Source organism: Mustela putorius, unplaced genomic scaffold (genome assembly GCF_011764305.1).
Source record: "Mustela putorius furo isolate JIRA1106 unplaced genomic scaffold, ASM1176430v1.1 tig00003962_pilon_pilon_pilon, whole genome shotgun sequence".
NCBI lineage: Eukaryota > Metazoa > Chordata > Mammalia > Carnivora > Mustelidae > Mustela > Mustela putorius.
Window position 1 is genome coordinate 4,323,000 of NW_025422106.1, and position 68,260 is coordinate 4,391,259.

The window sequence follows — 68,260 nt, forward strand, 5'->3', positions numbered from 1 at the left end:
CCGGCTCTTCCTGGCTTGCCAGAACTATTGACCCTCCTCAGGGAAAACACCGCACGGGGTGTTAGCTTAGCCCCCACCAAACGAGGCAGAACTCCCCAACGTCAGGACATTTCCTAGTGATCCCTGAGGGTTGAAGACCACCGTACGAGGCATCAGCCGTCTGGTCCAAGTTAAGTCCTGCCAGACCCAGCCAATTTCTTTTTAGCCAAAGCCAGTCAGGGTCAGGCCTGTGTGAGCTTCCTCAGAGCCTCGACTCACGCCCACCCCGTCTGTGAGTGTGTGAACAAAACGCACACACATCACAAGTCACAGACCACTGAAATCCATTCTGAGAAGCTTCTGAGTCTGTAAATCAAGGTCTCCACACCATCGCACCCCACTGACATTTGGAAGCAGACTTCGTGTTTGGGGGGGGGGGTCTGGTCAGTGACCCAGGGTCCTCCCCAGGAAGGACAAGTGAGAGCCCACTGGCCATCCACGGAACTCGTGTCTCCTTGTGTTCACCCTGGGTGCAAAGGGACATTTGACGCCCACCACAACCTTGCAGAAGGCAGTTCTGTCAGGTCCTGCCAACAAGGTCTCAGGAGGCCTCGAGGCCCTCCATGCTGTACCCCTCGCCCCGCCCAGCACCCCCACACCCCTTCCTGGCCTCGAAGTGCTCCTCAGCTGCATTATCTGCCCCCTTCCACAGGTGCAAACACCCAGGAGGCTTGATTACCGGGCGCCGGTTTTAGCTATTTCAGCCTCTCTGGGAGGAGATTTTAAAATGTTAAAAGCACAGAAGATGGCTCCTTGAAATGTTTCCACAATCAGAAATCAAAGGTGAGGAAGAAACCTTTGAAAATCAGAAGAGGCCAAGAAAGGACCACGTGCCCAGCAAATGCAGGGGTGCACACTGATGGGAGGGGGTGAGGGCACAGGAAGGTGGTTGGGGGGTTGGGTGACACATGTGGCCATTTGGGCTTCGAGAAGGGGGATGGCCCAGGAAGAGGAGAACCGAAGGGGGACTGTAAGCTGCACAGAAAGACGAGGTAGGGTTCACCTGACGACAGCTGGCCAGCCGCGTGGAGGCCGGCCAGGCCCCTGTCTCTTCCCTCCGGCGCTATTCCCCCAGAGAAGGCTCTGTCCTCAGTGCCTGACTCATGAGGAAATCCTATCACGGTAACTGGGGGGAAAGGATCCAAAAAGCTTGGAATGTAGGGCGTTAAGAAGAGGAAAACATGGAGTTTGCTTGTTTTCAAACGTTGAAATGCACATAAGAATTACGAGGAAGTGAGTAAACCTTGGCTGGGAATTCCTGGCAGGAGGGTCGTGTAGACATGGCTCTCTGGATACCATTTTCAGCCTGTCCCCTCCTCCTGCCCTAACAGAACACTGCTGAAATGGCCACCAGAAGAAGGGCAAGACTCATGTCAGTCCTGGAAACTAGCCATCCCCACCCAGGAAACTAGAACTTTCTGTCAGACTGTACCCCATGGGGCCACAGGGAAGGCATCACAAGAGAAGCCAGCCTGCTACCCCCTCAGACAGGGGACATGTGTCCAGGACAGGGTAGGGAATGCTGGCCACGCTGGGGGTTCTCTCACCCAAGAGATGGTGGGGTGAGGGCACCCCCCCACCAAGCTTTCCTCCTACCTGTGCCTGCCCGCAGCTACCCGACCACCCCAAGTACCCCAAGTGTGCTCTGCATGCCTGGCTGGTCCCACCTGGGCACAGCCACCAAGAAGCCCTGAGAAGCAGCCGGTGGGGGGGCGCTCTCTGAAGCAGAAAAGCAGGCCACCATGCTGCCAGGAATTCCCCCAAACTTTCGATTAACTTATTTGCAATGGTGATGTCTTCTTGAGAATTTAAAAATAATAAAACTCCATTTTTTTCTTTTTCCTTTTCTACGAGTTCATCCGTGGAGATGTCACTCACTCAGCTGGCAGTGGCTCCTCAGCTCTTGCTTTCTGCCACGCCTCCTGGGCCGCACCGTGTTTGACGCGATCATTCTCTCTGTGTTCTCTGTCTGTTTCCTGGATTCCTTCGGTGTGAACCTGACAACCCTCTGAGAAAGATTCAGGCAGGAAGTCTTACCAACTTTCCAGTGAACGTGGCTTTTTTCCTTCTTGAGTAGTTGCTGGATCGGCAAAAAAACAAAAACAAAACAAAACAAAAATCCCTTTCTTCTCTTCCCATCATTGGAGAAATAGGTCAGAGGAATTGGACAACTGGAGATCAAAATGCCAGGTTTATCACTGACAAAGGGACTGCGGAGAGTGGCTTCAGCTCCTCAAATGGGCTCCCTAGTGGTGGACACTTGAATTGGACAGGCTTGGCAGGCAGCCAAGCCACACTGCCCCCTGCAGGCCCAAGCTGAGTATTGCAGGCCCAGAGCTGCCCAGGAAATATTCTGAGAAGGAACTGAGCCGCCCGCGCCCCTCCCCACCCCCCGACCCCCGTTACCAATGAGAGAAGATATTCCTCTGAGGAGTGGGGAGGACACTGGCCCCCACCCCACCCCTAGTTAACCCCCACCTCTAGTCTTACCCCCACACGGAAATGAAACCGGGGAATAAGGATTCTACCCTGACAGCCGTCCTGGGCAGACTCCCCTCTGAGGATGAGGCAAATGGAAGCTCATAGGATCTGGGAAGGTTCTGCAGCTCAAAGTATAATCATCCCCCGAAGGTTCTGAGGAATCTCTCTGGGGGAAAAAAATTTACTGCCACACAAGTTTAAATACACACACACACACACACACACACACACACACACATATCTGAATATCAGATTTGAATTCTCAATAGGATTCCAAGGGCGCTCTGGAAAAGATCTAGAATCTATAAAAGATCATAATAACGGGGCAGAAATCTGAGAGCAGGAAGTAGAGCAGGGAGACAGAAACCACAATGGCTGGGTTAAAACCCATGACGGAGGCTGTAAATAGCAGAGGAGACACTGGAGACAATACAATTAACATGGTCAAGGGGAAAATGATGAAGAGATGAAAAGGAAAGAGGCAGGCAGTCTGGCACAGGGGATACAACCTGGGAATAATAGGAATCTGGGGAGAAAAGAGTGGGCACAGCAAAAGCAGTAATCAAAGACCTGGCAGGAGAAAACTTTGCTGGTATACAGAAAGAACTCGGTTGGAAGCTGAGCATATGTTCTGAGTCCCAAGCAAAGTTGATGAAAAGAAGGCCACATTTAGACACACTATGGCGGCATTCTCAAAAAAAAAAAAAAAAGTTCAAATTTCTGGAACATATACACGAGCTTTGGAATGAAATTGAAGAGGGAGAGAGGTTTTACTTTTCTTTCAGTATCCTTTGTTCGGGTGTGTGTGTGTGTGTATAAAGCACATGCATATATTTCTTTGATAATTTAAAAAATAAGCTCAAATTGGAGGGAGGGGTGATAAATGAGGATCTTACAGACAAATGGGGGGAAGAAAAAAACAAAAGTCTAAATTAAAATGATCTCAAACTTCTCACATCATCCAGAAAAGTAAATATCATATATATAAATAAATATATATATATATATTTTTTAAACCTCAACTCATTGTTAGGAATACATTTAATTTTGGGCATCTAGATGGCTCAGTTAGTTAAGTGTTTGACTTGATTTTGGCCCAGGTCCTGATCTCAGGATCCTGGGATCAAGTCCCTCTTTAGGCTCCATGCTTCATGGGAGTTTGCTTCAGATTCTCTCTCCCCCTCTTCCTCTGCCCGTCCCCCAACTCATATACACATATACTTTCTCTCTCTCTAAAATAGATAAATGAATCTTGGGACGCCTTTGTGGCTCAGTCATTAAGGATCTGCCTTCGGCTTGGGTTATGATCTCAGGGTCCTGGGAATGAGTCCCACATCGGGCTCCCTGCTCAGCTGGAAGCCTGCTTATCCCTCTCCCATTCCCCTTGCTGTGTTCCCTCTCTCACTGTGCGTGTGTCTCTCTCTGTCAAATAAATAAATAATAAATCTTTTTTAAAAAATAAAATAGATAAATGAATCTTAAAAAAATACATTTTACTTTGTAACTGATAGATAGATAGATAGATAGATAGATGATATAAAAATTTTAAATCTACCTCTTAGATCTTCAGACATTCATGATGCAAAAATTACCGAAAAAGCACTTCAATATTTTCTATTTTTGCCTACATCATCCTATGCTTTTAAAATGCGGTCACAATCTATTAAATTGATTTGAGTTATGACCTGGGTTTGAAATACACTTATCTAAAGACACCTAAAGGAAAAGCCATGTTGTCATTCATGAACGAAGGGAATAAAAAGACCTTCTTAGGGGTGGACGTTGTTTAAAAACTAATCCCTCCCGAGTACTGTCCTTGACTAAATCACATACTCCTTTTGCAAATGTATGCTAGGACACTACAAAAAAAAAAAAAATCAGTTGCAAAATCTCATGAATGAGAAAAAAATAATCCACCTTGAGACATTTACTTAGAGGGCTAGGGAAAGGAGAGCTCTCATATATTCTCAGAAGGATTCATATATTCCAATCTTCTGGCAATAGCTTTTAAAAATTGAAATGTACATAGTCATTTCACCCTTGCAAATGTATACACAAAAGCAAAGACAGCGGTGTGGAAGGATACATGAACTAAGATGCTTCTTGCAGCAGTATATGTAATGGGCAAATAACCAGCCATGACCAACACATCCAATAACCAGTTAATGGTTTAATAAAGGATGATACATCCATACTAAAGTAGTACACGTCATGTAGCTATTTCTAATAAACCAGCTATGCATGTATTAACCTGGAAGAGTGTCCATGATGAAGTAAACCCAGAACGGCATCTGAGAAAATGATTTTAAACAGCAAGTAGTTGAATAATTTCCATATGATCCCATTTCTGTACACCGTAGAGGGGGACCTATTCAGGGTTTACAACTGCATACATTTACAAGAGCAGAGAGACAAATGTGGAGGGAGCAAAGCAGACTGTCAGGGGTGGCTGATTCTATATTATTCGACCATAGAAAAAGAGTGAAATTTTGGATTTGCAACGGCATGGATGCAGCTAGAGAGTATCCTGCTAAGTGAAATAAGTCAGAGAAAGACAAATCGCATGTCATTTCACTTATATGTGGAATTTTAGAAAGAAACAAGCAACGGAGGGAAAAGAGAGAGAGACAAACCAAGAAATAGACTCGTAACTCAAGAGAACAAACTGATGGTCACCAGAAGGAGGTGAGTGGGGGGATGGGGGAAGTAGGAGATGAGGATGAAGGCGGGCACTCTTCCAGATGAGCACTGGGCAATGGATGGCAGTGCTGAATCACTCTATTGTACAGCTGAGACTAATATTTCACTGTATGTGAACTAACCAGAATTTTAAAAAACAAATAAAAATCTGGTTAATTCTAAAGGGTGGGGCCAGGGGGCAGAGAAAGGAAAGTCACTGGCTTTGGCTTTCCTGAAACACTTTTGAACTGATTTCTTGCGATAAATAGGCTTTACTTTTGAAATTGTTCACCTCATTTTTTAAATGATCTTCTTCATAAATAAGGGGCATTAAACTTAAAATGTAAAATTATAAGTTATTTGAAGTTGAGACATATGCATTTCTCTAAATAATGGTTTTTTTGTTTTTTTTTTTTAATTTTATTTATTTATCAGAGAGAGAGGGAGAGAGTGAGCACAGGCAGGCAGAGAGGCAGCAGAGGCAGAGGGAGAAGCAGGCTCCCCGCTGAGCAAGGAGCCCAACCTTTTCGGGACTCGATCCCAGGACGCTGGGATCATGACCCGAGCCAAAGGCAGCTGCTTAACCAACTGAGCCACCCAGGCATCCCAATAATGGTTTTTTTAAGTAATGGATTTTAATGGTTTTTTTTTTTTTTTTCAAATTGGGGGCTCCTGAGTGGCTCAGTCAGGCATGTCTGCCTTTGGCACAGGTCCTGATCTTGGGGTCTTGGGATTGAGCCCCACATCAGAGGTCCCAGCTCAGAGGAGAGCCTGCTTGTCCCTCTGCCTGCCACTCCCCCTACTTGTGCTCTCTCCCTGACAAAATCTTTTTTTTTTAAGAAGAGTTTTATTTTAATTAACTTTTTTAAAAAAAGATTTTATTTATTTATGAGAGCAAGAGCAAGCATAGAGGGAAGAGAAGCAGACTCCTTACTGAGCAGGGAGCCCGAAGTGGGACTTGATCCCAGGACCCTGGGATCATGACCTGAGCCTAAGGCAGATGCTTAACTGACTGAACCACCCAGGCACCACAAATAAAATCTTTTTAAAAATTACAGAGTTTGGGGTGCCTGGGTGGCTCAGTGGGTTAAGCCGCTGCCTTCGGCTCAGGTCATGATCTCAGAGTCCTGGGATCGAGTCCCGCATCGGGCTCTCTGCTGAGCAGAGAGCCTGCTTCCCTCTCTCTCTCTCTCTCTCTCTCTCTCTGGCTGCCTCTCCGTCTACTTGTGATTTCTCTCTGTCAAATTAATAAATAAAATCTTTAAAAAAAAAAATTACAGAGTTTGGGGACACCTGGGTGGCTCAGTGGGTTAAGACGCTGCCTTCGGCTTGGGTCATGATCCCAGGGTCCTGGGATGGAGTCCTGCATCGGTCTCCTTGCTCAGCGGGGAGCCTGCTTCTCTCTCTCTGCCTCTGCCTGCCACTCTGCCTGCTTGTGAGCTCTCTCTCTCTCTCTCTCTGACATAAATAAACAACAACAACAAAAATTAAAATGAATAAAAATTACAAAGTTTATAATTCCAGGTGAAGTTAAGAAAAAGTGGGAATGAATGTGGGCAAACTGATTTTCCACAACAGGGAGTAAAAATTCTAGTTCTCTGCAGACTATTATCATTAACTATTACACCAAAAACATCTGAAAACCCTTAAGGCAACGAATTGAATTAATAAAGAATTCTAGTTCTTTCCTTCTAAATTATTGAGCATTATTGTAATCAAACAGTCTATATGGCACTAGAAAATTAACAATATCAAGTGTTGCCTTGACATGTGGTGAAATTAAGAGGGCTTTGAATGGCCTGACCACACGTTCTTGTCCCTGCTTCACTCCTCGGCTAAGGTCCCAGAGCCAAAGAACTCTCCTTATCAAGGATACCAAAAGTAGGTCCTGCTTATTCCTGAGGAACAGGTTTCAGTTCCCCCCTAGCCTGTGTAATTATTCAAGCAAGCCCATAATATCCTCCCACGAAAACCAGGGGTTATCACACCTTTTGATAGCGTAAAGCTTGCCTCACACAGCCCGTTTGTACATTCTGCTCCTGAACCCATCCTGCTATGCCCCCGCAGAGTGTACTTGTTCCCCACTTCCCTGCACAGTGAGCATATGGAACGAGGAAACTGCCCACTATTAGGTAACCTGCCTTCGGCCATGTCCGTAACCCCAGAGCAGGAATCCTTCCTTCACCAATGGGGTGAATAGAAGATAATTAAAACACAAGATTAGGGGCGCCTGGGTGGTTCAGTCATTAAACATCTGCCTTCAGCTTGGGTTACGATCCCAGGGTCCCCGGATCCAGCCCCACATCAGCTCCCTGCTCAGCGGGAAGCCTGCTTCTCCCTCTCCCACTGCCCTGCTTGTGTCCCTCTCTTGCTGTCCCTCTCTCTGTCAAATAACTAAATAAAATCTTAAAAAACCAAAAACACAAGACTATATTAAAAAAAAAAAAAAAAAACCACCCATGGGGCACCTGGGTGGCTCAGATCATGATCCCAGAGTGTTGGGATCGAGCCCCACATCTGGCTCTCTGCTCAGCAGGGAACCTGCTTCCCTTCCTCTCTCTCTGCCTGCCTCTCTGCCTACTTGTGATCTTTGTCTGTCAAATAAATGAATAAATAAATCCTTTAAAAAAAAAAAAAACAGAAAGCATTAAGCAAGTTGACCAAAGCAGTACAAAGTGTGGTCCTGCTAGGAGAGAAAAGGAAAACATAAGATCTCCATTCAACAGGAGGCAGGAAAGGAGAAAAAATATGGAGAAAATGGATGCTGAGCTGCAAATATAGCATAATAGCAGAAGAAAGTCCAAATAAATCATTAATAGCAATAAAAGTGAATGGCTTAAACACACTTAGGAAGATATGGATGATCAGACTGGATACAAAATAAAATCTCTATTGTATGTTATGAATTTTTTCTTCAATTCTGGAATAATTTTAGCTATCATATCTTCAGTATGATTTCCCTGCCATTTTCTTCATCCTTTTCTTTTGCAAGTCCTATTAGAGGCTCCCAATCCATTCTCCTGCTCTTTGAACTGCTTCTTTTATTTTTTTTTTTTTTGAAGATTTTATTTATTTATTTGACAGACAAAGATCACAAGTAGGCAGAGAAGCAGGCAGAGAGAGAGAGGAGGAAGCAGGCTCCCTGCTGAGCAGACAGCCCGATGCGGGGCTCGATGCGGGGCTCGATCCCAGGATCCTGGGATCATGACCCGAGCGGAAGGTAGTGGCTTTAACCCACTGAGCCACCCAGGTGCCCCTGCTTCTTTTATTTTTTAATTCCTGTTTCTCCTTGCTGGATTCTGTGTACATCCTTCAGAACTATCTTCCAATTCATCAATTTTGTCTTCAACTATGTCCAGCCTAAAATTTATCCCATCTTTTGAGATGTTTTTATTTCATGACTACTTTTTATTTCTCAGATTTATAATTGTTCATATTTCATTTCTCCATGTTCATTGTTTCATAATTTCATGCATTGTTTCGTAATTTCTTGTTTGCAAATGGTGTCCTCATTTATCTCTTCATGCATCCTTATTTTCCAGTCTTTATGAGATTAATAAAAAAAATAAATTTCATCTGTGTGCTTACTTTAGTTGTTGAGTTGGTTGGTTTATTTAGCATCTGATTTCTCCATGTGCTTTGGAATTTTGGCTTATAGGCATGATATGGCTGATGATTTCTGCTTTTACTTTATGCTCTGTTTTTCTCTCCCTCCTTTCTTGTCTGGTGGGTTTAGTTTTGTGGTTGCATCCATTAGACAAGTCCACGACTGATCTTGTGATGGCAGCTGTGAACTTGTGCTCTTCACTGATTTGGGGGTCTTGCAGACTCAGTCGTGGACTTAGGGGACGGCTTGACCCAATTCTTGGCTGTGAGGCTGTCTTTGCTCTGCTCTTACCTCAGGCCCACCATTTTGGCCATAGTTCCCAAAAGCTAGTCAGTTGCCATTCTTTTTGGCCTCTTTTCACATATCAGGAGGCTTCACTCCAGTCCCTGGCTTCAGCTAGAGAGTCTGGCTCTGTTTTTATTCCATGTGCAACATTTTAGCTTCCACTATCCCACTGGCCCTTGGCCCTTGGCTTTGGCCCTACTCACCACTGTGGTTTTCAATTAGTTCTCTTTCTTGTCCACTGAGATGTTTATCCTGATGTGTGTGTGTCTGTGTGTATGTTTGTGTGTTTAAACCTGTTTGCTCCGTGTTTGGAACATAGAGATTATGTCAAAGCAGAAACTTTCCAACCTTCCTCTTATTAATGTTTTTGTTTAAGTCGCTTGGAGACGGAGCTTCTACTTCTCCTGGTGGAAACATGCTGGAAGATAGAGTTTGGGGGTTCAGGAAATGAGTATTGAAATCACAACCCTGGGAGTTCAAGTAATGGGCATTTTGTCCAGGCTTAGTGGGCTGGGCAGGGTTGTGGATCAAACTAGGAAAAGCCCATCTGGACACCTTCTAATTACTGACCAGCCTCCTTTAGTGACTCCACGGAGCAGTCAAATGATTTGCAGGAGCAGAATGTTCCAATCAAAGTGCTCTCCTATTTGGGGGGGATGTCTAGCTGACACCCATTTGTGAATTGCATGTGCTCGCCACAGCCTTTTTAGACAACTCAGAAGACCAAAGCAAAGGCGAAGTCTTCATATGGGCTCCCAATTGGTTAAAAAGAAAAATCAAAGAGATGTGACCCTTTCATTTTTGGAACAATTCATACTGTTGACATATGATATAAACAAAATAATGGAAAACCAAAAAAAGAGAGAGAAGCACAGTGGAGTATTTAAATTCTTCTCCAGAAAACAAAAAAAGATTCACAAATTACAATACTGATCCCACACAAAAAAACCCACAAAATTCTGAATAGACCCATAACCAAGAGAAAAAAAAGAGATGTTATCAAAAACTTAGCTCCCTAAAGATTTGCCAGCTGAGGTGCTTTTGCTGACAAGGCTTTTCTAATGTTTAAGGAATAGCTGTGTCTATTGTTGTATAAATTATTTCAAACACAGGGGCACCTGGGTGGCTCAGTGGGTTAAAGCCTCTGCCTTCAGCTCAGGTCATGATCCCAAGGTCCCAGGATCGAGCCCCATATCTGGCTCTCTGCTCAGCGGGGAGCCTGCTTCCTCCCTTTCTCTCTGCCTGCTTCTCTGCCTATTTGTGATCTCTGTCTGTCAAATAAATAAATAAAATCTTTTTAAAAAATTATTTCAAACACAGAATAAAGAAAGAATGGTCCTGGGCACCTGGGTGGCTCAGTGGGTTAAGCCTCTGCCTTCGGCTCAGGTCATGATCTCAGGGTCTTGGGATCGAGACCCCATCCGGCTCTCTGCTCAGTGGGCAGCCTGATTTCATCTCTCTGCCTACTTGTGACCTCTCTCTCTCTCTCTCTCAAATAAATAAATAAAATCTTTTTTAAAAATTTAAAAAAAAAGAAAGAATGGTCCTTAATGTGTGTTGTAAACTGATATAACTCCCAAATCTATAAAAAAAAAAAAAAAAAAAAGAAGAAGAAGAAGAAAAAAAAAAGAGCAAAGAAAACCATAGACCAGGGTTTGCAAATACAAGTGACTGTAAACCAGAAAGTACTATAAATGGGTGGCATCACTCAGGTGTGAAATGACAGGGAAAGTGGGAGCCACAGGAACTAGAGAGTGTGCACTCCTACATCAGGAACTCAAAACCAAACACTTCAAAGCCCTCCACTGCTCAAATAAACAAGTCCCATGAGTCACCAGTCTGCACAAAGGTCAATCTCTGTTGTAAACATAGATGCAAAAGTCCCAACGAAAATACTAGCAAGTCCAATTCAACCTATACTCCAATTTTTTTTTAGAACAGTCTACCAAAACCAAGTTACATTTACCCCAAGAGATGCAACAATATTTTAATATGTGGACATTATTTTTTAAATAACCCATCATCTCAACAGGTCCCCTTAGAAAAATCCATATGATCATTTCAATAGATGTTGTAACTTACTCCCTGACAAGCAGAAGCCCCGGGATCCAAGAGCTGGGTTGGGCCCCGGTTGGCAGAGGGTGTACCTTTGGGATGAGGCCAGCACCAGGCCCAGCAGACAGCCCAGTGAAGTGTCAATCCCAGGAACCAGACAGAGAAGAGGAAACCAGATTAAGGCAAGAAGACAGAGCCCGGGGACATTCTTGGAGGCACAGCCTTGAGGCTTTATTGCCCGGCCGGCATGCCCTCTGGTTCTGAGCCAAGTCTGGACTCTTGCTGCTGAAAATACATTTGAAAACATTCAGCATCCATGGCTCATAAATAGCTCCTAAAACTAAGACTCTAAGGAGAAAGCCTTCACACAAGAAAGAATATAATGTAAGAGCTGCCCACTTAAAACTTTAAAAATGCTTTCCCGTTCTGATGTTCTAAGGAGCCATTTTGTACGTTCAAGAATCCTCTACCATAAAAGGAAAAAACAAGCACAATGGAAACTATAGGAGGAAGCTGAAGAAAAGAGGAGACAGTGGGGTGCGAGGAACCTTGCACTGTCTAAGGTCCAACCGAAATCAATCTATGCATGTTACGCCTCAGTAACAAGTGTGTTACAAAAAATAGTAAAATCTCAATGTGCACAGAGAGGGTGATCGGTGCAAGTGCTAATTGAAGACTTGCAAACCTTGGTCTCAGACCATCCACAAAACAAATTCCAGGTGGATTAAGACTTAAATGTAGGGGCACCTGGGTAGCGCAGTTAAGTACTGACTGATGATTTCGGCTGAGGTCATGATCTCATGGGTCATGAGATTGAGGCCCACATGGGGCTCCTCGCTCAGCATGGAGTCTGTTTGAGATTTTCTCTCTCCCTCTGCCACACCACCTGCTCGTGCTCTCTTAAAATAAATAAATAAAATCTTAAAAAAAAAAAACACCAACAACAAGGAGGTCACTTCTCACCTATCAGAGCAGCAAAAATTAAAAACAGTGGTAATACCTGCTGTTGGAAGGGATGCAGGAAAGAAATACTCTTATTCATTGCTGTTGAAGATGTGACTTATCCAGCATTTTGGGAAAACAATTTGGCAGTGCTATTAAAATATAAAATTCCCTTTTCCCTGGTAGGCCCATGCCTGGAAAACCTACCATAGGAAAAAAAGCATCAGTGCAGAGGGATTTGCATAGAACCAGGTTTACTACAACCTGTGGTAGTAGACCTGTCTTATCTGACTTGGAGGACTTTCTACTATGCGTTTATGGTTTGGGAGGAAAAAGCAAGATGTAGAAAGTGAATGTAACATGGTTCAACTTTTTAAAATATAATGACCCTAAATAAAAAAATGTGTGTGCACGTGTTAACACACGTGAATTATTAGGAGAAAGATGGAAAGAACTTAGGAGGGGAAGAAAGAACCAAGGAAGTAAATGAAGCTGGGAACATGAGTGGAAAGAGGGAAAAATACTTAAAAATACTTAAAAAGCCAACTGTGTAATATGACTCCATCTGTACAAAATTATATACACATAAAGAGATGGGGGAGAGAATGTACCAAAATATTAATGATAATTATCTCAAGGGACGGGATTAGAGGTGACTTTTAGTTTATTCCTTATATTTTTCTATGTTTTAAATGTTATACAGTGAGGGGTGTCTGGGTAGCTCAGTGGGTTAAAGCCTCCGCCTTCGGCTCAGGTCATGATCCCAGAGTCCTGGGATCGAGCCCAAGCCCCGCAATGGGCTCTCTGCTCAGCAGGGAGCCTGCTTCCTCCTCTCTCTCTGCCTGCCTCTCTGCCTACTTGTAATCTCTGTCTGTCAAATAAATAAATAAAATCTTTAAAAAATTGTTATACAATGAGTATATACTAGTTAAATAATCAGCGGAAAATAAAGCTATTTCCATTGGGTGTGTGGGGGGAGGAGTATTGACAGGTAGAAGTCCCTAGGGGACCTGATTTAATGAGCACACAAGATCAATATTTAATTAACATATCAATTGCTAGCATGTCAACTGATGTTTTCCAAAATCCTTGAGCTATAGGCTCTCTTAAGTAGCCAAACTGTCATCTAAAACATTGTTTACAACTCTCCCATTTAACTAATGCTTAAGAATGGAATGATTACAAATACCAAAGAGGCCGGAGATGATTAACAGAGGTTTTATTTAAGTGCCATGAAAGAACTGGATCCCCTGTACTCATCACAGCTTAGAATTCTCTCACCTGGTTTATGACCTGGCAACTTCCAAAACCTTTTACCATTGCTTTCAGAAAAGAAAAGTAAATAAATAAACAAATAATCACTTCTTTTTCCAGACCGCTCTGTCGGGGATCCTAAAGTCTTTATTTTAAATCTTCAATCTTGGTTTTGCTCTTTTTATTGCCTCCTTCTCGTAATGCCTGGCTTCATCAGGAAGGCATTTCACCTTGCTTTGGTGGGCACTGCTTTACCCCTTCTCTTCCCTCTCTCCGTGGACTGCCAGGTTCAGGGAAGGGCTGCTGGCATTCACACCTTGTCTACGCAGTGCTGGAACATACCAGACCCTCAGAAACCTTTAGCATCAGCTGCTAAAACAGCAAGTTGGGCTTCACCTCCTCTTTCGTTTGCAACATTTACTGAGCACTGTTGGGTGTCCAATGGCAGGTCAAGGATTCAAAAGTGAATAAGGCGTGATCCCAGAAAAATCACAACCAGCTTGTAGTTAAGCGGGTCAGCTGCTCGGGGGAAGCACTTGGTGGGAGTGATGGGGAGGAGGACAGAGGCGGGGAACAGCTACTAGCACTTGACAAAGAAAACAGATATGCAAAGGTCTAACGGTTCTACAAGTGTAGTCCCAGACTAGCCGCATAGGCATCACCGGGAAACTTGTTGAAATTTCTAATTCTCAGGGCGCCACTCCCGACCTACCAACCTACCAAAGCAGAAACTCTGGTGGGGAGCAGCAATCTGTTTTATCAAGATTTCCTGGTGCTTCCAATGCACCCTAGAATTTGGGAATCACGGCTCTGGGAAAGGCCTTAAGATCCTTAGGATGAAAAGAGTCGAGAGGAAAGGAGACTCTGTGCGCAGCCTCGGATGCAAGGCAAGGGGGTTAGACTTGGCCCTGGTGGTGCGGCCTCCACGGTTTTTAAGCAGGGGCCTGTCGCATTTACACAATTTCTCCCATCTCGGCGTTTCTGGGAGCTCTAGCATTCTCTGCGCGCCCTGGGCACCAAGCCTAGTTGCCCCACCCCCCACGAGACACCAGGCGGCGAGCGAGAGTTTGGGCAGCGGGTACAAATGGGCTAGCGGTCCAGGACCAGGTGAGCGCACGCGGGAGCCCGCAGCAGACGAAGACAGCTAAGGGACCGCCTGGGAGGCGGACCCCGCGCTGCCCGGGGGGGCGGTGCTCGCGCGGGCCTAGGCTCCGCCCCCGGCTTGCGGGGCGCGGCATTTCGGACCCGTTGGCCCCGCCCCCCGGCCCGCCCCGCCCCGGCGCGCGCCCGGCCCGCCTCCTTGGGAGGGGGGAGTCGGCTCGGTCCGCGCCCAGCCGCGTTCCCGCGGCCGGGTTGCAGGGCTGGGCGCGCGCCCCGCGTCCCGGGCAGGAAGATGGTGGCGAGCGCGCGGGTGCAGAAGCTGGTGCGGCGCTACAAGCTGGCGATCGCCACGGCGCTGGCCATCCTGCTGCTGCAGGGCCTGGTGGTGTGGAGCTTCAGCGGCCTGGAGGAGGACGAGCCGGGCGAGGTGCTCCGACCGCCGGGCGGGCAGGCGGGCAGGCCGGGCGCGGGGGCGCGCGGGGTCCTGGCGGGGCTGCAGGCGGCCCCGGCCGGGGAAGTGGGGCACTGGCCGCGTGTGTACCGGCGCGGGCAGCCACCGGGAGCAGGGCGTCGGGCCCCCGGCGCCCTTTTCCCAGGAGGGCCCCACGGACTGTGCACGGGGGCGGTGCGTGACCCGGAGGCCCGGGCCGCGGGCGGGCAGGGGGCCCCGGCGGGAGGAACGGGTCTCGGTGGGGTGGTCCCCGGCCCCGGGAGCTGTGAAGGTCAGGCGCGGGGCGCAGGACCGGGAGGCGGGGCCGGGCCCGAGCTTGCTCGGAGGTGGGGAGCCCCAGGCCAAACTTTCTGAAGTTGGGAGGGGGCGGGGGTGTGCGCGTCGTGGGCGGAGGAGCGGGGCCAAGGGACCCCGGGCATCCGCGCCCAGAAGCGCCTGACGGGCAGCCGTCAGTGGAGAAGTGGAGCCCGGGGCTGGCACTCAGTACAGCAACCGAGGGAACAGGGAGTGACCCTGAGGGAGAGGACTGGAGTGTTCCCCAGGCGTGGCTTTCTTAACCTGGGGTCTGAAGAAAGCCGCGGGTCTTCAGGAGGAGATGGCTGGGAGAAGTGAGCTGGTGAGTGGCTTCAGGACATTAGGGAATGGGGGTGGGGGCTATAGCTCTTAGGGAATGGGGACAGCATCAGCTGGTTTAGCAGAGCGTCAGGCCCCGGAGCAGGGACAGACCTGTTCAGCTCAGTACCCAGATCCCTGCCCTGAGAGTCACTCACTTCTGGCTGGTTTTAGCTGGGGCCCTGACACGTCGCTTCCCACGTTGGTCAGGAAGGGTCCAGTGGGGTCTGGGGCCATCTTGGAAGGTCCAGGAGATAAGCCAAACTCTGGCCCTAAGCTGTGGGCCAGTGTGCAGGGCTTCTCTGCCCATACCACTACCTCCTCGGTTCTAGTGTTTCTAGGGCTCAGAGTCGGTTGCTCTGCTTGCCGTGTCCTCTTGGGTCTCTCCACCTGGCAGTGTGAAGGCCAAGGGAGCTCCATGTCCACTTACCCCTTCTACACCTGGGCAGTCTGGAAGGACTGTTGTGGAGACTGGGAGAAGGGCTGCCCTTGTCTCTTTGGGGGGAACCAAGAGGCTGGGATGTTGAGGGAGTCGTAACAGAGTCATGTGAGCCTGTAACTCCAAAAGGAGTGGAGTGGGGTCGGAAGGAGGCTGGCTCTGTGACTTCCAAAGGGAGTTAGCTTGTTCTGTGTGGACCAGTGAGGAGGAGAAGGAGGAAGAGTGTTTCAGGGTCCATGTGAGAAGACGGGGCAGCTGCAACATTCTCCGAGGTAGTTGGGGAGCCCTCTGACCCTGGAGTGTGTGAGCAGAGGCCGGTGACCATTCTGGGGAGGGCTATAGCCTAGCCGCTGAGACCTCACAGAAACCAGTCGCCCCCAGCTTTGTGGCTCAGTGAGTCTCTGAAGGGGCTGAGAGACTGTCCAGGCCTCAAATCCCTGCTGGCCTGCCCACAGCCTGGGGTGGGGAACTCTGGCAGTAGAATAGGGGTTCCACCTCCCCACCTCCCCATCCAGGTTCCTGGCAGAAGCTGATAGGGCTGGACTGGACTGGGATAGTAGAGATCCTCAGTGACCTAAAGGTTGTGCAGTGTAGGCAGGCATTGGCACATGGACCCCTTCAGCAGCCCCCTCGCTGGAGCCGGGGGTTGCCAGGCAGCACAGTGGACTTCCAAGTCCGACCAGCCCACCTCCCCGTTCAGGGTCCACTTCCGGCGTTGCTGCCAAGTGAGACCACAGGCATGTTACCTAGCCTCCTTCCAAGTCCTCAGCAGTGACCGCCCCCCTCAAGAGGGGATACTCACGGCACTTTTCTCACTGGGCCGTCGTGACAGTTAAGTAAAAATGATGCCCATGAAGCATTAGCAGGAGTTCCTGGCGCGTGCTACACCACCAGGAAATAATACGATCTCAGCTCTGCACACGGCATAGGGATGCATTCATCAGGTCAGTTGGTCAATCAACAAACAATGGTTAACTCGTGCTCCCTAGCAGGCTCTGCTAAGACTGGGGATACGGAAATAAACAAGGTAGACAAGGCCAGGGCGCTGGAGGGCAGGTGGTGAGCAGGGGGGAGGCTGGCAGTGGAAAGGCAGCTCAGTTGTGTTGAGGGGGTTGGTGGAGCTGGTGGTCCGGGAAGGCTTTGGCAGGAAGCATGGTGGGCGCAGGGGAAGAGGCGCACCGAGTGGGCGTGGCTGGGTATCTTCCAGGAATGGGAAGGAGGGTGGGGCATGCTCCTCCTCGAAGAAGGTTTGAGAGTTAGTCCGGGATGCATCCTGGAGACCCTAGGGAGGGGCCTAGGTGCTGTTGTAAGTGAAGTGGGGTGAGGCAGTGGGGTCACGTGCGTTTCAGATGCGCACTCTGCCCATCTATGGAGGGGCTGCAGTGGAGACCAGGTCCGACCGTTAATGTCCAAAGAACCACTTTATGGTTTTAAAAGCTTTCACAAATGTGGTCTCACCACTTACTTTAAACACAGCCTGAGATGTCTGAAAGTTGTGGGGGAAGCCATTCTGTGTTCTCTGGAAGTGGCAGAGGACTTGAACACCTTCTCTGTGGGGAAGGGGGACCTCAAAGGCCAGAATGCATCTAGGCCAGAGGTCAGAGAGCAGGTCCCCACCCTCAGGAAGCAAAGGGGACCCTGACCTCAGGGCTACTAGGGAAAGTTCCTTTGGGAGGACAAGTATGGGGCCTTGCCAATGCCCCTATGAACATGGGTGGGCAGCGGTGGCGGCTGGCTTTCCTCTAGGGACCACCCCCCATTCCTCACTGCTGCCTCTGGGCCCCCAGCTTTCTCTGGGATTGTCCTTCTCAGGGTCAGGCAGCTCCCGGCTGCACTGCAGGGCCCCAGCCTGCCCACCTCCCACATCCCATCCACACCACAGCCAGCCTGGCCATGTGCCCCACGCCCTGCCCTCTTGACCGACTTCCTGACTTGCCAGTACCGGCTTCCACTGCGAGCGCCCACAGCGGCTCTGCCATCTCTACCCAGTGGAGCTTGAGAACGAATGTCTTTCTCTGCCCATGGTGTCACCAGGTCGGACATCACCAGCTTGACCTACGCTCTGCTCAAGGGACTACGCAGTCACTTTTCCTGGGGGCTGTGCGGTCCAGGGCGCCCTCCCCAGTGTGGGTCCAGAGTGAGGTTTCCTCCCGCCTCCCACCCTGCCCCCACTGTTGTGTTGTCTCCTTAGATGGAGAGAGACACCCCCAGCTCTCATCAGATCTCTCAAGAGATCAGAGGCTGGCTGGGTGCCGTGCGCAGAGAGTGTGGGTGCTTGGGTGGAGGAGCGGGGCTCTGGCCCTAAGGTAGCTGTCAGCCTGGCAGGCAGGGTGCCTGCTCTGTGCTCTGATGGGGGGTGGTGCTTAGATATTTAAGTATCTAAGGGCCTTGGTGCTTAGATATTTAAGTAAATTTGACTATTTCCTAATCCTTTTCCAGCGATAGTAATAGTAATAATTAATAATGAGGATATTAGCATCTCTCAAATGCTGAGCCTATACCAAGAACCTTACACTCACTCACTCACTCACTCACTCATTCATTCATTCAGCAACTATTTATTGCTATTTCTCCTATTGCCAGACATTCTGCTGGGCTCTTGGAATGCATTAGTGAACAACACAACAAAAGCCAGGTCCTCATGGACATGCCATTCTTGGGAGCGGTGGGACACCTGTAATAACACAGAAGAAATAAGGACATTCTAGCATGAGAGAGGGAAGGAAGGGCTGTGGGAAAAGTGAAGCAAAGGTCAGGGTGAGCCTTGCTAAGAAGGTGGCATCTGAGCAGAGGATTGAAGGGGACAAGGCATAGTAGTGGGGACATCGTGGGGGGTCATTCCAGGCACAGGGGACAGTGCGTGGCAGGTGGTGTGGAGGGACACCTAGAAGGCCACTGTGGCTGGAGGAGAGTGAGCACGAGGAGATGAGGTCAGAAAGGGAGGGGTGGCCGGAGGGGCGGCTAGACACGGTTCACACAACCTCTGTGCACTCTTGGAGGCACTTGGGGTTTTTCTCTCGGGGAGCCCATGGGTGGTTTGGAGCAGAGGGGTGGTGAGGTGGGGCTTGTTTTAACGGGAACACACTGGCTGTGTGGAGGAGCAGGGGGACCAGGGATGCTGGGCAGGGGTGGCCATGATGGAGGCCGGGAGAGGTGTATTATAAAGGTGGCCCCGGCAGGGCTTACTGGTCAGGGACTGACAGGGTGTGAGGGAAACTAGAGTCAAAGATGACTCCTCAAGGGTTTTGGCCTGAATGACTGGAAGGAAAGGGTCGCCGTTAACAAGACAGGGAGACTGTCATAGGGGCAGGTCATGAGGAACAGGAGGAGCTCGCTTTGGGACTTGTGGGTTCCAGAGATCTGTCAGGCTCCCAGGGGAGATACCAAGGGTGCAGGCTGGCAGTTAAACACCTGAAGGTTCAAGGGAGCAGTCCGGGCCAGAAAGAGACACTGAGAGCAGCTGGAGTTCAGAGGCTGCTCAAGGTCCCTGGGAAGTGAGGGTGATTTCGGGAGATGAGGGAGGATGGGCCAAGAAAACAGAAGGAGTGGCCAGGGAGACAGCAGAAGCCCCAAGAGCGCAGCCGGCAGTCTAGTAAGGAGGGCACTGTGGGTCACAGGTCATGCTGTCTGTCAAGAGGCCAGGCCAGGAAAGGCCCGTGACTCATGGTGGGTGGCCGGGGAGGCCCGTGGAAGGGTCTCGGGATGGCGAGGGTGCACCCAACGGCTGGCAGAGACAGTGTCCTCCAGGACACTAGTGTGCGCTCGCTCTCACGGACGCCCACACCTCTCTCCCATGTCATAGCTGAGGGACCTGCTCGGACAAGGTAGGCATTCAGGGGAGCAGTCGCACTGCTCTTTCCATGCCTCGGCCACCAGACACAAACTGCACGTCCTCTGTGTGTCAGCAATACCGCCGGACTCTGGGACATGGGGCTGGTGTGACAGTCCCTCCCTTGGGAGCCCAGCCTGCTGGGGGAACGTCCCCCTCTGGGGGCAAATGGAACTGTTTGCAGGAGGGGACTCGGAGCCGGCTCCTGAAGGTTGGGTGGGATTTGGTCCAGCAGGGAGGGGCACCAAGGAGGGGGACAAGGAGAGCTGGAGAAGATGCTGAATACACATGCCTCTCCGGGGTGACTAGGCCATCTAGGGGAGCACCTGGTTTAAGAAGAGGCCAGGGAGCCAGGAAGCAGAGTGTGGCAGCCGTGATTTCCCTTCTAGAGAAAACCCGCCGTGAGGAGCAGTCAGGTGCCAGCCTCCAGCTGCAGGTGCCCTGAGGCCCCGCCTCAGCCTCCCAGCCGACGGCGTGTGGCAGTGGCTTGTGCCGTCTGCGCCATCCCCAGCAGCTGGCCCTGGTTCTCTCTGAGCTGCACTGTTGTCCAAAGCTCTTCCCTCTGTCCCCTCTAACACCAGGGACAGGCCTGTTCGGGTGTTAACTCAGCAAAAGTCACGCGCTCTGACTCTGTCTTGGTCTCTGCCTCCCAGAGAATCCCCCCAATCTTGGGATCTGAGGCTTCCCCTCGGGGCTCCCCACCAGGCCAGGCCCCTTTACTCCTACGGCTCTACACTTCCACGTGGACATTCTGTAGCTGGCAGAACGCTTTCCTTCGGTCCCTTCCTGGCCAGGCCCAGCTGGGACTTACGTGTCCTCCGCAGGGTCTCCACCCCTTCTGTGACATTCATGTTCGTATTTGCTGAAAAAGAGCGCTGTCTGATTCCAGAGCCCAGGGGGATGCGGGGGCCTGTGGTGCGAGCACGTGGGGGTGTGGCTGCAGCAGTGTCCTGGAGGCCTCCCTGCGAAGTGCTCCTTGTGCAGAGCCCTCCTGCGAATGGCACTCCTCCTCAGGGTGGAGGGTGAGGCAGCGCCTTCTAGGCCTGAGGCCAGCAGGGAGCTAAAGAGCAGTAGGACAGCGACTGTCCCCATGACCCGCGTCTGCCCATCTTTTACAGAAAGGAAGGCAGAGGAAGCCACGGCCGCTGGACCCCGGTGAGGGCTCCAAGGACACAGACAGTTCAGCCGGGCGCCGTGGCAGCGCAGGCAGAAGGCATGGGCGCTGGCGGGGTCGTGCCGAGAGCCCCGGCGTGCCCGTGGCCAAGGTGGTACGGGCAGTCACCAGCCGGCACAGAGCCAGCCGCCGTGTCCCGCCGGCCCCACCCCCAGAGGCCCCAGGCCGCCAGAACCTGAGCGGGGCAGCAGCTGGGGAGGCGCTGATTGGGGCAGCCGGCTTCCCACCACATGGAGACACAGGGAGCGTGGAGGGTGCCCCCCAGCCGACGGACAACAGCTTCACCCCCAAGTGCGAGATTGTGGGCAAGGACGCGCTGTCTGCTCTGGCCCGGGCCAGCTCCAAGCAGTGCCAGCAGGAGATTGCCAACGTGGTATGCCTGCACCAGGCCGGGAACCTCATGCCCAAGGCTGTGCCCCGCCACTGCCAGCTGGCTGGTAAGAGTAAGAGACGGGGCTGGGCGGAGGGGTGGCTGCCCCAGGGCTGGGGTGTTGTGGCAAGACCCTTCCTTGCCCAGGGGAAGAAAGCTCAGAGGGCCCCCCCCTGCCGGCCAGGCTGGTGATAAAGTGCACTGAGTGGCCAAGGCAGAGCTAGGACCGGGGAGCGTCAGGCTCCAAGTCCAAGGTCCTTCCTTTGGAAAGCAGGCAGTCCTTTTCCCGCCTCACCCCCACCCTGTCGCCTGGGGAGAGGCCTCACTACTGCTCCTGCTCTCCGCTCAGGGAAGATGAGCCCCGGCATCCAGTGGGACGAGGTCCGGTCCCAGCAGCCCACGGATGGCCCCCCGGTCCGAATCGCCTACATGCTGGTGGTTCACGGCCGTGCCATCCGCCAGCTGAAGCGCCTTCTCAAGGCTGTCTACCACGCGCAGCACTTCTTCTATATCCACGTAGACAAGGTACCATTGGAGGGACAGCACAGGGACCTGAGTGAGTTGCGGCAAGACCCAGCAGGTCACCGGTAGCCAGGCTCGCTGATCTGCCCCAGTGGCCTCCAGACCGGGGAGCAGGCCGAGAACGTGGGGCACGGCCAGTTGGGAGCTGGAGCTCTGCCCTGTGGTCTCTCCATTCCATGTCACTTGTCCGAGGGGGGGCGGGAGGTTGTAATGCTGCCCCCCCACCCTGTGGCTGCTGAGTACCCCCACGTCCGCTGCAGCGCTCCAACTACCTGCACCGTGAGGTCGTAGAGCTGGCCCGGCAGTATGACAACGTGCGGGTGACACCCTGGCGCATGGTCACCATCTGGGGCGGAGCCAGCCTGCTGCGGATGTACCTGCGGAGCATGCGGGACCTGCTGGAGGTGCCCGGCTGGGCGTGGGACTTCTTCATCAACCTCAGTGCCACGGACTACCCAACCAGGTGTGGGCACTGCTCCAAGTCCTCCAGAGAAGAGGGGGAGGGGGATCCTTGGGGTAGGAGGGGCCTGAGCTACTCCCTCCCTTCCTCCAGGCCTCATTCTGGTCCCTAGACCACAGTCCCAGTTGAGGGGAGGGCCTGGTAGAAGATCATGTCAGGATTGAGAGTGACAAGGGACTAGGAAGTGGACAGAGGCCTGGACCTGGGGTGCACGGTCAGAGGGCAGGACTGCATGGGAGCTGCGGGTGCCCATGGCCCTGGAGCATTAGCCCAGGGCAGGGCATGTGGCCCGGACAGCTCCCTGTTTGGCAGGGAGCTGCAGAGGGTGCCAGGGTGGGAAGTGGAGCCTGAGCCTGAGCCAGTCCCCTCACACACACTGCCCCTGCCCCATCCCCTCTCCAGGACCAACGAGGAGCTGGTGACTTTCCTGTCCAAGAACCGGGACAAGAACTTCCTCAAATCACATGGCCGGGACAACTCCAGGTGAGGGGTCTCATTACAGCCCCTCCCACACACAGTAGTTGTAGGGCCTCCCAGCCAAGCCCAGACTGAAGCATGCTGGTCCCTGTGTGCATAAGAGAGCCTGCCCCCCACCCCCTAAGACTGTCATTGTGGCCTGTCTGCCCCCTAACCCCCACGACCTTCATCGTGGCCCATCTGCCCCCTCACCCCCCATGATCCTCATCGTGGCCCGTCTGACCCCCGCCGCCCTGGCAGGTTCATCAAGAAACAGGGCCTGGACCGGCTCTTCCACGAGTGCGACTCACACATGTGGCGGCTGGGTGAGCGGCAGATCCCGGCGGGCATCGTGGTGGACGGCGGCTCAGACTGGTTCGTGCTGACACGCAGCTTCGTGGAATACGTGGTGTACACGGACGACCCGCTGGTGGCCCAGCTGCGCCAGTTCTACACGTACACGCTGCTCCCCGCCGAGGTGGGTGACCCGGGTCCCCCCTCACCCCCACTGCGAGGGCAGGGAGGCTGTGGCCTGTGGCTCACCCCCCGTCCCCCCGCCCCCCACCCCTGCCGCAGTCCTTCTTCCACACCGTGCTGGAGAACAGCCTGGCCTGCGAGAGCCTGGTGGACAACAACCTGCGGGTCACCAACTGGAACCGTAGGCTGGGCTGCAAGTGCCAGTACAAGCACATCGTGGACTGGTGCGGCTGCTCGCCCAACGACTTCAAGCCGCAGGACTTCCTCCGGCTGCAGGTGCTTCCCTGGGGACACCCCCCCCCCCCGCCCGGCCGCCCCCTGCCCAGTCTTTCTGCTGGCAGAAGGGATTCAAGCTGAGCCCCCATCAGAGAATCTTGGGGTGGGGAGGGCTTCCCCTGCAGCAGCTCTTGGGGCTCTGCTGGCAGTGCGAAGAGCCCCAGGGGGCTAATGTCTAGGCAGTGCTGGGAGGGCCCCCCCAGCCCAGCCATGCCACCTGGGACCTCCAGACCCCTTCACCCTCATTGCCTCTCCCGCTCCAGCAAGTCTCCAGACCTACCTTCTTCGCCCGGAAGTTCGAGTCGACCGTGAACCAGGAGGTCCTGGAGATCCTGGATTTCCACCTCTATGGCAGCTACCCACCGGGTACACCAGCTCTCAAGGCGTACTGGGAGAACACCTACGATGTGGCCGATGGCCCCAGTGGGCTCAGTGATGTCATGCTCACCGCCTACACCGCCTTCGCCCGCCTCAGCCTGCGCCACGCTGCCACCGCGACACCCCCACTGGCCTCCCCACTCTGCAGGTGAGACCTCCTTCTGACCTGTTGCAGGCCCTGCACATGTGGCACCCTGTGGGGAGGCCAGTCAGAAAGAGACCGCCCCAACCCCAGGGAGTCCCCCGTCCAAAGCCAGGGAGAATACAAATAAAGCAAAGAGAGCAAGAGCCAGGCACGTAGGTGCTGTGGGTGTGAGATTTGGGGCAAAGGACACGCTTGGGGATGGGACTACCCAGAGCCCCCTCCCTGGGACTCCAGGCCACGTCGGGTGTGCTGATGGCATCTCCCTTTCTCCCTGCTGGAACCTTCTTAGGTTTGAGCCCCGGGGCTTGCCGTCCAGCGTGCACCTGTATTTCTATGACGACCATTTCCAGGGCTACCTGGTGACGCAGGCGGTGCAGCCCTCAGCCCAGGGGCCGGCAGAGACGCTTGAGATGTGGCTGATGCCCCAGGGGTCGCTGAAGCTGTTGGGGCGCAGTGACCAGGCCAGCCGGCTCCAGAGTCTGGAGGTGGGACAGGTCCTCCCCTTGCTTTTTCCTGACCCCCAGTTAAGACTCCGGGGAGTGGGAAGAGGGGGACAGACACCACGGGAGGGATAAGGACTGGATTAGGCCTTTCAGGACTGGGTTCACAGGCTCTCCCTTCCCAGCGACGGAGCTAGGGTCTCCCTGACAGGCGCACGCCAAGGGGCACCTCCCTCGTGGGGTGCACAGAGGACATGCAGGGAGCAGGGAGATGACTGTACTGCTCTGCTCTAGAGGGCAAGCCCAGTCTTCTACGAGGCTGCAGCGATTTCCTTCTAGAGGGACTTTGATACTCCATTAGGCTATGGAGTGTCCTCTGGCTCTTGGAGGCTGTGGTTTCATGTGGGGATGGATTCTAGGCTGGGCCTTAAACCTCAGCTCAGCCTTGTGACTCCCACCACAACAGAGCAAGCCAGAGCAGGAGCCTAGGACATATCTGAGAGCTGAGAAAGATCTTAGAGCAAATCCCAGTCCCAGCCTTTCCTTCTGCAAATGGGGAGGCTAGAGCCTGAAAAGACGCAGTGACTGGGCCAAGGTCACACAGACAGTTAGAGGCAGTATCAGAGTAGAGAGGACTTGTCCCCCCAGCGCCCGCCCAGCTGCCTCCCTCCCTACAGGTCGGCACTGAGTGGGACCCCAAAGAGCGTCTTTTCCGGAACTTTGGGGGGTTGCTGGGGCCGCTGGACGAGCCTGTGGCCGTGCAGCGCTGGGCCCGGGGCCCCAACCTCACAGCCACCGTGGTGTGGATCGACCCCACCTACGTGGTGGCCACGTCGTATGACGTCACGGTAGACGCGGACACCGAGGTCACGCAGTACAAGCCCCCGCTGAGCCGGCCCCTGCGGCCAGGCGCCTGGACTGTTCGGCTCCTTCAATTCTGGGAACCCCTGGGTGAGACCCGCTTCCTCGTGCTGCCCTTGACCTTCAACCGCAAACTACCTCTCAGGAAAGGTAAGGATCTCGGCCCAGAAGCCAGATAAGATCTAGGATTCACCAGGCAGGCGACCGGTCCCAAGAAGGTGACCGTCAGGGCTGACTCTCGAGTAGGGGAAAGGAGCAGGGCTGGGGCCTGGATGATCTGTCCCTTAGTATCCCTGTACCGTGGTAGGGCAGTGAGGCAAGCTTTGTGGTCAGGTGGACTTGGCTTTGGAATGTAACTCTGACATTTTAGTTGGACCTTTATCCTTGGCAGGTTACTTGGCCTTCAGAGCCGAGCCCTGGTCTTACTTGTGTAAAGTAGGAGGGATAGAACCATTGGAGCCCTCCAGGATATGTGGAACACAAGTCCACTCAAACCAGCTCAAGTAAAATGGGGAAATTAGGGGAAGAATGCAGGGCTGTCCCCCAGAACCCAGGATATGTCTCTGTGGGGCCACCTGTCCTGTCTGTGTGTCAGCCCCAGGCACTGGCTTCTCAGTACATGATATTGGCCTCTCCGTGTGGTAGAGACTGACCAGGGCCTCCTGGTCCCCAGATACCTGATACTTGGGGCAGCAGACCTGATTGATCACCCAAACCACCATGTGGCTGGGTGGGCGGGATCCTGTGGCCCAGCCCACACTTAGGTGAGGCTAAGGGAGCAGGCTTAGAACACAGGCATAGGCTTCAGGTTCCCTCAAGAGGGGCGCCAGACAACTATCTAACCCCTGGGAGATATCAGGGATGAGTATGTGGGTAAACATAGCTTATATACAGTAGGTGCTCAATAGGTAGGTGTTTCCTTCCTCAGGGTCCATCTTATCACAGAGAAGATCAGGAATAACCCAGAGGTGGATGCATTACAGGCGGTGGGGCAGGGTGGGGGGGGGGCGGGCGGCCACTGTGGCAGATCCAAAGCAGACAAGCCATACCCCTGCTCTCCGGGGTCTCCGAGTCTGATGCGGGAGATGAGGACAGGTGGAGGGCCGCTGTCCAGCAGGCCGGTATTGGTGCTGAGCCCCGATGAGCTGGAATTTCACAGAGAAGGGTGTTTCTAAGCTGAGGAGAAAAACCCCGTGGGCATCTGGTGCATGAGTGGAACAGAGGGTCAAGAGGGTAGGAGGTAGGGGGTGGTGGGAAGGGAGGGTGGCAAAGAAAGCAGGCCCCACAGCTGAGGGCCCGAGGCTCTGGGAACCCCCGGGGATGGCTGAGAAGGGGCGCAGGGGACAGAGACCAGACCATCATGGGAAAGTTACCTCCTCTCCCAAAGTGCCTTGATCTCACCGTTATGAATCCTTCAGCTGGGAATTCAGAGATTATGACCTTGATTTCATGAAAACGGATAGCGTCACAGGCCCAGAAAGTTCTGTGGGTCAGCACAAGGTCACAGGTCACTCGGCGCTATGTGACTCCCTGGTAGAGCTGGGAGAGACCCGGGGGTGCTCAGACCTGCATGGGGAGGGGGCGGGGGCGGGGGCTGGCCTTCACCGAATTGGCTGGGCGGGGCCGCTCACTGTCTGTCCTGCACCTGCAGATGACGCCAGCTGGCTGCATGCTGGGCCACCCCACAACGAGTACATGGAGCAGAGTTTCCAGGGCCTCAGTGGTATCCTGAACCTCCCCCAGCCGGAACCCGCAGAGGAGGCCGCCCGGCGGCACACAGAGCTCACAGGCCCAGCCCTAGAGGCCTGGACAGATGGGGAGCTGAGTGGCTTCTGGTCTGTGGCCGGACTGTGCGCCATGGGCCCCTCCACCTGCCCCGGCCTGGAGCTTTGCAGACTGACCAGCTGGAGCTCTGTGTCCCCCGACCCCAAATCAGAGCTGGGACCCGTCAAAGCGGACGGGCGACTCAGGTAGCAGGGCCCCGGCCTCCGGATGACCCGGGGATTGCACCTTACAGACAGCGGAGGGGTGTCCCCTCCCCACAGGCAAGAACCAGAGGCCCAGGCCGGCTACCCCTGTGAGCCATCAAGGATGGGCGCAGACGGCAGGGAAGGGGGGCATGCTCCTTACTGCTCCCGGTTCTGCCGGGGACCCCATTGGAGGGCAGGAGTGTGGGGAGAAGGGCTCCAGCTTCCACGCCCCGCTCTTCCTCACTTTCCCTTCTAGGTTTCTTATTGTTTGGGTTTTTTTGTTTGTTTGTCTGTTTCTAATGGGTGGTAGGGGAAGGAACTGGAAATGAAAGCTGTGCAATAGGGCTCAGAGCAGCCCCAGGAAGTGGGCCATGGCTCTGGGGAGCAGGGGCCTGATGAGCCCATCTGCTGTTGCTCTGGAGGAGGCCAGGCCTGCCTCACTCTCCGGGACCTCATTCCCCCAGCCTGGGCCTGTGGTGCTCATGGCTGAGGCTCTACGGGGATACAAGTGCCACGCCAGGCTCTGAGGCCCGGAGACCAGGTGATTTGGGGGAGCGCTGCAGAGCTGGACTCTAGTGGGACAGCCTCTCTTCTTGTAGCCAGGGGACCATAGAAGAAGGGGTGGGGCTGGCTCTCGGGCTTTCCAGCATGTCTGGCCCCTCGGCGGGCAAGGCAGGGCATCAGGGCCTGCTGAGACCAATGCAGAGTTTCCCAGGTACCCAGAACTGCAAGCCGGACCTGGGCTCCCATGCTGGAGGGGTGAGCCCTCAGGAGCAGTGTGGGAAGAAAACTCTGTCGGGGCTCTCAGAAGAATCTAGAGAAGCATTGTGCCTGAAAGCTCCGTGTGCAGTCTGAAATATGCAACAGAAGAAATATATCTCTATCTCTCTAAGTCAAGCCTCCGTGTCCTTCCTCCCGGCTGTCAGGAAGCTGGCACTGTCTGGCCTTCCCCCGAATGTCTTCACTGGTATGCTCTGAAAGCCATGAGAAGGTGGAAGTTTTATTTCCCTCGAGTGGGAATGGTTTCGACTCCAAGAACCAGAAGGGAGGCAGGAACCCATCTAGAGCAGCTCCCTCTTTTTCTGAGGGCCAGATAGGCCCTTGCTCATTGACGGCCAGGAGGCCAGCAGGAAAGCCACTTCAGTTCTCAAGGGTCCTGACCCAGCACTTCCTCAGGATGCTGGCTTCTTTGCCTTTGGCCTCATCAGGGCCCATCCCACAAGCTCTCCTCACTCTCCTGCCCAGCGCCGATGTATGGAGCACCCCCCAGAATGGAGGCAGCCCCAGCCACAGCCTGGTAGTTTGCGTTGGAATTGTAGGGGCAAAAGTCACCGTGGCGTGGGTCCCTGGCCACCACCCTAGAACCTGGGAGGGCCGTGCCGGAAGGGTTTGTCCCACCTTTCTTCTCTGCCAGCCCTTTTCTCCCTCCAGCTCTCCTGCTGTTGTCAGCAGGGGCTCCGTATCAGACCTTCACGCCTGACTTAAAGTGGGAGCGAGGGTTTCTCAGACCTTTAAAAGCCCTCCATCGGAGGTCCTGCATAGGCCTGCTCAGCTCTGCACGGGGAACAAAGGGCTCATTCCTGCTTGGACTGCCACATGTCAAGTTTTCTTAGTGGCCAGGAGAGGGCGCCCTTGACTGCAAGGAAGGGCGGTGGGGTGGTCTGTTCAGCCAGCGGGCGGGCACTCTGCATAGCATCTCACTGAATCCTTACACTGCAAGGCAGGATGGACACGCGGCACACCAGGAAACGGGAATGATGAGCCCAAAGTCACAGCCCTCCAGTGGCGGCAATAAGCTCCTGGCGGAGGCAGGAGGCCTGCCTTGCACTCTGACCACCCCCTGCCTTCCCGAGAGCAGGTCACCAGCAAGGAGCTGACAGCAGGAACTCCCCCTAACTCGGGTTAGGGGGCAGGATGACATTGTTCTGGCTGCTATTTTTGTCAACCTCTGAAACTCCCCCTGAGTCTCTAGAATTTTTTTCTTTTTTTTTTTAACACAAAAACTCTTAGGTCCATAAAAAGAAAAATTGCTTAGTGGGTCCCGGTAACGGTCAGGGCATTTACACTCTGTGGGCTGAGGACTCTCCATCCAGCTGGCAGGGTTCACCTGGGCTGCTGTTAGGTTAGCACAACAGTTTCCAGAGTCTTCATTTCTGAAATCAGCAGGGCCTGCGCTCTCAGTTTCAGGCCCTGCCACACTCACCCCATCACACCAGGCCCTGGTTACTTATTACTAGCAGCCATCCACTGCCATAAACGCTCAGAGTTTGCACGTTGAGCCCAGTGGCTGGGCGCCCTGCCTGAAGGTTCTGAGTTTGTTGGTGAGGCGGGAACCCGGTGGAGGCATGGATTCAGAGCTCCCTCAGGAGATCCTAATTTGTGGACCAGCTCCACCCACACTGCTCCAGCAGGCCTGGGCTGACCTCCTGAGTTGGAAGCATTGCGGGACCCAGACCAGGCACCAGGCTCCAGGCTCCAGAACCCCTGGCCGGTTCAGAAAGCAGGTTTGGCTGTGGAGGCCAGCCCTCCCCGTCCTCTCCCCTGTGTGAGCCACGGAGGCCAGAGTGCAGCTTCTCTGCCCCGTTTTCCCCACCCCTGTCTTTCAGGAGGGTTAGCTCAGCCTGGAGGTTTGGGCTCTGAGGCTTTGAAATCCTGCCCCCAGGCTGGGCCCCTGGGGTCAAGATCAGGATTCAGGACTGGCAGAACAAGGGGTGGAGGTGGGTTGGCTGGGGCAGACTTAGACCCCATCGGCTAAGCACTAATTCCTTTGGAGGCAGGGGGAGCGCCTGGGGAGGGAGGCTTTTGTATTTTGTGTCCCTTGTGCCCAGTTTCCAGGGCAACCTTGGACTGCTCTGTTCCCTTGGAGGGGGAGCCAAGAGCAGAAGACAGCCAGCCAACTGGCATCCTGAGTCCCATTACCTGGGCCAATGGGAAGTGACAGGGCAGAGTCCCCGGGAGGTGATCTGGAAGTGAGAAGTGCACAGGTCTGGGTGAGTTGAGCCCCCCTGGCTGGCCAGTGGGTATGCCAGAAGCTGAGCCCACTCCCACCAACTTTTTCTGAAAGTCCTGGATGGAGTTCTGGGGAGGCCAGGCCCGCAGGGGAATGCCCTCTGTGGGACACAGGGTCATGGCATGGCATTGACAGGTTGAGCAGGGCGACGGCTTAAGCCGACAAGCTGGCTTTGAGCCAGGGCCAGGGTTCCTGAGTTGACGGGGGGGGGGGGACTCTTGCTGTCTTCAAGGTGGCTCCTGCATGCAGAGATCCCCACAGACAGTAGCCTCCTAGCTACTGTTCTGAGTGCCTCCTGTTGTCCTGAGTGCTGGGATTGGGTCAGATGGACCCCTGACCCCTTGCCATGGGCCATAAGCCCAGCCTCTTCATCTATAGGGTCACCTAGAGCAAGCCACTGGGGAAGAATGCTGTTTGGCTAGGCCTTTGCCCGCCAAGTTCTGGGATGCCACAGTCTGGAAGAATGGAGAAGGGGCTGAGTTCAGGCGCTGGGGTCCTCTGGGGTCCTTGCCGGCCCCCGCAGACCCACCGCTTGTAAGGATGCCTAGCCCTTCCACAAGTTCCTTCCCCTCCCTAAGTTTGTCCCTCTCTGAACTCCTTACACATGTCACTTCCCTGGGCTGAAGAGACAGAATAAAGCTACATTGCTCTCGGGGAGCCTGGGTGGCTCAGTGAGTTAAGCCTCTGCCTTCAGCTCAGGTCATGATCTCAGGGTCCTGGGATCGAGCCCCACATCGGGCTCTCTGCTCAGAGGGGAGCCTGCTTCCCCCCCCCCCTCTGCCTGCCTCTCTGCCTCCTGTGACACCTCTCTCTCTGTGTTAAATAAATAAAATCTTTAAAAAAAAAAAAGAAAGAAAGAAAAAGTTACATTGCTCTCCTAAGACTGCTGCGGGGGGGGGGGGGGCCTTGGTGCCCCCACAGAAAGGAAGCTGGCTGTGTCTCAGTTTCCCCTACATGTCAAGCTCATGCTAGACAGTCTTGTCAATCCTACCTAATTTCTGGAGCGGGATTCCAACTTGGGGAGGTGAAGTGGGTCCATGCATGCCAGGTGCAGGCTGGGCCCTTGACTGTGCCTCTGGGGGAAGGGTTGTTTCATCATGGCCATCCTTTTTGGCTGCTGCTGGACCAGCGTGTGTTGGAGTGCGGCCAGAGTCTCTGCTCCTGCCACTTGTCCCAGATCCCCAGTCAATACACAGGCACCCTTGCCCCACAACCCTTCCCTTGCTGCTGCCCCCCACCCCAATCCCAACAAAAGGGTGCCTGCTCTCTGGCCAGGGAAGAGCAAGTGTTCAGTATGGAAGGGGCCTTTGGGATCTACTCTATGGACCCTGCACCTTCCAGCCTGGGTTCCGTTGGGGCCGGGGCAGCAGTGTGGAAAGGGTTAATAAGGTACTTGCCTTCTCCTGCCTGGTGATTGTTATTATTAATGGGGACCCCGTGCTGGGAGCTGCTGGTGAGGGCAAAGGTCTTATCCCAGCTCTCTCTCTCCCTAGCTCCCCTCCCTGGCTCCCCAGAGAAAGCTCAGAGCACTGACATCTGAGGGGGAGAGGCCAGCCTTTCCCCAGGGATAGGGCACCGTGTGGGAGCCTGGGTACAGAAAGCAAAATGAATTGTCTGATCTGCAACCTCCGCATGCTCTCATCCTGCACCCCTCCCCCAAGCACTTTTAGGTACCAGAGAGGACAGAGAGGTGGACACAGGAGGTTTCCTCTCTTCCCCAAAGAGCCTCAAAGTGGATGCCAGACAGTGAGAGGGACCTGGTGGCTGGAGAGGAGTGGTGGCTGTACACCGAGCACATCTCAGAATTGCTGAGGAGTGAGCTCTGTGCCTTCATCTCGCTGGATAGAACTAAAGGGGATGGGGAGAGTGACACGGGGACAGAAGGGGCTGGGCTCTGTTCTCTCACTTTCTGACCCTGACCCTGCATCGGGGGCTGCACTGAGTCATCCTTCATGGTCCCCAGGACAGCCCCCTTCCCTGCTTCTACACAGTAGGACGTCCCAGTGAGGTCTTGACAGTGGAAAGATGCCAAGATTCCCAGGGGATCCAAGTGAGGGTCGGGCTGGCACCGGGAGTCAGCGGAATGGTGTGGACTGGGGGCCTGAAGCCAGGCCAGGGACCCAGGGCAGCTAGGGGGAGGATGGAGTGATGCCTAGAGACTTCTGGGAGAGGACAGTGTGTGATATCCTAATCTTGGGCTCACCCTGGGGAAGAAGGTCCAGATGGAAGCTGAAGGGTGGTGTGTGCCTGCCTGGTTCCCTTGGCTTTTCTTCGTTACAGGGCTATCCCCAGAGGGAAAAGGGATTCTGTGTGGGGCTGCCCCTGGCTCACCTAACTGGCTATGAGTACTGGGAAGAAGGACCAGCAGAAGCAGGTTCACCGGCGGACTGCACAGTGCTTGGGGATCCGGGCCTGCACCGAGGTGAACGTTCAGCATTCCTTGCCTCAGGTGCCTTGGAGAAGTGAGCTTTTTTCATATTATATTTACATGTAATGCCCAGTTAGAGCCCCTCAGACCAGGAGAAGTAAAGGGCCACTGATGGAGAGCCCCAGGATTTGAAAGGAAGCCCCACTTCACTTCTTTGGGTGGAAGGAAGGACATAGGACCCCAACCCAGGGGGTGCCTGCTCTGGGATCCAGAACATCACTGCGGGGAGAGGAGACACAGGAGTCCGAGGCCCCAAGAAAGTGTACGCATGGGCAGGTGGAGAGAGGCTGGGGTGTCAGGGGATGGCTGAAGCCCTTCTTTCCTACCCCTTGGTTGCCATCATGCTAGGAGGAGGCCCTAAGGTCACTGCTGGTACCACCCCCCAACTGTGGCTCTGCTCACCCAACCCATGAAGCAGCCCACTGCTCTGCTGGGGGGCACCACCGCTGTCGGAGGGAAGCCCTGCATCCCGCCCCTCCCTGCTTCTCCAGGGGCCTGGAGGGACAGTGCTGAGCCCACAGAGATGCCCCCAGCCATCTTCCCAGCTGGGCCTTGGTACCTGAGATCCCACATGAAGGGAGCCAAAGTGAAACTCAAGAAACCCTGGGTCACCTCTGCCCAGGATCTGTGCGTGGAGAAGCTGGAGTCATGCCCTGAGAGAACAAAGTGACAAGTTCAAGGCAGATCTCCCGAATTGTGGGGGTTCTGCGTCCCCAATCCCTGAAGCTCCTGCCTACTGGGCAGAGTCCTTGGAGGAAGCCACTGGACTTCACAAACCACCTCCCTCCAAAGGCCAGGACAATCCTCTGCCCCAGCTAAGACTTTCTTCCTGGCCCATTCACCGGAAGCCAAGCCTCAAGGGTCTTGGGCTGGATCCACAATGAAGGCCTGCCCCAGCCCACCCTCGGCCCCGACTGAGTATTCCTAAAGCCAGATCCTTTGCTGCCATTTATGGTTTGAGATAAACCAAGAACCAGAAAAGGATGTGAGGTGAGTGTGGCTCTCTCCTGGTGCATGGAAAGAAGCCCGTTTGTCACACATTCTGCCCCCTCATTGAAAGGACCTCGGTCCACCTGGCCTCTCTAGGCTGGACCCACGGAGTCAGGGAGGGAATCTGCCATTCCGGGGGCTATAGCCCCATCTCCCCCCAAATACAGCTCTAGGAGAGGACATGACCTTGTTGCTTCCTCTGTAGCCCCTCCCACCCACTCCTCCCAGGGCCCTGCCTGGCATGGGATCCGTGGTGTGTGGGGGGGGGGGGGGTTGCTGTGACATCCTCAAACACAAGCTCTTGTCTTCCTTCCCCTTGGAGAGCTGGTGTTAAAGCAATCCCCTCCTCTAACACACGCCCCTCTTCTCATTTTCTCACTCTGAGAGGCCCCTTTTCTCGGTGTACGCCACAGAACGTGGGTAAGGGCCAGGAAGCATGGCCGCATCTCCAGCCAGGTCTGTCCTCACACAGCACAGACTCACGACTCAGCAAACTTTACTTCAGGCCCCAGGTCAGGTCTCCCAAAAGGCTTCCCCACCAGTCACTTCAGAGTCTTTTTTTTTTTTTTTAATAAAGATTTATTTATTTATTTGACACAGAGAGAGAGAGAGATCGCAAGTAGGCAGAGAGGCAGGCAGAGAGAGGTGGGGGTCGGGTAAGCAGGCTCCCTGCTGAGCAGAGAGCCCAATGTGGGGCTGGATCCCAGGACCCTGAGATCATGACCTGAGCCGAAGGCAGAAGTTTAATCCACTGAGCCACTCAGGCGGCCCACTTCAGAGTCTTCTGCAATCACCACCATATAGACTTCTTCAGGAGGCCCTGTCGTTCCAACCCTCGACTGCCCCCACAGCAACCCTCTCCGGTCACCTGGGCTCCATGCTCTGTCCAATGGCCTCAACCAGGAGTTCAAAGCATAGCTACCAGTTTGAAGGTACCCTCAGGCTTGGTAGGAACTACGTGGACAAAAGTCTTATAGAGCACAGCACCCTTGGGCAGCCTGGTGACCAGATCCACGGCCTCCGCGTTGCTTGGACTGGGCACATAGACCTCCTTCGTATAGCGGACTACTCCCTCCTCCAGGGCATACAGGTACTTCTTCTTCCCCAGCCCCACCTGCAACACAAAGACCAGGTCAGCTGGGCCGACGGCCGGGTGGTCCACCCCAGGACTTCGGGACAAACTTCTCATAAGGCTTCAGGCTCTGGGCCCAACAGGCAGACCAGAGAGCTCTATCTCAAGTTCCCTTTCCTGCTGCCTGGTGCTTCCTGGACATCTACTTCTTTGGTGACTCTATGACAGAAGAGGGGAAAGAAAACTCCAACAGCCAATCCTCGTGGATACTTGGTCCCTGAAGGCTTGTCTCTGGACCCACGTTTGTGCATCTGGCCAAATACCACACCAGACAGATCCCCAAACCAGGCCCAGGAAAATGCCCCTGATCGCTGCCCGCCCCCCAACCAGGAGCTTGCCTCACTTAAAATTAAAAAACACTGTAGTTGTCATAGTAAACAAAACAGGGATCACAGTGATGGCACCAAAACGCAGTGCCTGGCTCTGGAGCCAGAATGTGGGGTTCAAATCCCAGCATCACTACCTACTAACTACTGTGTGCCCTGGGCAAGCTGCATGACTTCATTGTGTCTCGGTTTTCTCATCGGCAAAATGGGGTATTGAGTACTTTTATGGGGTCCCCTTGAGGATTAAGTGAGTTAACCATAAAGCGCTTAGAATGCTGCTTAGCTCAAAACACGTTAGCTTTTATTACTGCTGTCATTATGTTAGCCAGTCCCAAGAGTTAACACACACACACAGTGTCTCCAATTCTAAAAGACAAAGCTACATAAATACAATCAATTCATGTGTAAGTGAGCATTTCTGACATAATTATTAGCTACTTTCAGTCTTTCTATGCCTACCAAAACTGCCAAAAAAGGGGCGGTGGGGGGGACTTAATCCATTACAAAGGAAACTAAACTAACATTTCAGATAATGGGAAGAGTATAGAATAGGGGTGCCTGGGTGGCTCAGTCAGTTAAGTATCCCACTCATATTTGGCTCAAGTCATGGTCTCAGGGTTGTGAGATCGGGCCTCCAAGACTGGCTCCAAGCTAAGGTGGGAGCTCAGTGGGGTGTCTGCTGCTCTTCCTCTCCCTCTGCCCCCAACCCCACCTGCTTGCACACGCACTGGCACACTCTAATAAATAAATCTAAAAAAGAAAGAAAGAAAGTAAATTACAGATCTGCATTAACAAAGAAGCTTCCTACCTCAGAAAGTAATCCTAACTTGCTGAAAACTAAAATCCCTGCCTGATATAGTCCTAATTTCTGGCACATATGCTGAATTCTGTTTTATTAAATTCAAGCTACCTTTCAGCCATCTCATAAGGAATATACTGAAGTTGGTTTCCCAAGATTCAACAAGTATTTCAAATCACTAGGCATCTCCTCCTCTAACAGCTGGGGGTCAGAAAGGAGACCCAAGAGAATCAGGCTGATGCCCCACAAGGCAAAGCACAGTGACTGGGGGTCAGGCAGCCCCAGCACGAACCCCGGTTCTGTCCTGTGGGCCCCCTACTCCCTAAGTCGCTGGCATCTTACCTCGAAAATGGATACCTAGTGATACCTAGTGAATCACTGGGATGGGGTAAGGATGAAATGAGACAATACAGGCCCAGAAAGCAAAACGATGCCTGGCATTTGCTAAGTACCCAATACATACAACTGTTTGGTTATCACCACCACGCTATAGAGAGATGTGGTCCTGGGAAAGAAGAAAGGGGAAAGGGCCACAGAACAACTCACATGGGCACCTGGGTGCCAACGGTAGTGGCGCTGAGTCGCAATGATGTTGCCGGTATGAACGTAGTGACCTAGAAGAGAAGTCCGCAGCACACTGACTGTGGGCCCCAGTGATGGGCAGCACAGCAAACTGCTAAGAAAACATACTGGCCCTTGCTTTCCTGGCCCAGATGCTACACACCAACTTCTAAGCATGGCCCTGGACAAAGCCAATTGCTACATTCTCAGACACAAGCAGCCCCTTATCTCCCTCTGCCAGTCTCCCCCCACCCCAACGCCCCTGCCAGCTTCCTCTCTTCTCTTGCCCAGGTTCACACCTATCTGATCTTCTGCAGGACCCTCTCCCCGCCTAGGTCTTCTCTGTATCCGTACTCTGGAGCCAAGGGCTCTGGCGAGCTACTTGGAGTATAAGACTGGGAGGGTTCATGGTTTCCCTGTTCTGAAAGTAATGCCAGGGACAAGGGACAGTACAGCTGGGAAATAGAAACCAAGGCACACCCTCACCCTCCATTTTCTTGAGGCCAAAGCGTTTGCCTGGTGACTTTCCACCCAAGTTTTTGGAGCTGCCACCTGTCTTCTTGGATGCATATCTGACGGCAAGAGATGCGGCTGGAGCGGGGCTCAGAAGGGCTGTAACTGCAGACAGAACAGAAATGCTGTTCAGAGAGGCTCCCAATCACTCATTCTCTGCCTCGATGGGCCATCTGCTAAGCTGAGAGGTGGCAGGGGGTAGCGGCAGGGGAGGTGAGGAAGATCTGTAAGCAGAAATGCCACTCGACTGTGTTGGTTTTCAGGGAGTGTCTGGAAATCCTTGGCCTTCTCCCACGGCAGGAGACAAATCATTCCTTGTATTGTCCAGGGTGTATGCGCTGCATGAGAAGTGTGTGTGTGGCCGGGGGAGGCAGTGGGTAGTGAAATATTCACGGAAAAAAAAATAAACACCATGTGCCCTGGGTCCTGACACATTCGGTCTTGTTGAGGAGAAACAAACACCACAGAAATACAAGCAAGCAAGAAGACGCCACAGGGCTGCCCGCTTCAGCCTCACTCACCACATGTCCTCAAGGGTCCAGACACTGTGGAGGGGCTGGACCACAGAGCCCAGCAACAGGACACCCAGAGAGAGAGAGGGTCCTGCTTTGGCGTCACCCACCACTTTCGCGACCATCCACCCATCCCCTGCACACCAAATACTTGTAAACAAAAAGGGCAGCTTCTCTGAGGGTGGCTCCCACAGGCTCTTAGCTAGTTCAGAAGGCTGGACTCTTTCATCAGCAAGCCCACCCAGTGCAGGTCCTGACCAAGAAGACTGACACCCTGCCTTTGACAACTGACCTCTCCATACTCCAAAATGCTCAATGGCATTTCTTTTTAAAAGAAGAGTGAATTAGGGGCGCCTGGGTGGCTTGGTGGATTAAGCCTCTGCCTTTAGCTCAGGTCATGATCTCGGGGTTCTGGGATCGAGCCCCGCATCAGGCTGTCTGCTTGGCGGGGAGCCTGCTTCCCTCTCTTTCTGTGCCTGCCTCTCTGCCTGCTTGTGACCTCTCAGTCAAATAAATAAATAATAAAAAAAAAAAATCTAAAAAAAAAAGGAAAGTGAACTAAAATTCATACTAACCAAGATGGAAGCCCCTTGCTATATGACAAGCATAGGGCTGGCAGTCCTTGCTTTCAGCTCTCCAGACTCAGCCATGGTTAATCAGGACTATACCAAAATCTTTAGAGAAGTCTTTTAAGTCTCTGGAGCCTACAGGTTCAGACTTCCTGAAATCAGGTTTCTGAAGTTTTAATGACAGAGAGTAGCTGGCATAAAGGACCAGAAATAAATACTTAGAAAGACATGCTAAATGCCCAGCTCTAGGATCTACCTACCTTTAAATCTATTCATTCGTTCATCCTCTAACTTATTAAGCTGAGAAATGGAGCTTTTATCTACACTCTTTCACAAATCTTTGTTTTTCAGCCTACTCCCCACCCTCCATCTCAGAGGAAATGATGCTACCACCTGTGCAGATGCTCAGGCAGAAATCAAGGAATGATTGCAGATTGCTTCCCTTTGCTCATCTCACATATCCAGCTCAGAAGCAAACTCTGGGTTCTATCTCCAAAACAGATCCTAAAACCACCCATTTCCCCCAAGTTCACTGACACTAGCATCTTGGCTAAATCGTGTCTCATGAGGGCTACTACAGCTTCCCATTCATTTCCCTCATTTCCACCCCTACCCCCTTTTAAATTCACATAAGAGCAATGGTTTGCTTCTCAACACGTAAAACTGGCTTATGTCACTCTCTTGCCCCTCATTCTGTTACAGGATTAGGCCTCCTGTCATCCTTTAGGTCTTGTCTTAGATGTTACCTCGTCAAAAGGCTCCCCTGACCACCAACCCCCCAAAAGACACAACACACACACGCTTTTGCGTTCTTTAAAAGCACTTGTCACGATTTACAACCAGTTTATGTGCGTAGTTATTTGGCTTATCCACTAGACAGAACTGGTCCGGGAAATAGAGACTCTCTTCATTTCTGCTGAGATCCCCAACACCTAACCTCACTGTTCTGGCAAAGAGACTTCAATCTGTTGAACCAGCGGGTAAATACCTTTCTGAGCTCTAGTGTGCCAGTATTTATGGATGAAGGGAATCCACGGCGTGGAAGCGGCGTGCCCACGTCACCAAACGCTAGGGAAGCAGCACTTGCGCACGGGGCAAAGAAAGGACACATGCTCCTCGCGCGACCTCCCAGGGCCGGGCCCCCCACCCCCACCCGAGATGTGTCACGTGGCCAGTGACAGCTGTCCCTCAAAGCTCGTAGGCAACCCTCCACCGGCCTCTCCCGGCTCCGCGCCCAGGGGCCTACACAGGGAACGGCCTCCCTGCAGGGTCTCCGTTCCGCCTGCACCCCTCGCCCCGCAACAACCACGGCGTTCCGTTACCAGCCGCCCGCGTCCTTAGCGCCAGCGCCGCCGACGCCATGTTTGCCGGACACTCACTTCCGGCCTCAGAAATCTGCTTCCGGTACCGGGCGATCTGCTTCCGGGGCTTGCGCTGCAGTTGAAAGAGTGGCGCGAAGAGTCGCAGGTGAGAGTTGGCGCGGCGGGCGGCGGGCGGCGGGCGGCGGGCGGCGGGCGGCGGGCGGCGGGTTGGGCCGGACTTCTGAGCACCGCCCCGCAGGTGATCAGGGCGTCTGGGGCTCTGCCGCGCGGTGGGGACGCGCCGGGCTCGTCCGGCAGGCAACCTCGTTTTGCGGGACTCCGGCGAGGTACAGGGAGGTCCCTCCAGACTGGCAGCGTCCTTTACCGAGTGCTTACCGTGGGCTCCGTGCTGTGCTAAGCGCTGTAGATACACGATTTCAGTTATTTCAAACAATCTTATGAAATAGGTGTTGTTATCATCCCTGTTTTACTAAATTGGAAAGCGAGGTTCAGGGAGGTTACATGGCCCATCCGGGGTCACACCTACAGTGTTTGTGAGCTTTTTTTCGAAGAGCAGTTCTTGTACACGACCCAGCAGTTGGACTTCCAGGTATACATGCAAGAGAATTGAAAACCTTTCCCCACAAAAACCTGCACATGAAGTGTTCATGGCAGTGCTGAACGGAGAAACAAATGGCAGCCTATCTGTGCGGTGGAATGTTATTCAGCCGTAAAAAACCATGGAGTACTGACACACGCCACAACATAAACGAGCACTGAGAAACATGCTAAGTGAAAGGAGGCAGTCACAAAGGATCACACGCTGTATGATTCTGTTTGTACTAAATATCCAGAACAGGTAAATCCACAAAAAACAGAAGTAGATCTGTGGTTATCAGGAATTGGGGAGGGAGAAGTGAACAAGGACTGCTTAATGGCTATGGGATTTTTTTGGGGGGGGGGAGTGCTGAGACTATTCCGGAATTAGACAGTGATGCACACGTTTGTGAATAGATTAAAAACTACTGAACTGTACACTTGAAAGAGAAGTTTATGGCATGTGAGTTACATCTCAATTTTTAAAGAAAGGAGGATTTAACATGAGCATTTCAAATGCAGAGATCAATAAGGGGGTGGTGTTGAGTCTTGTTACTACTGCATTAACATTTTCCAGTAGTAATCGCCACTTTGTTTCTAGGTCACCTTGACCTGGAAGGGATTTGAGGAGTCCTGTTAGACTGCAGACAACTGAGTTCCAGAGTGCATGGGTTGGGACCATAGCCTGTTTTTCTGTTTCTATATTGTGTGTATTTCCATAAAGTTTGGCCACAGAACACGTCTAAGGGACTGAGTTCAGTACCGCAGTCTGTGTCTCCTCTCTTTTCCTTTTAGGGAGTTAATTGGACAGCACGCATTGATGGCTCTACAGAGGTCATCGCTCTCACTGGATTCCAGTGAGAGCGACTCTGAAGAGTTGCCAACATTTGCCTTCCTGAAGAAGGAACCGTCTTCAACAAAGAGGAGGCAGTCTCAGAGGGAGGAGAAGATTGTTGTGGTTCACACCTCGGATTCTGAAGCCTCCTGTCCTCCATCACCAAGGTTGAAAGATGTACCCCCTACCCCGGACACAGCTGAATCCATCACACAAACAGAGCCAGTGAGGGTGCTAAGCAGTGGAAGTGAGGATGAGGTAGAATTAATTCCCCTGGCCGAGAGGCTTGCATGTAAGTTTTTGACCCGCAAGCCACTGAGCCCTGAGGACTCTAGCTCCCCAGTTAAAAGTGTATGGGATCATCAAAATAGTGAAGGAGGATCCTGTGACTGGAAAAAAGAACCCTTTCCAAAGGTCCCTGATATTGCCCTCCGTGACACCTCAGAGAGATGTGCATCAAATAACAAGGACCCTGCGGGAGACAGTCCATGCCACCAGCTTCCAGCCTTCAAAGCTACCTGCCCTATCCAGAACAACAGCTGGACAAATGCTGAGGTCCCCCCACTTCAGAAGAGAACCAAGCCTAGCCAGGAGGTCCAGAGGAGCAGCTCGCAGGGACGCCAGCCGCGGAGACGAGCAAGCCCAAAGGAACGCACCCTGGAACAACAGGAGAGGACCAAGAAGGCAGCCGTGGCTAACAGGCTGAAAGCTCAGAGGCCTGAGGAATGCCTAAAGCACGTGGTCGTGATGCTGGATCCAGGTCCTCTTAGCATCTGTCTTCATCCCGTGCTGGGGTCCCCACTTTCTGGGCCAACCCCTGACTGCCCCTCTCCCGTCATTTGTTGCAGTGCTTTTACAGACGGAAGGGGGAGGCCAGCTCCTCGGGGCGCTGCAGTCCATGGAGTGCCGGTGTGTGATCGAGGCCCAGGCCGTGCCCTGCAGCATCACCTGGAGGAGAAGGGCTGCGCCAGCTGAGGTAGTAGGTTTCCGGCTGATGTCTCCTCCCCCTTTGAGCTCCCTGATAAATGCCCTTTCATTCTAAAGAATGTTAGTCAGGGTCCCAGCAGGAAAACAACTGGCACACTCAACTTAGGATAATTTGAGGAAGATGTTAGAAAGGAACAGTGTCCTAAAGCGTGGACAGGTTACAGGGCAACTACAAGGGACGACATGGCTTCTCACGGTAATGACAACACCAGCTCAGGATTTCTCCACCTCAGATATAGTTGGCATTTCAGATCGGATAATTCCCTGTTGTGAGGGCTGTTTTGTGTGGTGGAGAATGTCGAGCAGCCTCCCTGGCCTCAGCCCACTCGATGCCGGTGGCACCCTCCTAGTCCTGACACTCCAGAATGTCTACAAGTTGCCAAACGCCCTTGTGGGGAAAAATCGGCCCTGGTAGAAGACCACTAGCATGTTTGTTACCATGCTTAGGCCTGGCGGGATGAGGGGAGGAAGTGGTTACCAGAATCCTGAAGGAGAAAGAAATGTAGAGAGGACCCCCTTGAAAGAAGCTTGATCTCCTGTAGAAGAACACAGCAAAGCCTAAGTGACCCATTTCGAGGGAGCTAGGGAAACAACCTCACTCCCCCCTCCCGCTTTCCCTCCCTCCCTCCAGTCTCCTGTTGGGTTTCCCACCCACCGTTCCCACTTGGCCATTTGCACCGGAGGACCTGGTGATGTGGTCTCCTGCAGAGAGCGGAGTGGGAAGAGGGAGAGCAGATCCGCGGGGCAGAAGGAAGATACTCTTCATAGGATGCCTGGTTCTAACTGGGCATGGCAGGCTTGTGCTTGAATCTCGGGCCCCACAGCTTTATGGCTATGACCCTGGGCAGATTATTTCATCTCTTTGTGCCTCACGTGTAACGAGGACACTGTTGCATCCCTCTGGGAGCGCCATGTCAGGGGACTGAGGTAGCCAATTCCGGAGCGCATAGTAGGCACACAGCAAATGTTCTTTCCTTGGCCCTGAGGTTTCTGCAGCTCCTTTGGCTTCCATTCCTCTTATCTATGAATCCAAAATACTCAACCCCTCATTTATAAGGTTCTCTAGATGAAACATTAAGATTTTTTTCCTCTCTCGGGACACCTGGTTGGCACAGGTAGTAGAGCGTGAGACTCGTGATCTCGTGGTCATGAATTCAGGCCCCCTGTTGGGCATAGAGACTGCTTAAAACAAAATTTTTCCCCCTTATTTGGATCTCATAATTTTTTCAGTAACTTAGGGCAATTGGACGCTTTTTAATTTGGGGTATTAGCAAATCTTTGTATTCATATTGCAGTTACCTTTCAAGGCGCTCCCGCATTCTCCCTCCCGTGTCTGTGGCGGTTCTCCGACACGGAGGGACTTCTCACCCCGCATCATGGGCGGGGAGGCAGGTGGGAGAAGTTGAAAGCTGTGTGAAGGGTCCCAGCCGGTTGGTGGCTGAGCAGGAACTAGAGGCCCTGCTCCTCCCGCTACTCTTGATTGTATTGTGGGTCTTAGCGTTGTATTGTGGGTCTTAGCGTTTGCTTACAGGAACCTAGTGAGAAGACCCTCCCCATGAGCCCTGCTCCCAGTCGCTCCTACCGCTGCGGGCATGTGTCGCAGGAGGCTGCCCCGTGGCGGTGGTGAAGAGGACGGGCTCTCCCAGGCAGCAGCTTCCCTTGTGGCTCTTGTCTTTGTCACATACAACCTGTGTGTCGCTAAGGGCCACTCAGCTCCTAGTCAGCCTCTGCCCTCAAAGGCCAAGTACCTTTTTGCACAAAACCCTCTGGAAATTTCCTCCCCCCCCCAATCCCCTATCCAGAGTGCACAGGAACACTGGCAGTTCTCAGCCCATTTCAATTTCCTTTCTTCACTGCCTCTGAGACGTGGCACACCAAGGTTGGACAATTGAGGACTGGGGAAGGACGGAATCACGGGTTATTCTTTTTTGCCACCAGGCTTCATTCCAGAAGGAAAAGAATAATACAAAAACGGGCTTGGCTGATGTGGGTGCGTTTGTTCACCCCGAAGGCCTGGGTCTCTCTCACAGGTGCTGAGCACCTGCTGACTCGCCTCCCTGTGCTGGGTTCCGGGTCCTTTGGCAGGATGGACAGGAAGACTGGGTCGAGGAACCGATGGTCCTGGTGCTGCTCCCGGCAGAAGCGTTTGTGTCCATGGTCCGGAACTTCAAGCAGGTGGGCAGAGCAGGGTGGGCACCCAGGCATGGGACAGAGAGCCACCTCTAGGGACTGGATGTTAACGCAGCATCTGCCCTTCATGCAGGGAAGTGTGGGCAGACCTGAGAAGGGGAAGGAAACACTGCGGAGCTTTGTGACCAACACCACGGCGAGGGCAGCTGGGAAAGCTCTGTCCCTGGTTATTGTGGATCAGGAGAAATGCTTCAGGTTTGAAGCGGTCCTCAAGACTTAGCATGCAAAGGGTCAGCTCCACCAGGGGGACGTTACTCATCCCAGATCTGGGCCCCCCTCTCCAAGCCCTTCTGCCGAGCTCAGCCTGGAGCTGCTGTTCTCTTAATTTCCTCCCCTGTTCTAGTGCTCCAAACTCCTCAAGAAGAAGGAAGCAGGGAGTGGCAGATAGGGAACAGGCCAAGGAGAAGCAGCAGAGACGACCAGAGGCCAGCGCAGGGCATGTGGTGTCCAGAGTAGACGTGGAAGAGGTAAGAACTTCAGTGCTCCTACTCTCATTGAACTCGATTTGCTCTAGATCAGGAGCAAGTGCCCACTGGACACGCCTTTCTGCCTTTGCACTGAGTAGGAGAGAAGGGGTAGAACAGGGAGCCAAGGGGCTGGGATGCAGTTTCAGCAGGCGTGAGGGAGGAGCCTCAGACAAGCTTCCCTTCACCCCTCCAACCCGTCCTGCTCTTGTGGGGGTAGGCGCTGGTGGATCTGCAGCTGCACACACGAGCCCAGGCCCGACTGGTGCAGACCTGGAAAGAGCTGGCCGACTTCGCATGTGCACTTACCAAGGCTGTGGCTGAGGCGCCCTTCAAGTGAGTGCCATGAAATGCTCGGGCCCCCTGCTGGGCCCCGCTGTGTCCTCTTCCTCTGAGCTCTGCCACCAGCGGTTGTCTGTGAGGCTGGTGCTGGGCAGAGCCAGTCTTGTGGTGAGGACTTCAAGCCCAGTCCCCTTAAAGCACACTGCACCAGCTGCTCTGTAAGTTCGTGTCCCGCAGCTGGTGCTGGGTCACCTGTGAGCCAGGTTACCGGGATCCGTCCCCAGTCAAGTCACGATGTTGTAAGTTCTCATAAAACAAACTTTCAGCCTACTGAGCTCTGGGAGTGTTCATGGTCAGAATTAGTAGGGGAATTAGTAGGGGATCTCAGTCTAGTCCAAGTCTCTCATTTTCTACGTACGGGACTAGAAGCCTGAAGACTGCCTTGACTGAGCTCTTAGCAAGTTAAAAGTGGAACCAGACTCCCAGGTGGCCTGACACCCAATCCCTAGTGGCTATCCCTGTGCACACTGCCTCTTGTCCACTAACCCAATGTCAACATGGGAAACAAGCTGGTACCTTTCTGGCACCTTCTCTCTCAATGAGAAGGACGAGATGTCATTTTTAAGGGAACCAGCAACTAGCATGGCTTGGGAACAAAGAGGCGCTCGTGAGGGTCTGTGGAAGGAGGGTGTTTAAGTTACCAGCGAAGGGGACAGGTGGAGTGACGAGTGACTCACAGCTCTTCAACTGCCGTTCACAGGAAGCTTCGAGACCAAACTAGCTTCTCCTTCTGCCTGGAGAGTGACTGGTCTGGAGGGGCAAAGGTGGACCGCATGGGCAGGGGACTAATGCTGGTGTGGAGGAGACAGATTCAGCAGCTGAACCGAGTCAGCCTGGAAATGGCCAGTGCCATCGTGGATGCCTATCCCTCCCCCCAGCTCCTGGTCCAGGTAGGCTACTCCAGTGGTCACCCCCAGCGCCCTGTGGCTTTAGTGGACTCCCCAGGCAGTTTCCGTGGAGGGCACTGGTAGTCAGCAGTGCAGGCCTGCTGAAATCTGAACAGTGACTCAAGGACAGAGGACAGGCTCTCATCCCACCCCACCCCCAAGCTCCTTGCCCCCTTATTGATGCAGGTGTGACTCTGGGTGGTACAGTATTGAGAGGTCATTTGCCACTTTCAGGCTTATAGGCGGTGTCTGTCGGAGCAAGAACGTCAGAATTTGCTCGCAGACATACAGGTACGCCGTGGGGAAGGTGTGACTGCTACGTCCCGCCGGGTTGGACCAGAGCTATCCAGGCGCGTCTACCTTCAGATGACCGCTCTGCAGCCAGATCTCTCTTTAGACGGTGCAGACTGAGGCCAGCCCTGGGGAAGCTGGAGATTTCCACCTCACTCAGCTCGGAAGAGGACTATGGGAAGAAGCTGGAAGCACAAGCCTGGGTCGGGCTCACAAGAGACTCCTTCCCGAGTGTCAGAATCTGCAGAGTCTCCCTGACATCTTGGCACAGGCGGCTGAGATCTTGCGTTCACCTTCACAAGTATGGACTGTCCCTCTCCCAGGGAAACTCCATTGCTGTGCACAAGTCACCCTACCTCAGCAGCCCTCCAAACACAAAGGAACAAAGACAGACCACTCAGACACGTATTTAATAACTGTAGAAATCCACAAGAACCTCAGCTTCAAATCTCGAGATCACGAGGGAACTTCCCTCAGTGGGCTGGCTGGAGGGAGCCAGGTGTGCCCTGCCGCCCTCTCACCCAGCCCCCCTGCTTGGGGGTCTGATCCCTGGGCTGACTCCCCATCCTCTTCATCTCATCTCACATACTATCTATTTTGTTTCAATAAAGCATTTGTACCAATGGCTCTGGAGCTTGGAGGAAGACTAAGGAATGTGTAGTGATTTCTGAGTAAGGTGTGGGTCCCTGCAGCAGAAATATCTGGGGGGGGGGGGGGGGGGGGGGAACAAGTCACTCTTCCAGTCTGAGGACAGTCAGGAGTGGCTGTCCCATCCAGGTGAGCCACAAAGGCTGAAAGCTGGGCCCCACCCTCTATCTCTGCATTATGACCGGATCTTGCTCTCCTGAGGAGGAGACAAGCAGCCTATAGTTGGGAGTTTCAGTGAATGAGCACCAAGACAACCACACCTTATCCCTTCCTCTGGCTTCTGTGCAAAGAGGCCACAGAGCAAGAAGAGGCTGCATCTGGCAGGCAGGAGAACAGACGGCCCTCCCCCTCTCTGCACTAGCTGTTTGTAAATGTGCTACTTTCCAACTCCATGGTGCTACTTGTTTCCCTTTGTTGTGGAGGAACAGGACCCAAACAGCGCTAAGGTTGGGACCCAAACAACGCTAAACCTCCAGCCCTATGAAACTTCAGTCTGCAGGCTGTCTCTGACTTTATCACACCGATTACCGACAGCTGTCACAGACAGAATGGCTTTGTGACGGTCCACCTCCTTGTTTACTGGCAACCAGGGAGTTAATGCTCTAACAGAGCCAAGGAGCCTGGACCGTTTTGTGAAAGCCACAGGAGTCGGGGCAGGACGCCGTAGGAGCTGCCCCAGACCCTCCTGGCTGGGAGAATCCTATTTGTGGGACACAAAGCTGCCTACCGTCCTGAGAGTCTGCACTCCAGCCGAGAGACTGCTCAGTTCCGGGGCGAGTTCTCTTCTCTCCAGACATTGTTAAGGAAGCAAAGTGATGGAAAGAAAGGATACTGGAGTGGGAGTCTAGTTCTGCCTCCAACTAGCTGGGAGACCGAAGGCAAGTCATGGAAGGCCTCAGTTTCCCTGTCTGCACGTGGTACTAATGGAATGGATGGTCCTGAAGTCCCTTTCACAGCCTGAGATTTTGTATGGTCATTAAAATGTCTGAGGTCCTTAAGAAAATAGGTATACCCTCCCCCGCCCCCCAATTTAGGCTAGATTTGCTGAGTATGGTGTTCCCTTCGTCCCCAATATCGCACTGCCTCCTGATCTGCCCTGGCTACACAGGGAGGAATGAAAGAAAGGGTTTGTGACATACAAAAGTATAAATGTAGTGACAGCTGACCTGATCGTTTAGTAGAAACGAGCCTTGCCTTTACACAGCTTTGTGCAACAACTAGAAAAGGCCGGTTTTTTTCCTCTGCCCACCCCAAGCCTATTCCTTTAGGCATGCAGGTAAACTGTCCCCACCTCCCACTTCTCCTCATTCCACCAGGGAACCCTGACTAAGGAACAAAGAAGTCCTACAGAGAGGAGATCTCAAGTACCAATCGGCAGCCACTGGATGGCGGCAGGTAGATCTGATGCTAGAAAGAGGTTTGTGTCCAGCAGAACCCAATTCCATAGGAATCCAAGCTCCAAGGCTGGGAGGCAGCAGGTGTTGAGGACAAGCTCACTGCTGAGACTCGGTCTGCAGCACCCACTGCAGGATGTCGTGGCCACGCAGCCCCCGGAGCGCATTGTCGTAGATGGTGTTCACGCTGGCGCAGAGGGGCTGCCGCCGCAGCTCGGTCACCCGACAGGCCACCAGCCCGCCGGCCGCACACAGCAGCAGCAGCAGCAACAGCTTCAGCACGGCCCAGGACCTGCTGTGTCTCCGGGGAGGTGGCTTGCGGGGCCGAGAGCCAGACTTGGACTCTGCAGGGACAGAGGCACCGCAGATAGAAAGTTCCATCAGTCTGAGGAGACACGCACTGTACCCAGCGACACTCGTCTCCCCGCGCGGACCCGCTCCACCCTCTTCCGCAATGAAGACCCCCAGGCCCCGAAGAGAAACTTTCAGGAACATCTGAGTTCTCATACACTCTGCTGACATGGAGACTGAGGCAGAAGTCCTCCCCCAGTGGCTCCCCAGGGAGCTTGCTTGGAACGAGAACTCATTCCAGGTGCCTCATGCAGCTCGCGGTCCCTGGGGTGACCCTTGGGGTCAGGGGACGGGCTTTTCAGGGGGCACTGAGCACGGGTAGCGTGCTGCCCATCTGGGGAAACAGGCCGGAGATCTGTTATTGTTGTTCATGTCCTTATTCTAGAAGAGGAGGCACATAAAAAGAAAGCCCAGGGGCACCAGGGTGGCACACATCGGTTAAACGGACGACTCTGGGTTTCTGCTCAGGTCACGATCTCGGGGTCATGGGATTGAGCCTTGCATTGGGCTGCGGCCTCAGCGCGGAGTCTGCTTGAGTCTCCCTCTGCCTCTGCCGCTTGTGGGCACGCTTGCTCACTTGCTCTCTCAAATAATCCTAAAAACAACCTGGGAAGGTGAGCTAACACCCTGTCAACGGTGACTGCTGCTGGGTGTGGGGGATTACAGGTGATTGCCATTTTCTGAGACATATATGGAACTTTTTTAGTTCTCTGGGATGAACATATATATATTGCATTTCTAATTTTTTTTTAAAAAATTGGTTTTGAGATTGTTTTAAACCAAACTTTAAAAATCTTGACGGAGTGCCCACATGCCAAGAACTGCATGATCCTGTCACACAGATTTTCACTTAAAGCTGCCCTATAAGGAGGTCCGATCCTCGTTTTACACAAGGAAACAAAAAAGTGGCTAGGCAACTTGCTCAAGGCCGGCAAGGGCGAGCAGCAGTGCCCCTGGCCTCGGCCCACCCGACAGGGCTCCTTCCGCCCTCAGTGGCCTCTCTGTTGGGGGCCCCCACTGACCCAGAGGGTATGCAACCCCCCGCTGCACACAGAGCTGTTATCACCTCACCAACTCGACACATTCAGGCAAAACGTTAGCGGGTTTTTTATACTACATGGCTCCCTGAACACAGCCAAAGGATTCCGCTGGTGTTCAAGCAGAAAGAGAGCGAGCACTCTGCTCCGACCTAGAGAGAGAAGCAGAGGCAGTGCCAGCCTCCCCAGGACGGTACTGGCACTCAAGATGCCACCTGCACATCACAGAGTCACAGACGACGTGAGGGGCTTTGAAGGGCACTGTCCTCGCCTTGTTGTGATTCTAGCATCTAACCCTGACAGGAAGGGCAGCTCCCTGTTCAGGGAAGGCTCTCAGCCACCTCTGACCGAACACCCTGGGGCAACACGGCAGCAGAGCACCTGCTCCCCAGAACGACCCCCACGCCCAGCCACCAAACCCTCCAAGCTTCCCCGGGCCTCAGAGTCTGCTCGATCTGACCACGGGGGCTGCTTCACACACTCACTCCTCTGCCCTCACTGCACCCCAGCAGGAGCCCTGTGACTGTGAACACGTACTCGGGGCCTGATTCATCTCCTTCTTGGGCTTCTTCTCCTGCTCCCGCTTGGCTGCCTTGAGGGCGTCGTACTCCTTCCTCCGGCGCTCCTTCTCTTCCGCCTTCTCCCGCTTCCGCAGCTCCCGCTCCTGAGCCTCCTTAGCCCGCTGCTTGGCCTCCCGCTTCTTCTCGGCCTCTACCGGAAAATGCACCCCGAAATGACTACTCGCCCATAAACCTGCAAGAATGCTTTCCCGAGGAACTAAAAGCTGGGGTTCAGCCTCCCTTCCCTTAGGCCGCAGGTCACTTAAGCTATATTAAGGGGAAAAGGCAGTCTCTCTGCTCTCGGGGAAGCCACTCTCAGGGTTTACTGAATGGATTAAAGGGGTCCAAGCCCCGAGCAGCAGAGAGATTAGGGAGACGTAACAAGGGGCATGGGTGACGAGCTGGAGGGTTCAGAAAGCACACGAGTGACAGCCTTCTACAACTCAGCTGTCAGGAGAAGAGACACCAGGGGTGTGGGTTCTGTGGGATTCTTATCCTCCCAGCCTCAAAAAGGAACGTGGCATGGGAAGGCCAAGGAAGAAGAGAAAGTGAGTGTTCAAGTTCACCGTGAGAGAAGATGGAAGTGTTTTGCTGAGAAAGCAAGACTAACAATTTGTCAGAGGGTAAACTCCAGACCTCACCTCAGGAGTCTGTGGCGCCTTCTGATTTACTTCACGGTTCAAGTGCATTCACATCCAGTACCCAACTCAGAAATCACCGGCTTCTAAAAATGCACTTCCCAATGAGTTATTTGGAAGCATGAAGCACATTTTTCCAAAGCCAGAATGCCACAAATTAGGGAGTTAAAAGTCCCTTAACAGCTTAAAAGCCTATCTGACCCATAATGTGGCTGAAGAGCAGTATGCTAAGTACTGGAGCTTTCCACTGGTTTTCCACGTACAAAGAAGCTCCAAGTTCCAGCTGGGCACTGAGAATGCCAAGGGCACTTACACCCAGCCTGGAGAGAGCACATGGCAGCAGGAAGTCAAGCAGCTGTGGCCCAAGGAAACATGGCATCATGGGACCATACATGTAAAAGGGCCCGGAGTCACTTGGGCTCCATCTCAGGCTTCGCCTAGAACCAGGACTACACCCGTCCCTCCCCAACCCCGCAAGTCCTCCAGCAACAAGTGCCCGCTGCCCACTAAGCCTTACTCGGGATACAGTGGGGAGGACAAGTCAGGTTCCAGCGCCTAAAGCTTCCTAGAGACGGAGACAAGTGAACAAACCGTACATGATGTGTGCCAGAGAGAGATTGTGAGGGAGAGACAGGCGGGATGGAGGCCCAAGTCTGGGTGCTTCTGAGGGGGTTACAGCAAAGCTAAGGGAACCTGTGAGCAGACCTGAGGAAGCACACAAACCCAGCTGTGTAAGGAGCTGAGGGAAGAGCAACCCAGCCCAGGCCCTGAAGTGAGCGCAGCCTCGGTGTGCTCCAGCAACAGCAGGGGCTCGTGTGGCTAGGGCTACCAGCACTCTCTCCCCAGGGTATGGGACGGAGTGGGAGAAGCAAGCAGACTGGGGCCACGGCGAGCCTTGTTAGCCCCGGGATGATGTCTGAATGTCATCCTAAGTTCCAGCAGAAGCCATCAGAATGCTGTAAGCAAAGAGCAGCATGATTGACTTGTTTTAGAAAGATCACTGTGGGGGCGCCTGGGTGGCTCAGTGGGTTAAACCGCTGCCTTCGGCTCAGGTCATGATCTCGGGGTCCTGGGATCGAGTCCCGCATCGGGCTCTCTGCTCAGCAGGGAGCCTGCTTCCCTCTCTCTCTCTCTGCCTGCCTCTCCATCTACTTGTGATTTCTCTCTGTCAAATAAATAATAAATAAATAAATAAAAAAAAAAAAAAAAAAAAAAAAAGAAAGATCGCTGTGGCTGCTGGGCAGAGGGGGCACGAGTGTGCCAAAAGGCCACGGAGCTGGGAAGCACCAGGACTGGCTACAGCAGGGGGGCTGAGTCCTGGGGCGGCCTGGCAGGGTAGGGAGCATCACACCAGGACTTGCTAACAGACTGGATATTGGAGTAACTGAACAAAGGAATCCTGGCTATCTTTCTTTCCAGTTTCAGGCTTGAGCAGGTACAGGAACAGGGACTGCCTACCAGAGGAGAGCTCTGGGGAGGGCTTGAAGGAGACGGTCTTGACATTATTTAACCTCTGATGCCTCTTAACCCTCCTAGCAGGCTGGAGGGCTCTGAAGCTCAGTGAGCGAGCCAGGCCTGGAGACAGACCTGTCGGACAGAGAGGACGTTGTCCACTGCCACACGGTCCCCTGCTGCTCTGCCGCCACTTCCAGGGACCCCAGCCCCCGCCACAGGGGAGTCAGCAGCTGCAGAAGGACGGGAAGACAGCTGAAGGGGGGATGGCACGTACCTCGTTCTACTTCCAGCCGCCGCTGCCTCTCTCGCTCCTGATCAGCCTGGACAGCCTTCATGTGCTGTAACACCTGCAGGAGGGAGAGAGGTGAAGTGCTAGGAGCCAGGGAAGCCATAGAGCACACGTCCACTCCAGAGGCTCCAAGGGGCCCCCTGCTCTTTTCAGGCTGGCACAGCCCCAGGCAACGCAGAGGGAAGGAAGGTAATCCCGTCCCTGTCTCCCGACTTACACCGCCAGCCTTAGCTGCAAACGGGTCATTCGAGCCCAGGCCACTAAAGCTGTGAGCAGATGCCAATTGGAGTGTATCAAGGGTCCTGCTCTGTAGTTACTGTCACACATGTGGTCTCCCGTCAACCTCCAGCAGCTCTGCTGCCGAGCTTCCCACCCTGGCTCCCTTATGCAAGCTCCCCGCCTCCCTATCTAGAAAGGCGCCTTCCCTCTCCTGGTCTCAACACTAAGGTCTTGAGGGTGGAGACTGCTGTCCCCTCTGCCGGCTAGACACTCAATACTAAGTTTAATGAATGATTGCTTGGCTCCCCATTTCAAGAGGCAAAAAACCAAGGCGGGCAGGGGGGTGGCGGTAGGGATGATCTGTCCACGTTACATGGCTTCAAAGTAGCACAGCTTAGAGTACAGGTCTTCTGAGCTCCTGGGCCAGAGCCTGTCCCACTCATGTCAGCACACAGAGCAAGGGAGCCTCTAGGAGGAAGGGAAGCACCATGCAGCCCACTTAGCAGACAAAGCCCTAGTGCCCAGTCCTTGTCCACTCAATCATGGGTGGCTTCTGACTCCGACAGCCCCAGAAATTCTCATTACAGCCATGGGCCAAGAAGAGGTGAAAAGACTATTTTTTTTAGTATCTTTAGAAGCTAGTATCCCTTGGATGTAGAGGACAGTGCAAGCTTAAAGCCCAGCGCAATCCTGACTCTACCACTTCCTAACCGTGTGACCTTAGCAAGTGACTTCCCCTCTCAGGCTTCCTGCAAGAGCCTGCTTTGAAGCCACAAGGAACCCTGTCCCAGGCCTTGAACCTGCTGCAACCTCTCGGAAGGGAATCAAGCTCACTAAACAATGGCCACTCAACAAGGAGTGCAGATCTGTCGAGGGTCAAGCCTGATGGCGGCAGGCAACCCAAGTTCAAAGTCACCGTCTCACTCTGAACTCCAAATACTAAATAAACACCAACCATTCTGGTGGTTTTAAGGGGTATACCGGTGGCTAAATAAAGAGCAGAGAGGTTTGAGACACGTCTCTTTTCACCCGGGCTCCCCTACATCAGGAGTTCTATGTCAGCCCAGAAATGGGAGCGACGCCTCTAGTGTGGACCATGAGCCCTGAAGGGCAGACACCATCCGTCTGTGCCAGTCCACAGCATACAGTAAGCACTTGATAAATACCATCCAGCTAACAAATTATTTTTAAAAGGTGCTGTACTCTGCTCCTAGCCATGCACCCACACGAGGTCAGAGCTGGGGAAGTCTAAGCTAACTCCTGGGGACAAGTGATCTCATTCCGGCTGGCCCAAGCCACTCTGCTATGACGCCTAACGGTGTGCCACACACCAGAGTCTGTGCTGGGCCATGGTGCCAGGGAGCACGGCTTCAGAGACCATACCCACAAGGCAGTAGCGGGCTCGCTCTGGAAGTTGTATGCTAACACTAAACATCTTGGTGCTAATAAAAATGATCTTTGAGGGGCGCCTGGGTGGCTCACAGGCATCTGCCTTCAGCTCGGGTCATGATCCCAGGGTCCTGGGATGGAGCCCCACATCAGGCTCCTTGCTCAGCAGGAAGCCTGCTTCTCCCTCTCCCATTCCCCCTGCTTGCGCTCCTTCTCTTGCTATGTCTCTGTCAAATACATAAATAAATAAACAATCTTTGAGGAATATCGGCACTTTCATACAGTTTAACGTACTATTAGTTGAATGAACATGTAGGTAAATAAAAAGGGTGTGCATAGGGAGCGTTTCGTGTGCCAGGGGAGCGGAAGGGAGCTGTGCCTCCCAGGGCGATGAGGATCAGGAGGGGAAGCATAAAGCAAGAGGGACACAGGAAGAGGAGTGGTTGGTCACAGCACCTGCCGTCCTTCAGAACAGACAGCACTCCTAAGCACCGGGGCCGCACTGATCACTTCTACTGTTCTCTGCCAAGGGCTACCGGGCCACACTGACCTTGTACCTGGTCTCCTGTGACAATGGGTGAGACACAAGATGAGACTTTCTAAGAAGCCCTGAACTAACGGTAAGAAAAGAAAGGCCATTATTCCTGGGATTCGCCTAGAGACCCGCTATGCCCCCATTCCACTTCCCTTAATTCTAGCATTTAAAGTTGAAGCGTTTCGAGTCCTTTCTGTTCCTCATGCCTCCTAGACAAGGCCAAGTAAGCCATCTGGCGCTCAGCTGTTCTAAAGCTGGAGGGAAAAAGTGACCGTGGCTGGTGTTAAGAGAGATGCAGTGCAAGGCGTGGGGCGCCTGGGGGACTCAATTGGTTAAGCGTCTGACTCTTGATTTCGGCTCAGGTAGCAATCTCAGGGTTATGAGACTGAGCTCCGCATCGGACTCCGCACTAAGAGTGGAGCCTGCTTGGGATCCTCTCCCTCGGCCTCTGCGCCTTCCCTCTCATACGCAGTCTCTTGCTAAAAATAAAAATTCTTAAAAAAAAAAAAAAGTGCAAGGCATCTTCAGGCCTGTTGGCGATGCCTGTCTTCCATGCTGCCTTTAGTTCCTCCTACATCAGACAACTTGACTGAAATCAAATGTCAGATCTGCCCAGGATGTGTCTGCTTACAGATATAAGCTTATGAATATTAACAACACTTTTATTATCAAAATTCCTACAATACCCATAACTCAGATAATCTTCTTGTCCAATTAAAGAACTGTCAATGGTGTGATGTTGGATTAGGCAAGGTCCTGGTTTCTTTAAGATTTTATTTATCAGACAGAGAAAGCACACACGCGAGCGCACAAGCAGGGGGTGCAGCAGAAGCAGGCTCCCTATTGAGCAGGGAGCCTGATATGGGACTTGATCCCAGGACCCTCTGGCCATGACCTAAGCCAAAGACAGATGCGTAACTGACTGAGCCACCCAGGCCCCCTGAGGTGCTGGTTTCTTAAGAATGGAAGTTTTGCAACAGAGAAGCTTTTCTACTTATAAAAGCAACACAAACAAAGGTCCCTCTACCTGACTGGCTGCTAGCAGCCCTATTTCACTGAGACCTCAATGCTGGAAACCTCGAACAGCTACAGGTGCCCCAGGAGGGGAAGAAACAAGAGGAGGCAGCAGCGAGTCCCAGGGGACTGAGTGGGGGAGGCCCCGGGGAGCTCCGTGCTTACCTTGTTGGCACACTGCTTGCACTGCTTCTCGTCCAGGCAATCCCCTGCCACTTTGGCCAGGGCAGGATCCAGGGGGTTATCCTTCAGGTCCAGCCACTTCAAGCTCTGAAGAGACAGGACAGAGAGGCTGCTCAAGCCCCTCAAGCTGAAGGAGCCAGAAGCAAGCCTCTGACTTCCAAGGCGGCAGCACCAAGGTGGGGTCCCTGCAGGCCACGTGCACGGCTGTGCCCCGCCCGTCCCCAGGCCCTCTGCCTCACCTGGCACCAAACACTGGTTTGTGAACTGTTACCTTGAGCTGAGCGAAGCTGACAGGCAGGGTCACCAGCCTGTTGTTGAGGAGATCCAGGTGCTGGAGGTTGACCAGACGGCCAAAGTCGGCCGGCAGCTGCTGCAGTTTATTCTTGCTCAGGTCCAGCTTCACCAGGTGTGTGAGACCACAGAAATCCGCCTAGGACCCAGACATGGAACACCTCAGCCCTGGGCCCACTCCTTCGAGGGAGATAACAGAGCCCTGGAGGTGGAGGCAGCTTTGTGGAAAGCCTGACCCCACCTGCCCCCAGCTCTTCTGCCTGCAAGGAGATGCAGCCGACAACCAGCACTTCTGCAGGGGAAGCAGTGAGCTGCTTCCGTTCAAGGACTTGGCACCAAGTCGGCACAAAATAAGTGTGTGTTCCCTCATGCTCCGTGCACCCTCCAACCCAACCTCCACATTGCTCCTGGAGGGACAAGGGACCTCTTCGGCCCCCCAACGGCACCCTGTGCTCTCCTTCCACGGGGGCAGTCAAAGCACATGGGGACCATCCAGTTCCCTAAAACAATGGAGCGCCCTCAGGCACTCATATCAAACAAACTGTATCAAACAAAGTGGCATTCTCTGTTCTTTGCAGCACCTAGGACAGCACCTATCTGCGGTACTGCTCCCACCTTGGCACAGGGGCACTGCTCATGCTCTCTGGGGATCTGTAACTGCCAGCATATCGGCTCTGCCAAGGAAGGCACAAACAGCTGAACCACTCGGACTGAAAAGCGCACGGGGCGGAGGGGTACGGGGGGACTGCGGACAACATGCACAGCAGCGGCAGGCGGCAGGTACTGGCCACCATACTTTCACTAGACATGAAATGCTGCCTAGAAGCAGTGGGATTCTGGATGCTTTCTCAATGAGAAACGGTTCTTGCTGAGCTGCGGGAAGATGCTAGAGATAATGAGCAAGGCCCAAGGGGAATACTGACAGGAGAACAGACTAATGACCCAAGGAAGAAACTGCCAACTTCTGAGACCCGATCCCGGAGCGGAGCCCAGTGGAGCCGAGCAGGGAGTGACACAGCCAGAGTGATTGCTGGCAAAGACAACAACGGCAACAAACTCGGTCCTGACACTGACGGCATGCTGCTCTGAAGCACAGACCGGCCGTCACCCAGGAGCGGCTAAAGGGCTGAACCATTCTGGGGCCTACGCAGATTAAGGACCGTGTACTGAAGACATCGCAAAGCATATAATGGAGAAGGAGAACTGGCAGTTGTGCAAGAAAAATCTAAAGGACCTGACCACAGGCTGGATGTGTCAAACAAAAAAGCATCTCAAGTAATTCAAGAGCTGGGAGAATAATAATACAGTAGTCCCCAAAAGCCACATCTTTTTTCCTGTTCCTCATCAAAAGATACACACGGAAGCTGTTCATAAGCAGCTTTTTCCCTAGAAATCAGAGGGACTTACAGAATGGCCTCTCCTCTCCTCTCCACAATAGGGAGGGTAAACTATCTTTCAAAGGAATAATATAAGGGAGGAAAAAAGATGACCCCACAAAGTGATCAGCCAGCATTCTGTCGACTTTAGTTTTTCAAGGCCTGACCTTCCAACCTGTTCTAAAGAATGAAACCTCTACCGTGCTTCCTTTCCTGCTGAGACAAACCACTCCACTCCACCCCCAGCAAGCTCCCCTTCAGTCACAGCTTGGCTGCAGGCCTGTCCTGAAATTACAACTCTAAAGACATAACACCCTCAAACAAGAAGCATCACGGCTCTACAAGGAAGCGTGCCCGCCTGCCAGTCTTACCGGCAGACTAGTCAGCTTATTGCAGGACAGGTCCAACACAGTGGCCTTCGGGAGGGCAGCCTAGGAAAAGGAACGAGAACACAATGTCAGACCAACACATGGAATGGTTCAGTGACATGAAGCCTTCTCCAGAGAAAATTCCCACAATTAGGAAGGCCTTTAAAAATTAGCACTCAAGGGACGCCTGGGTGGCTCAGTTGGTTAAGCAGCTGCCTTCGGCTCAGGTCATGATCCCAGCGTCCTGGGATCAAGTCCCACATCAGGCTCCTTGCTTGGCAGGGAGCCTGCTTCTTCCTCTGCCTCTGCCTGCCACTCTGTCTGCCTGTGCTTGCTCTCGCTTCTCTCTATGACAAATAAATAAATAAAATCTTTAAAAAAAAAAAAATTAGCACTCAAATATAATGGAATAGGTGCACCTAAGTGGCTCAGTGGGTTAAAGCCTCTGCCTTTGGCTCAGGTCATGATCCCAGGGTCCTGGGATCGAGCCCCGCATCGGGCTCTCCGCTCGTCGGGGAGCCTGCTTCTTCCTCTCTCTCTGCCTGCCTCTCTGCCTACTTGTGATCTCTGTCTGTCAAATAAATAAATAAAATCTTTAAAAATATATATGTATATAATGTAATAGTAATAATAATAATATAACAGCTGCATGTGTCAACATTTACTACCTACCAAGGATCTTACACTCCAATCTTAATCCTCACAAGCCTGTAAAATGGGAACTATTACCACCATTTTATTAATGAGGAAATCTATGGGCTTAAAGGTTAACCAGCTTGCCAAGGGCAGGGAGGTGGCTCTTAAGCAATGGAACTGGAATATGGACTGGAAACCTGTTCTAACCTCCATACTACAGAGCCAAGCGCCAAAGGCAAACGTAATTCATTAAAGGCAGGAAAGCGTAGGTCACCCAAAGTGACCCCAGTGTGCTGGTGCCGGAAGGAAACCTGATGGGAAAAGCAGGGATTGTGATCTAACTCCACTTTGGCAACAGACCAGTTTGATTTTCCTGGGACCTCAGGTCTCAGTTTCATGGTTGGGAGTGTGAGAGTAGAGGGGTGGTGGGGTGGGCAGATGGATTCCAGCCAGTTGAGGCTGTGCTGGGAAGAGCACTAGCCAACCAAGCAGTGACACTACACATTCTTCAAGGAAGGATGTCTCAGGACCGGGACAGCCAGCTGGGATGGCCCTCTTCCTAGAAATGCAAAGTTCCGGGCCACACCCAGGTCCACCCAGAGGCCTACTTCTCTAGAGGAGTCATTCATTCATTGATTCATTCATTCTCCGAACAGCCAGCAAGCACTCCGTGGGCGCCTACTTTGAGTCAAACACGGAGCTGAGCGCTGTGAAAGCTCCCGAGACGGGAGGGGAGATTCACCCCTGACCCGTAAACAGCCCAGGACCGAACGGGCAGCGCCTTCTCATCTTCTGGAACTGCGCCAAAGTGACACGTGTACATCCCAGGAAGAAAACTGGGGGCAGAGGGGGACTCCCGGGAACTAAGTCCCACTCCTTCCACCTAGTTTTAAGATCTGGAAAGTGAGGCGTTGGAAAGGAGGCGGCCCGCACAGAGGCCAGCACCGTCTCGGGCGACACCTGGGCCTGGCGGGGCTGTACTGACCAGCTCCTTGACGGGGACCTCGTTCAGGTCGCTGAGGCTCAGGTCCAGCTCGTTGCCGTCCAGCTTGTCGCGGAGGTTCCCGCCCTTGCTACCGGCCTTGGTCATGGTGACGCCGGCCGAGCGGTCCCGGCTCCGGGGGCTCCAACGGGCAGGAGACGGGCTGAGAAGCTGCTCGTCGGTTCAGTGGACTCGCACCCAACCGGCAAGGCCCGCGTCCTCCGCCGCCGCAGGTGCGAGACGCCGTCGTCCGCCCGACCGTCCGCTGCACTCTGAGCCCCGCGCCCCACTCCCACCCGTGCCGCCGCGACGACGACCACTTCCGTGTCCACGTCACCTTCCGCGGCCACTGAGACGGACGGGGCCAGAGCAGCCCGGGCATGTGCGGGAACGCCATCTGGCGCCTAGGAGGGCGCATTGCAGTGGCCGCCGCCTTTGGAAGGGTGGCGTTCAAAGCTAGGATTTCCGTTGCCCATCCGAGGCTCGGTTTTTTCCCCAAAGGCCCAGGGTTCGCTACCGACGTTGGCAGCGGCAAGAGGCAAAAGGGCACGGGACTGGGCGCCAGAAGACCTGGGTTGCATCCAAAATTGACTTCATCAGATCACCCCCATTCCCCTGGATTAGAAGCCAAAACTGCAAGTCTTTCAAAATTGCTCCTTGTCCTCTTTACTTAATTTCCACATGATCATCATCCGGAAATTTCAGCCTCTTTATCTCTCTGAACTCCTCTTCCCTGCCCCAGCCTCTTGTCCAGGCCGCCATCACCTCGTGCATGGATTACTCTGAGTCTCTCTCCCTGCCACCCACCTCTACCGAACTGCCCAGATGATCATCCTAAAAATATAGCCAAGTCTTTCCTCTGCTTAAAACCTTTCAAACCTCCGGCTACCTCTAGAATATGGACTACTCTCCTTTCTAGACTGGTCCCTGCCTGCTTCTGCAGTCTCCTCACCATCCCCAGCCCCTCCCTGCCTGGGATGCTGTGTAGACTTCCATTAGGTGGCCTCTGATGTAGGAAGCAAAGGCAAAAGAAAAATTATTAAATTTCCTTACTACTTACAGCCCACTGCTAAGTCCTTAAAACAGACAGAGTGACATTCCTCTCCAAACTCAGCTGCCTCCATGTTAATACCTTGTTGGAGGGCAAAGGAAGCCTGACCACCCCCCTAGCCCTCCACCCTGGCCCCAGGATCCTGTAAGATTGCTTCAACATTAAAAAAAATTCCTTTGGAAACTTCCTTTATCTCTACCCCTCTACCCCATACACATTGGCAATCATCCCCCAAGCCTATGGCCCACCGATATACATCTGAAGGGTCTCATGACTAAGGTTTTATTAGACAGTAATAAATGACCTTTTCCCAACAATAGCTAGCCCCCTCAAGGTCCTAGAAACCTGCTTCCAAAATTCCTTTGAGACTTAGGCTATCCTTAACCCCCTCCCAACTTGAAAGTAAATGATGGGCCACTCCTCATGACCCCAGGGCAGCTCTTTCTGCCCACGGGCCTCACGCTTTAATAAAATCATCTTTTTGCACCAAAGATGTCTCAAGAATTCTTTCTTGGCCGCTGGCTTCAAACCCTAAGGTCTTTCTTGCATTCGCCTCCACACCTTTCTCTTCTCCTGGAATGGCCTTGCTTCCCAATGCACCTCTTCTTAGCTAATTTTTAGTCCTTCAGGAAACCTCCCCTGACCACCATGAACTCCAGAGCTAGTTAGGGGTCCCTCCTTGGGACTCTGATAATGTCCTATGTGCTACCTTACTGTCAGAGGTGATAGGGCGTGGTGCCTAAGGCAGGACCTCTGGTTTACCAGAAAGCTTTAGGCGATTACCATGCTTATTTATGGATAGGTGAGAAATGTGCATAATAACGGTGCCTAGCTGGTAGAGTCTGGGTAGGACTGAATGAGCAAAACACACTGAGCTTACTGTAGTGACTGGCATTTAGTAAGTACCTGATAAATATTAGCTGTAATTCATAACTTGCCTTGTGTTATACTTATCTTTATGTGTCTGTCCTCCACTCTGGACTGTGAGGGAGAGATTTTGTCTTTGTATCCCCAGTGTCTGAGTGCCTGAGACATGGTGGTTCTCATTCAAAGCCCTGCTGAATGAAAGAATGAATGAACAAGTGAAGCATTTTACCCACTTGGCACTCAGTTTGCTCATCTTTGAAATGGGCACATCAAAGCTTCTCTCAGAGGGCAACTGTGAAGACCAAGTGAAGTCGGTGGCGGGAGCTATTCATTTCACAAATCCTTGTGCCCACACCCACCCACAACAAGGCACAAGGCACAGTGCTGGGTTTCTGGGAACCAGACAAGGCAATTGAATAATTATACATTAGCACTTGGCAATCTCTAAAGCCCTTGAGCACCCATTATCTCATTGTGATAAAGTACAAAAAGAGACTATACAGTGACTTTTATGGTTCTCTCTCTCTCTCTCTCTCTTTTTTTTTTTTTAGAGAGAGCATGCACTCCTGTGAGTGGATTGTGGGAGAGAATCTGGTGGGGGCAGGGGGCTCTATCTCACAACCACGAGATCATGACTGACCTGAGCCAAAATCAAGAGTCTAACGCTTAACCCCCTTAACCGACTGAACCTGCCAGGTGCCCCTGTTGCTTTTTTTTTTTTAATTAAGGAAGAAACTCAGGGAGAAGTAACTTGTCCTTACTTCACATAGGGGCAGACCCAAACCTTTTGATTCCAAGTCCTGTTTCTTTTCACTACACCCTGTCGTGTCTGCCCCCAAGGAGCCTACAGTCAAAACAAGTAATTATTATATAAAGTAGAAAGGATAATGGCCCTAACACACACAAACAAAACCCATGCAATGTACAGGGCTGTGTGGGTTTATGTTTGAGAGCGCTAACATAGGACTTACACATTTAAGAACACTCTGTCCAGGGCTATGATTTACATATGTTATTTATTTTTTATTTTTTCAAAGATTTCCTTTATTTATTTGACAGAGAGAGAGACACTCAGTGGGAGAGGGAATACAAGCTGGGTGAGTGGGAGGGGGAGAAGCCGGCTTCCCGCAGAGCAGGGAGCTCCACTCAGGCCTCGATCCAGGGATCCCGGGATCACCATCACAGCCAAAGGCAGACGCTTAATGACTGAGCCACCCAGGCATCCTTATATGTGTTTTTTTGTTGTTTTGTTTTGTTTTAACTCACAACAACCTTATAAGGCAGACATTATTTCGGTTTTTCAAAGAAAGTAATCAAGGCTCAGAGAGTCAACTATTTAGCTATTCAAAGACAGTCACAATAAATAGGCGAATGTATTCCATGGAATGTGGGCCATACCCCGCTGTGGTGGAGAAAAAGAGCTTGAAGGAAGGAAGATAGCAGGAAGGCATCTCAGAGGAGAAGGCATTCAAGTTGAGCTTGGAAGAATGGGTCAGGTGCAGACAGGCAGAGTCACAGCCCAAGGAAGCTGGGCGGAAGAGTGAGCAATTGACAGCGGCTGTACATCTGAGAAAGACTTTTTGTTGCTGTTGTTTTAAATCCCTAAGGCAGTTTGATGAGAAGTGGAGCCTGTCATCTGTGGACAGCTTTTTCCTTGGAAACAATAGACTGGCCCTGGGCTGCAGTCCCCAAACCAAGTGCCACCTTGTGCCTGGTTGTCCAGGTTGTTTGGGGAGATGCCAAAGGAAACACAAGCACCATGGCCCTTGAGGAAGGTAATGATCAGGAAGAGGGGAGGATAGAGTAGCTTCCTGAAAGAAGCTTGGGCATCAGGCCAGCACTGTGACTGTTAGCTCTAGTGTCATCCTGACAAGTCACTCTACCTCTCCAAGCCCCTGTTTCTCCTTCTGTAGAATGGGGATAAGAAAATGGGTAAGAGCGGGGCACCTGGGTGGCTCAGTGGGCTAAAGCCTCTGCCTTCGGCTCAGGTCATGATCCCAGGGTCCTGGGATCAAGCCCCACATAGGGCTCTCTGCTCAGCAGGGAGCCTGCTTCCCTTCCTCTCTCTCTGCCTGTCTCTCTGCCTAATTGTAATCTCTGTCTGTCAAATAAATAAATAAAATCTTAAAAAAAAAAAAAAGGAAAATGGGTAAGAGTGCCAAGGACCCACACAGAGACACATGTAAGAGCCAAATAGCATTATGCAAGAAGTCAGTTTTTCTATGGGCAGTTGGGTCTGTTCCAGCAGTGGTGGTTGAAATAAAACAAGAAACTCAGTTAGCCCTTGAGGATTGAAGCCCCCAAAGTAACTTTTAAAGGAAATAATCTCTCTCTCTATGGTTTATTTATCTACATGGACTTGCTTTAAATACTTCCACAAATAGAGAATCATGCCATATTCGCTGCAAATCTGTCCGTCCCGAAGTAAATTTTTAAACTGAAAGCAATCACAATCAGAAATCCCAACAAGATTTTTGTTTTTAGAACTGGGTAAAAATGATCTGAAAATGCGTATAACAGGGGAAAAAATCAAAATCATATGGAAGGATAAATGTAGAAGAATTGCCAAGAACACTTACTTCGTGAGATAAAAAAAAAAAAAAAAAAGAAATAGCCACGAGGGTCAGGCCCAACCAGGTATTAGACTCGTCCTAAAGCTCCAAACAGTAGAGAATTGTCACAGGCAGGTATCAGTGGTACAGCATAAAGAATCTAGAAACAAATAAAAATGTATATGAGTCTTTAAAATATAGATAAGATGACAGTTAAAGTGAAATCCATCCAGGGCTGCTGGGTGGCTCAGTCAGTTAAGCATCTGGCTCTCGGTTACAACTCGGGTCATGATCTTGGGGTCATGAGATTGAGCCCCTAGTCGGGCTCCCTGCTTAGCTGGGGTCAGGGAGTGGGGTCTGCTGGAGATTCTCTCTCCCTTTTCCTCCCCCACCCCTGCTGCTCTTTCTCACCCTCTCTCCCTCCCTCTCTTAAATAAATAAATAAATCTTTTTAAAAAATAAAAATAAAGTCAAATCCATCAAAAGGGGAGTGGTTGAATAAACCAGTGTATTATGCAGTGGAACATTATGCTGAAGAACATCCCGCAGCATTAAAGAGAATGAGTAGGACCATGTGTATTGACCTGGAAAAAATATTGTGTATGATCAAGTAAAAAATGCAAGTCATTGAGTAAGGTAGATGACATACAGCACAATCTCATTAATTTTTTTTTTTTTACTTTGACATTATTTCAGGCTTACAGAAAAGTTGCAAGGATAGAAGAAAGAATTCATGGATGCCATTTACCCAGATTTCCCAACTGTTAACATTTAACTACAGAAATACATAGGTATTTCTAAACTATTTAGGAGTATGCTGTAGACACAATACCTCTTTATTTGTAAATACCTCATCATGTAGCTCCCTACTATGAGGAAACCTCTTACATAATTACAGGACAATTATAAAAGTCAACAAATTAACACAGAGCAACACTATTATACAATCCATGACTTCATTCAGATTTCATCAATTCTCCAACATGATCTCATTTTTTGGAAAAAAAAAAAAAGAGAGATGGAGGGGATGGAGAAACACATACATATGCCTACATATTTGTATGAACCTAGAAGAATATTACACTGTGTACCTTGAATATTTGTCACAAGGTGCACATATTACTTTTATAATATGTTACAATGCAGAAAATATAAATAAACAAGGAATGAATGAACACAGTTACCATATGATGAAGAGAAACTTGAAAATCTTTTTTTTTTTTTAAGGATTTATTATTTATTTGAACACAATTACCATATGGAGAGGCAGAGAGAACTTGAGGGAAATTCTCTGCTGAGCAGAGATTCGGACCCTGAGATCATGACTTTGGACCCATGACCCAGGTCTCTCCGGCTCCCTATGAAGAGAAACTGGATGTCCTCAATCAGACTGGATGTCCTCAATCATAAATCTCCATTTATTGAGGAAGATATATATATATATGTCTGAGAGCCTAGATATATATAGATAGAGATATATCTTCCTAGATATAAAACTACTGGCTACTCCCAGAATATACCTGTTCTCTGCCTTCACATACACTTTCACCATATTCCCTTGATATATGTTTCCCCGTAACATCCCATCGGCCGTCCACAGTTTCTCCTCCTAGTTCTGTCTACGGCGGGCTGCCTAATGGTTTCCCAAGATGTTCACGTCTGCATCCCCAGAACCTGTGAATACATTACTTTACATGGCCAGGGGCACTTTTCAAATGTGATTGAATTAAGGATCATGAGATGGAGAGATTATCCAGAATCATCCAAGTGGGCCCTCAATGTAATGATAAGTGTCCTTGCAAGAGAGGCAGAGGAGGTTGGACGTAGAGGGGGAGGCAGCTGAGGGAGATTAGACATGATGTGGCTGCAGGCAAGGCAGACCTGAAGCCACAAGAAGCTGGAAGAGACAAGAAACGATTTTCCCCTGGAATCTCTAGAAATAACCAGCCCTGACAACACTTTGATTTTAGTCCCATAAGACTGACTTCAGACTTCTGGCCTTCAGAATTGTAAGAGAACAAAGTTGTTTGTACGCCACCAAATGTTTGTAGTTTATTCCAGCAGGCATAGGAAATGAACACACCGTTCATTTTTTCAAGGAACCAGCTCAGATCTCTAGGGGACCTTCTGGGACGTGCCCAGGGTAGGTGCCAGTCCCCTCTTCCCCATTCCCACAACACTGACCACATGGCACCTCATTGTCAGCCTCAGGATAAGCATTCTCTGCTAGACACTGAGTTCCCTGAGGACAGAGGTCCTGCCTTATTCATATCTCAGGCCAGAGGGCCCGGCACTGAGCCTGGTTCCAAAAAGATACTCAGTGAATGTCTGCAGAACCAATGAGTGAGTAAAGGAAGATAAATTTTCTTGGGTCTGATAATACTCTGTCTTTACCCAAGACTTCATGGTTGACCTTAGTTCCTGACTTTGACCCAAGGAAAGTTAAAAATCACATCATCCAAAAAAAATTTTTGACCTCCATGTCTTACAAAAGCAAGGCTTTCACAACCTATGACAGATGCTAGGACTGCAGCTTGTTTAGCTTTTTAGTTTTGAGTTGCCGAAAAACTGTGATCGTTTTAAGATCCTATCTGCCTGTGTCTGCCATCAGTTACTGGTTGTGATCAAACTAATGTTACTCTGCCTGGCAGTTCAGAACCAGTTCCCAATTTTCACTTTTAGTTTGAATATCAGAAACAGCCTTTTTTTTTTTAATTTTTTTAAAATATTTTATTTATTTATTTGACAGAGAGAGATCACAAGCAGGCAGAGAGGCAGGCGAAGAGAGAGGAGGAAGCAGGCTCCCTCCTGAGCAGAGAGCCTGATGTGGGGCTCGATCCCAGGACCCTGAGATCATGACCTGAGCTGAAGGCAGCGGCTTAACCCACTGAGCCACCCAGGCGCCCCCAAAAACAGCCATTTTTAAGATGACTTTTTTTTTTTTTTTTAAGGCTTTTTTTTTTTTTTTTTTTTTTTTTTTTGCTTCAGGTACTGGCTGCCACATCAGACAGGCAGAGTATGAGTGTTATGTTATCTCCGGGCACTGTCATCCTTTCTTTCAAAATGAGAATCCGGGAGACCTGGCTGTCCCGGTCGGTAGAGCATCAGATTCTTGATCTCAGGGTTATGAGTTCAAGTCCCACGTTGGGTGTGGAGCTTACTTAGACACACACACACACACACACACATACACATACCCCCCCCAAAAAAATCAGAACTCTTCCTCATCCTCCTCTCCCTTTTCCTTCATCTGGTCTGCTAGCTGTATCTACTTTCCTCTGAGAGCTCTGCATTTTACCTCAGCTCAGATCATGATCTCAGGTGAGATCCAGCCCCACATGGAACTCCATTTGCTCTCTCCTTTTCCCTCTACCACCCCCCCACCTATGTTCACGCGCTCTCCCTTTCTCTCTCTTAAAAACAAAAAACAAAAACAAAAAAAAATTTTTTTTTTTATTGAGATAAAACATATATGGGGCAACTGGCTGGCTCAGTTGGTAGAGCACATGACTCTTTTTTTTTTTTTTTAAGATTTTATTTATGTATTTGACAGAGATCACAAGTAAGCAGAGAGGCAGGCAGAGAGAGAGAAGGAAGCAGGCTCCCTGCTGAGCCGAGAGCCAGAAGCGGGACTCGATCCAAGGACTCTGAGATCATGACCTGCGCCAAAGGCAGAGGCTTAAACCACTGAGCCACCCAGGTGCCCCAAAAGTTTATTTATTTTTAAAATTTTATTTATATTTATATGTATCTATGTTTATATATAAATATAAAATATTTAAAATATTATTTATATTTAAAATTTTACTTATTTATTTGAGAGAGAGGGAACATGTGTGCAAGGGAGAGAGGGAGGAGCAGAGGGGGAGGGAGAGAGACAAGCAGACTATGTGCTGAGCATGGAGCCCTAGGAGAGGCTCCATTCCACGATCCTGAGGTCATGGCCTGAGCCACAGCCAAGATCAGACACTTAACCCACTAAGTCACCCAGGTGCTCCCCATTTTAACCATTTTTAAGTGCATGGGCATTAAGGGCATTAAGTTCAGGGGCATTAAGTTACCTCAAACTGTTGTGTAACATCACCACCATCCATCTCCAGAACCTTTTCATCTTCCCAGATGAAAACTCTATACCCATTAAACACTAAGTGCCCACTCCTCCTCCCCTGCCCCTGGCAACCACCACTCTCCTTCCCATGGAATGTGACCATCTTAGGTACCTCCTAGAAGTGTTTGCACTTTTGTGTCTAGCTCATCTTACTTAACATCATGTCCTGAAGGTTCGCTTCTCTTATAACACATGTGAGAGTTTCCCTTCTTTATCAGGCTGAATAAATTCCATTGTATGGACATACCACCTTTGGGTCATCCACTCAATCATCCGCCAG

The 68,260-nt window shown here is 52.1% G+C and overlaps 4 protein-coding genes across 7 annotated transcripts; 2 read left to right on the top strand and 2 right to left on the bottom strand.

Moving 5' to 3' along the window:
* Positions 1–14,639: 14,639 nt before the first annotated feature.
* Positions 14,640–28,195, top strand: XYLT2 (xylosyltransferase 2). 2 transcript variants are annotated; one of them, XM_004764823.2, is made up of 11 exons: positions 14,640–14,870; positions 20,893–21,385; positions 21,668–21,843; positions 22,101–22,303; positions 22,703–22,783; positions 23,018–23,234; positions 23,333–23,509; positions 23,773–24,035; positions 24,322–24,517; positions 25,150–25,483; positions 26,985–28,195. In XM_004764823.2, exons 1-11 carry the CDS (start codon positions 14,736–14,738, stop codon positions 27,305–27,307), a joined length of 2,598 nt encoding a protein of 865 aa, XP_004764880.1. In that variant the 5' UTR covers positions 14,640–14,735; the 3' UTR covers positions 27,308–28,195. The 2 variants fall into 2 exon arrangements, with proteins under 2 accessions (XP_004764880.1, XP_012918065.1); XM_013062611.2 differs by lacking the exon at positions 14,640–14,870 and adding an exon at positions 14,964–15,510.
* Positions 28,196–34,371: 6,176 nt separating this feature from the next.
* MRPL27 (mitochondrial ribosomal protein L27) lies at positions 34,372–39,541 on the bottom strand. The gene is made up of 4 exons (XM_004764824.3): positions 39,466–39,541; positions 37,036–37,167; positions 36,535–36,602; positions 34,372–34,845 (listed from the first exon to the last, which is right to left on the bottom strand). Exons 1-4 carry the CDS (start codon positions 39,503–39,505, stop codon positions 34,639–34,641), a joined length of 447 nt encoding a protein of 148 aa, XP_004764881.1. The 5' UTR covers positions 39,506–39,541; the 3' UTR covers positions 34,372–34,638.
* A 19-nt stretch (positions 39,542–39,560) lies between these two features.
* EME1 (essential meiotic structure-specific endonuclease 1) lies at positions 39,561–46,698 on the top strand. Of its 3 annotated transcripts, none has more exons than XM_045069938.1 (9): positions 39,561–39,610; positions 40,837–41,636; positions 41,725–41,852; positions 43,949–44,038; positions 44,127–44,248; positions 44,397–44,520; positions 44,738–44,853; positions 45,560–45,749; positions 46,144–46,698. In XM_045069938.1, exons 2-9 carry the CDS (start codon positions 40,862–40,864, stop codon positions 46,696–46,698), a joined length of 2,100 nt encoding a protein of 699 aa, XP_044925873.1. In that variant the 5' UTR covers positions 39,561–39,610; positions 40,837–40,861. The 3 variants fall into 3 exon arrangements, with proteins under 3 accessions (XP_044925873.1, XP_004764885.2, XP_044925872.1); XM_004764828.3 differs by lacking the exon at positions 39,561–39,610 and adding an exon at positions 39,659–40,303 and having other exon boundaries at positions 45,981–46,291; XM_045069937.1 differs by lacking the exon at positions 39,561–39,610 and adding an exon at positions 39,661–40,303.
* LRRC59 (leucine rich repeat containing 59) lies at positions 46,429–59,755 on the bottom strand. Its single transcript, XM_004764827.3, has 7 exons — positions 59,406–59,755; positions 57,788–57,847; positions 56,021–56,179; positions 55,732–55,836; positions 52,395–52,467; positions 50,005–50,178; positions 46,429–48,423 (listed from the first exon to the last, which is right to left on the bottom strand). The coding sequence occupies exons 1-7, from the start codon at positions 59,508–59,510 to the stop codon at positions 48,179–48,181; spliced, it is 921 nt and encodes a 306-aa protein (XP_004764884.1). The 5' UTR covers positions 59,511–59,755; the 3' UTR covers positions 46,429–48,178.
* Positions 59,756–68,260: the final 8,505 nt, after the last annotated feature.

What these genes read in the sequence shown, in the direction of transcription:
- XYLT2 (XM_004764823.2), top strand. Translation starts at nt 14,736, where the DNA reads ATGGTGGCGAGCGCGCGGGTGCAGAAGCTGGTGCGGCGCTACAAGCTG. An exon ending in TCTATATCCACGTAGACAAG is followed by an intron (nt 21,844 to 22,100) that starts GTACCATTGGAG and finishes CGTCCGCTGCAG; the next exon opens with CGCTCCAACTACCTGCACCG. An exon ending in ACACGCTGCTCCCCGCCGAG is followed by an intron (nt 23,235 to 23,332) that starts GTGGGTGACCCG and finishes CCCCTGCCGCAG; the next exon opens with TCCTTCTTCCACACCGTGCT.
- MRPL27 (XM_004764824.3), bottom strand. Translation starts at nt 39,505, where the DNA reads ATGGCGTCGGCGGCGCTGGCGCTAAGGACGCGGGCGGCTG. An exon ending in GCTAAGGACGCGGGCGGCTG is followed by an intron (nt 37,168 to 39,465) that starts GTAACGGAACGC and finishes TTCTGTCTGCAG; the next exon opens with TTACAGCCCTTCTGAGCCCC. An exon ending in TGGCCTCAAGAAAATGGAGG is followed by an intron (nt 36,603 to 37,035) that starts GTGAGGGTGTGC and finishes CTTCTCTTCTAG; the next exon opens with GTCACTACGTTCATACCGGC.
- EME1 (XM_045069937.1), top strand. Translation starts at nt 40,230, where the DNA reads ATGCTAAGTGAAAGGAGGCAGTCACAAAGGATCACACGCTGTATGATT. An exon ending in GGTCGTGATGCTGGATCCAG is followed by an intron (nt 41,637 to 41,724) that starts GTCCTCTTAGCA and finishes CATTTGTTGCAG; the next exon opens with TGCTTTTACAGACGGAAGGG. An exon ending in GTGGCTGAGGCGCCCTTCAA is followed by an intron (nt 44,854 to 45,559) that starts GTGAGTGCCATG and finishes TGCCGTTCACAG; the next exon opens with GAAGCTTCGAGACCAAACTA.
- LRRC59 (XM_004764827.3), bottom strand. Translation starts at nt 59,510, where the DNA reads ATGACCAAGGCCGGTAGCAAGGGCGGGAACCTCCGCGACAAGCTGGAC. An exon ending in AGGTCCCCGTCAAGGAGCTG is followed by an intron (nt 57,848 to 59,405) that starts GTCAGTACAGCC and finishes TCCTTTTCCTAG; the next exon opens with GCTGCCCTCCCGAAGGCCAC. An exon ending in GCGGCTGGAAGTAGAACGAG is followed by an intron (nt 50,179 to 52,394) that starts GTACGTGCCATC and finishes ATTTTCCGGTAG; the next exon opens with AGGCCGAGAAGAAGCGGGAG.